This window comes from Camellia sinensis, chromosome 11 (assembly GCF_055761805.1).
Source record: "Camellia sinensis isolate YWXY chromosome 11, ASM5576180v1, whole genome shotgun sequence".
Taxonomy (NCBI): domain Eukaryota; kingdom Viridiplantae; phylum Streptophyta; class Magnoliopsida; order Ericales; family Theaceae; genus Camellia; species Camellia sinensis.
In genome coordinates this window covers 165,437,731-165,509,819 of record NC_138971.1, presented here as the reverse complement: position 1 = coordinate 165,509,819, position 72,089 = coordinate 165,437,731, and the positions used below count along the sequence as shown (strand labels likewise).

Below are 72,089 nucleotides of genomic sequence, written 5' to 3'. Positions count from 1 at the left end.
TATCTCATGCGGGTATTTATCGGTCCAAAGACATGATTAAGACTTGGCAGAATTACACACACATTTTGTGGTGATAAACATGTGCCAATTGTCAAGAAAACCTAATGTGAATAATAAATCCATCAAAAGATATATTTGTTATTTGACATAACTTATTGTCAATGTTTGATCATTACAACAAGAATACCACTTACAGTTAATATCACTACCCAAAGGCTTGGTATTAATGTTGTGCTAGGTATCTTGAGATGTTGTCATTAAATTAATTTATTTAGAGATTATCTGTTTGGTAACTTAATGTGAACATGAGGTAATTGCAACATTTTTTGAGGATGTTGAGTTTGGGGGGAGAAATCCAGTTAGAGACATTGTTTTTGAGGAGGAAGCAGGAGTAATCCCACTTCCTACTACTACTTTTGACCAATCACAGGTTCCTATACCTGTCATTGCTCGAGAAGTAATTTCGGATCCTCAACCAGACAATGTTGTTCAAGATAATATAGTTCAAACCCCCATTCAAGATGAGGTAATTGTTCCTGAGGAACAAACTCTACAACCTCAACCTCAAGAATCTGTGCCATTAAGGCGATCCACCAGAGAAAGGAGATTTGCACTTTCAGATGATTATATTGTATATCTCCAGGAACATGAGGTAGAAAATGGAATGTCGAAAGATGATCCAATCAACTTTCGTCAAGCCATGGAAAGTTCCTAGTTGTAAAAGAAAGAGTGCAAAGTGGACAGATTTCCATAGAGCACATTGGGACAAACTCCATGATAGCGGATCCACTTACGAAGGGACTACCACCCAAGGTTTTTCATGAGCACACTGCTCAGATGGGTGTTGTTCTATTTGAGAACATTCTGGTTTAGTGGGAGTTTGTATTTATATTACTGCTTTATGTCAGCCTTGAGTTTTATCTATGTAATTAGATTAATTTCTGCAGAAATGAAATATTCAGTTTATTACGCTCTGTTACGTATTGTGAAGTATTGATCTCAATAAAGTTAAGTAGGACCAGTTGGAAATAGGCATGTATGGATCACATCACATGTAATTTCCATGCTACGCATCCATGATTGATCTATGTCATTTAGCTGTATTAGTATACGTGACCATTGGTGGGTCGAGTTACGATTGATGTAACGAAGACCGCTTTGATCCTATATTAATATAGTTAATGGACAAGATTGTTTGGATACCCTCAAGTTATGATAACAAATTTTTGAGCTCACTAAAGTTAAGCACATTTTTCAGGATACATATGTGGTCCAGTGGGAGATTGTTAGATAATGTCTCAATGGGACCACATAATTAAATGTGGTGTTATCATTTATAAGAAGCCTACAATTTAAGTGATTCAATTTAGTTAATAGGCTTAAGGGTATATGTGTTATGGACCTAATGTGTAGATACTAGTTGTATAATTTCTATTTCTATGAGGGGCTGAAATAGAAATTAAAACATATTGGTTAAAGTTGGTTTTCATTCCTTTTGAACTTCCACAACCTTTCAGTTTTGAAAACCAATAAATAGAAATTAAAACCAATAATGGTTAAAGTTGGTTTTCATTCATTTTGAACTTCCACAACCTTTCAGTTTTGATAACCAATTACAACCTTTAAAAGGTTATGGTCCCTATTCCTTCCCAGGTGGAAATAAGAACACTGCCATTTTTTCCTAAATCCTCTCAAGGAGAAACATAAGGCACCAAAGGGGAAAGGATTAGAAGGCAATAACATAATCAATAACAAAGAGTTCATTGATAATCACGCTTCCGTTTAACCGTTCATCAATGGATTCAGGTATGTCATTTTGTCTTGATTTCTTGATAATACACATGGTAAATGATCCAAAGTGTAAGGTTTATGTTCTGAAATTTATGTTTACACAAGAATGAAAGAATAAATAAATAAATAAAAACACATAATTGGTTCACATCATTTTGGGGTAATAAGAGTCCTCAACTTTGGAGGTCCCAAACATTTTTAATAAAAAAATTTGATAAAATGAAATTGATTACTTAAAATTGACTGAAATTTTGACCTACAAAATTCCCTGATTGAGAGATCAAGGGCTTAATTATTTGTTGTTGCAATTGTAAATTCATTTGGGTATATTATTATTAATTATGTTTCCCAGACAAATAAGGGATTGATTTGGTAATTAGAGCGCCTTTCTTCATTTTTTTTTAATTACAGTAGACGATTTATTTACAAATACGAAGAAAATTATATTATATTAAACTAAATAATTAATTATATAAAAAATATAATAAAATAAGAAATTATTTAGTAACCTTGGAACAAGTCTACGTGAAGTTTTAACTTGATTTTGATTGATCAATACAAAAAGATCTAATACTTTTTATTTAGCTTATGAGATACAACATAACAAGTGTATACATTGAATGGCATGAAATAGAATAATACTTGGTAGTTTGAAAATAATTGGCCCGAATTAATTCGAAATCCAAAACGATGTCGCTTTGGATTTTCTTTTTTTTTTTTTTCCTTTTTTTTCTTTTTTTCTTTCCATTCTTTTTCTTCCCTGAGACAAACAGAAGAAGGAGAGAAGAGGCGAGAAAGAGAGAGAGAGAGAGAGAGAGAGAGAGAGAGAGAGAGAGTGAGTGAATAAGGAGAAGAGATTGAGAGGAGAAAGAGAAGGTGAAAAGAAGAAGAAGAAAGAGATATATATATATAGATCTGTGTGTATACATATATTTGTATATACACATAGAGGAGGCGGTGATGGCGGCGCCGATAGATGGCTCTCTCTCTCTCTACTGGTGGGTGGCGCAGGTAGATGGTTCTCACTCTCTCTCTCCCCCTCTCTGCCGGTGGATGGCTCTCTCTCTCTCTCATATATATATATATATATATATATATATGTGTGTGTATAGATCTGTGTATACACACAGATGTTGATGATAATGATCTGGTGTTGATGATGATAATGATGATCTGGTGTTGATGTTGATGATGATAATGATGTATAGATCTCTCTCTCATATATATATATATATGTTTGTGTGTGTGTATGTATAGATCTGTGTATATACACAGATCTGGTGTTGATGATGTGGTGTTGATTTTATAATTTTTTTTTGTAATTGTTGGTTATTGTTGATGATGATGTGGTGTCGTTGACATTGATGCTCTCTCTCTCTCTCTCTCTCGATCCCCAACTCCCTCTTCTCTCTTCTTCATCTCCATCTTCATCTTCGTGTGATAACCCTCACCTCTGATTAGTGTTAAACTGTGTTTAAGCATGATAAATACTTGATTAGGATGAAATCCTAATTTGTTTGAGTGAGTGTGTTGCTTAGCATGCATTTTTATCTGTTTGTCATTGAAAGATATGTTCATGTTTTTATTTCAAATTGTGAATTGAAAGCCTTATCGGCGACCAAATCAGTAATTGATTAGTGTTGTATGCTAATTAGGATTTATTGGATTTTATGCTGGGTTTCATTAAAATTCAATTTGGAATGATTAAATTAGATTAAATAATGTTGAACTAATTGAACCTAGGTAATTACATTATTGCCATTGAGTGGTTTAATTCAAGGCCACTACTTCTCTCATCCTTACATTTGTTTAGCATCATTCTTCACTTCACCTTCAAGACCAAACGAGAGAGAGAGAGAGAGAGAGAGAGAGAGAGAGAGAGAGAATTGGGAGAGAAATTGAGTTCATCAAGGAGTCTTGCTTGAGACTTAGAAGAAATTGAAGGAGAATTGCATATTAGGCTTCTACATTGGGAATTCAAGACCTAAGGTAGGAAATTTATCCTCATAATTGTGAATTTAAGTTGTTTCATGCATGATTCATGGTAAATTAGTGATTGAGAGTCAAGTTATAGCCTAAAGAGTTGATTTGAGAGGCAATGTGTGCATGCATGTCCATATCATTGAGAATTGAGATCAATTACACGAGACTACATACTTGCATGCTCATATTTTTTGTTGTAGTCCATGAATTCACCATGTGTTTGTGCTCAATCTTGCATTTGATCATGTTTTGGAGCATTGGAGTTCATAAGAACCCATGCATGTTGTGTTCTTGCATTGTTCTTCAAGTTTCTTTGAAATTGGTGTTCAATTGTCACACCTTTGGGCTTGATTTTATAAAATGATCTTTGAAACATGTTGTACTATGGGTTTCTAAGTATTTTTCAGAAAATTAGCCCAGAAAAATCGAATTTGAAGCTTTAGAAGTTGAGTTTTGTGCTTGAGGATTAACCTGAAAATTCTAGATTTTGGATCCACGCTCGAGTGGAGGACTTTACGCTCGAGCGTGCACTCTGAGTACATGCACTTCCGCTCGAACGTAAAAAGTCACGCTCGAGTGTGAAATGCATATGCCCAGAAGTTCATGTGTTTTGCAGTCCGCGCGAGTGAGAGAATTCATGCTCGAGCAAGGGTCTGAGTCTCACGCTCGAGCGGAGGTCGAGCGTCCGTCAAGCGTGAATATCATGCAACTAGTACTTTTTATGAGTTTGCAGCCCGCTCAAGCGAAGGAAATCACGCTCGAGCGGAGCTTCATTGTCTGCATGTCCGCTCGAGCGTAGAAAGCCATGCTCGAGCGTGGACCCCTATTTCAGCAAATTTTGAAAAGTATTTTAAAGTGCATCTTTGCATCCTCATTCCATCCTAGGCATTCCTACGCCATGTTTAAGGCATCTTAATGAGGATATTGATGTAGAACCACACCAAGTCAAGTTAAGGGGCTAGGTTATTAATCCCAAGTGTGTAACTTAGTGTGTGCTCATTCTGCAACTGTGTAGGGTTGGCACCCGAGGACGCTGACTAGCCTGTCTATAGCCCAGTAATTTGCGAGTAACAATGTTGTAAAGCTATGTTCAATTACAATTATTTTCTGAATGATTAACTGTACTGCTTTATGAAATGATATTATTTACTGAATGAATGTTTGTCCTATTTTACGAACTGTACTCGTGGCATCCATAGCAATTGACTGTTACTGCTACTACTATTGTTACAGAGATCTCTGTCTGTTCCAATTTTTGGAACTACTGTTCACTGTTTGATAGCCATCAACTGACTGTTCGATCTTCTAAGACCTATTGTTTACTTACTGTTCTGCTATGTGATGTACCACATATGACCGCTATGGTTTCTAAATGACTGTATGGCATGTAGTATGAGCCACTGATTGAATAACTGTTATACAGACACAATTGACTGTTTTAACTACTGAAAGGACATTCATTCTTAACCTATTTACATAGTTGTTATTCACTGGGCTTTAACTCACTGTTTATATTTATATGTAAGTGTCCACGCATCGGACCGAAGCTAGGAGCGTCAAGCTAAGCTCCCGTTTTGTCAAGCCAACCATTGTGCCTCACTTCGAGGTTCCAAGTCTGTTCAAGCTCAGGCTGTTTTGGGGTGTTGTAGATTTCCCCTTTTGTCTTTGTGTTGTATCGACTAAATAAGTCTACTGTACAGTTATGGTGAAGGGAGTTGGTCCCCAACCTGGACGTTTGTGTATATGATGTATGTATATATGTTTTGGTTATGAATGTGGTTTTGTTCATAAAAGTCTTTTTGCATAGCTCATTGATCATCTTTTATTTACTGTTTGGCTTCCTTACTCTATATTGCTGTCATTACTGTCAAGCAGGCCTTTGGTAATCACGGATTACTAGCCGGTTACAATGCTGAACCCCTAGGGCGCGGGTTTGGGTCGTGACACTTCGCCTCTGTTTCAGAGAGAGAAAAAAATAAAAAATTTCAAAACAAAGTCGTTTTGAAAAATTGAACCATTCGAGCGAGCCTTATTCGAGTTACGTAGCAGAACTGTTTTTTTAAATTAAAATTTGATAATTATAAAGTAAAAGATAAAAGTATTTTTATCTCAATTTTTATATAATAAGTTTTTTTTTAAATTTATTTAAGCTATTTCTACCTAATAAACTATAAGTAAAACTATATTAAACAATCTGACATAAATTTTCAAGTCAAAATAAATTATAATAACCTCAAAAAATTATAACAAGCAGTTCCATAATCCTAACTAACACCAACGCTAAGAGTTCGTTTGTGAAGTGCGATGGTTTTTTGAATTTTTTGATTTTTTTGGCTATTTTAACATGGTCTAAAAAAATTTCGTTTGAGATAAGTTTTTTATTTTTTTACTTTTTATAAGAGAAAAAATGTAATGATTATGAGTTAAATGTGACATTTATCTTATTAAATTTAAAAATTTATTTTATTTTTTTATAACTAAAATAATTCAAAACTCAATCCAAATGAAATCAAACCAACCCAAGTTGCCAAACGAAGGTTAAGAAAAAGTCCATAATAAAAAAAATAAAATAAACAATCTTTATTTTACTTCCCAAAATGACTGTTAATGTAAATTATGTTTGCCACGCGCAGTCAACCTGCGCGTGACATTTACACTTCTGCAAGAAACATCACACAATTCAAACCCTCTCTCTCCTCTGTTTTTTTTCTATCTAAAACTCTCTCTCTCTCTCTCTCGTTCTTCACCCTTGCTCACCTATTCATCTTCTCTCTCTGTCTCTCTCTCTCTCTCTCGACTTGTTTTTTTAACGAATTTGGACAACAACCAACCACTACAACTACCATCACAACCCCAAACCACCAGATCGCCGGACTCCGGCATGACCCCCCGGCGGAGCTTCAAGCTCCGGCCACCTCCTCCGCCGCCGAACTAACCGCATAATTATCTTCACAACCCTCAAAAAACATTACTACGCAGTTCACTCATTGCTTGATTATTTGTTATTGTTGCAACAATGGCGGCAACAAACACCGCCACCCAACCGGTTACTCCGCCGCCGTCTACGGCGGCGCTCTCGACCGACGAGCTGGCCGCGAAGGCAGTGAACAAGAGGTACGAAGGGTTAGTGATGGTACGAAATAAAGCGATTAAAGGGAAAGGAGCTTGGTACTGGGCACACCTCGAACCCATACTTGCTCACAATTCCGATACTGGTTTACCCAAATCAGTCAAACTCCGATGCTCTCTCTGCGACGCCCTTTTCTCTGCTTCAAACCCATCAAGAACAGCTTCAGAGCATCTCAAGCGAGGCACTTGCCCCAATTTCAATTCTCTCCCAAAACCCATTTCTTCAATCTCTCCTTCTTCGATGCCCAGTCTCACTTCTCCTTCGTCTTCTCAAAACCACCGCAAACGCCCCTCTTCCGGCGGCCGCGGCGGCGGTGGTTCTTCTTCTTACCAGGCTCAACCGCTAGCTATTGTTGATCCGTCAAGGTTTTCAGTGGAAGCGGTGTCGGTGGCTAGTTTTGCCGGCGGAGGCGGCGGCGCTTTGTATGGTCAGCAGCAGCATTTGATGTTGTCAGGTGGGAAAGAAGATTTGGGGGCTTTAGCTATGTTGGAAGATAGTGTGAAGAAGCTAAAGAGTCCCAAATCATCACCTGGTCCGATTCTAAGCAAGACCCAGATTGATTCAGCTCTTGATTATCTAGCTGAATGGCTCTATGAATCTTGTGGGTCAGTCTCATTTTCGAGTCTCGAGCATCCAAAATTCAAAGCTTTTCTTAACCAGGTCGGATTGCCGGCTGTTTCGCCTAAAGAGTTCGCCGGAGCTAGACTCGATGCTAAATACGAGGAAGCGAAAGCAGAGTCCGAAGTAAGAATTCGAGATGCTATGTTTTTTCAAATCTCATCGGATGGTTGGAAATCAAAAAACTACGGACTTGGTGGGGAAGAGAATTTAGTGAATTTGGCTGTGAATCTTCCCAATGGGACTAGTGTTTTTCGGAGAGCCATTTTCACTTCTGGGTCTGTGCCTTCTATGTATGCAGAGGAGGTTTTATGGGACACAATCAGAGATATTTGTGGGAATGTTGTGAATCAATGTGTTGGTATAGTTGCTGACAAGTTTAAGGCTAAAGCATTGAAGAGCTTAGAAGCTCAACATCATTGGATGATCAATCTTCCTTGTCAGTTTCAAGGATTCAATAGTTTGATTAAGGATTTTACTAAGGAGCTTCCATTGTTCAACAATGTGACTGAGAATTGCTTAAAACTCGCGAATTTCGTCAACAACAAGTCTCAAATTCGAAACGCTTTTCATAAGTATCAGTTGCAGGAGTATGGGCAAGCTGGGTTGTTGAGAGTACCATTGCGCGATTACGACAAATCAAATTTTGGACCTTTGCATACTATGGTTGAGGACATACGAAGCTCGGCTCGGGCCCTTCAGTTAGTTTTACTCGATGAATCTTATAAGATTGTGTCAATGGAGGATCAAATTGGGAGGGAGATTGGGGTTATGATGACGGATCCCCATTTTTGGAACGAATTAGAGGCGGTGCACTCACTGGTTAAACTGATCAAACAAATGGCTCAAGAAATCGAAACAGAAAAGCCACTGGTTGGGCAATGCATTCCTCTCTGGGACGATGTAAGAGCAAAAGCAAAGGATTGGTGTTCTAGATTCCACATTGCCGAAGGACCTGTTGAGAAAGTGATTGATAGGCGGTTTAGGAAGAATTATCACCCGGCTTGGGCTGCAGCATTTATACTCGATCCGCTCTATCTAATTAGGGACACCAGTGGGAAGTACTTGCCTCCTTTCAAATGCTTGACGCCCGAGCAAGAAAAAGATGTTGACAAGCTCATAACCCGGCTTGTGTCAAGAGAAGAGGCTCATATCGCTCTAATGGAGCTTATGAAATGGAGGACAGAAGGACTTGACCCAGTATATGCACAAGCTGTGCAGTTGAGACAGAGAGACCCCATTACAGGAAAGATGAGAATTGCCAATCCACAGAGCAGTAGGCTTGTTTGGGAGACTTACCTTACCCAATTCAAGTCATTAGGGAAAGTCGCTGTGAGGCTCATCTTCCTACATGCTACTTCTTGTGGGTTTAAGTTCAATTGGCCTTTCTTGAGATTGGTTAGTACCTCCCATGGGCAGTCTAGGTTAGGCGTCGATAGGGCTCAGAAATTGGTATTTATTGCTGCTCATTCAAAGCTTGAGAGGCGGGGCGTTTCTAATGATGAAGAAAAGGATGCAGAGGTTTTCGACTTGGCAAACGGTGAGGATGATGTATTGCATGAGGTTTTTTGTTCGGTGTAGCATTTTTTTTTTCTTGTTTGAAATGTTAGATTTGTAGGATAAATTGAATTCTTTTTACTACTTTTGCTTTGTATTGATCTACTTGATCTTTGTAGAATGTAGATTTTGGGGCCTCACTCCCATTCAAGCATGATTTATTGGATTTACAGAGAAGAAACTGTTATGTTTTGTGAAGATAGAGAATGCTGCATAAACATGATCTATAATTTTTATTCCTCAAGTAATTTGGGATGAATAATATTTATGAAGAGGAAGGTTTTCATTTTTCTATGTTCAAAATTTCTATCATGGAATGACATTCCTATCATGAAGTTTGTACAATTATCAGTTATGCATAACTGATTTTGTTCTTCTGCGGTTTTTTCAAGTATTTCACCATGAAAATTGATGGTGCAATTTGTTGGTGACCCATGGCATTTCTCCATGATTAGTTACCCATTTCATAAGGTTTTAGCTTTCCATCATCATAAATTCACCCTAGTTCATTCCAAGTCCTATTTAATTTGCAAGTCCAAATTGTGACAAGGCCCCCAGTTGAGTTCAAGATTTTACTTTGACGCAGATCCTTTGTCCGACTATCACATGTTTCTCGCTTAGAAGCTTAATAGACCCCTCCTTATGCCATCATCGTATACATTTTTTGTATGCCTCTGTCAATTAATCACTTCCAATGCAGAATGATTGGTGATCTTTGCCTATAACACTCCAATATCTGTCATTTTTTGGTTTGAAATTTATTTATTTTTTGTATGAAAACTTATGCACTATATGTTGCTCCTATATCTGTTTGTATGTAGGAGGCCTCATTCATTTCCAGTTAATTTGTGATGGAGTTTCAAGTCTAGATTTGGTACTCGAAATCAGCACTAGGACTATGAACCTTACTAAATATGTCTAGTTAGAATTTGAGTTCAATTTTGGATGGAATTCAGGTTGTACCCAGACATTCTTAGATTTTATCCTTTTTGTCGAATGCTTAAAGTATCAGAACCGGGCATTAGAGAGAAAATTATAGTTGTGTCATTTGATGGCTTTGTTATTTTTTCTACTAGAGCTGAAATATCGTGCTATTTTTCTTTTTTCATGACAGAAGCATTCGACAAAAATATTGTTAGACATGAGAGGCCACCATAAGAATGCTCGGATGGCAATAAAAATCATTAGATCAAGATTGAAGAGGATTTTTGCAGAAAGGGTCCAAGAAACGACTCTCGTTTTGGAATTTTTTTTATGTAAAGTTTCATTTGGAAACAGAACAGGCCAGACGTTGTTGCTTGAACTGGTTGGGTGGGATAGCGAGCCAAAAACCTGGGAAGGACTAGCCTTTGTAGCTGGAGGAGCATTAGTGGAGGAGTAACCCCACCACCACCATGAAAGGAGTGGAAGTCTTTTTCAAAGCTTTGGTTGTTATGGAGAGAGGATAAAAAAGAGCCCTTTAAGTGAAATCATCTTTTTGAGGGGTAACTTCTCTTTAAAACATTCCAAAGATGGTGATGTTGTTGCAGAGTCATCGGATTATGCTCTCTCTCTCTCTCTCCCCATGATTGCGAAAAAAGTGATGTTAAGAGGACCCAAAGTAGACGAAGACTGTCGGCATGAACACAGAAGATGCTTTGATTGTCGATGATAGTGATTTGGCAACTAAGTTGAGCTGAGACTTTGAAGCAGCTTATAGAGTGTAGCGAAGCTCATTGTTTTTATTTGATTTTGATTTTTAATTTTTCACTGTCAAAATATGTTCATGTGCTGTGAATTACTATTTTTCCATTTATTGTGTATATGATTTTTGAAGGGGAAAAAAAAAGTGTAAATACATCTATCCTTCATCTGTATAGTCCTCCTGTACGAATATCATTCAAAGAACCTTTTTTTTTTTTTTTGGTGGGAGAAAGCATTCAAATTTATCACTTAAAAAAGATCTTAGTCATTGGCCTATTGCAAAGTGAAGATCAAATGATTTTTTTTAATCTTTGAATTAAGGCTCAATTATCTACTGAAATTATCTACTAGGTCAGGGTTTACTCGAATGTGATTTGGTGACAAGGAGGACATCGGCAATGCTCAAGGTAAGACTCTTGTCCATTAATTTTAGGTTACCAAGTTCTTACCACCGATGGCTCAAATCTATCTTGAGTGTCTAAACATTTCATATATAACATTCTCGTATTGTCAAACCCGTCTAAGCCTCTCTTATCTATGATAAATAAGAAGTTCTTGAGATGATAAGATCTTTTGTAATGATGTTTATACAATGATTTGTGTGTTTTTTTTATCATAATAACACACGTTAACAAAGTAATAATTCAATTGTTCGGACTTTAATTAAAATAAAAAATGACATTAAAATATGATGCATTTTTTTTAAAAATCACTCTAAAATGAAGTTGTTTGTTTCAACTTTAAATATAGATTATTTAATTATCACGGCAAAATCATTACAGAGATATCATACCAAAAAAATCCTAATCCTCTTCCAATAATAATCAAAAAAAAATATATATTACGTAATTATCGTTCTTCTATATTTTTTCCCTCTTTAAAAAACACATAGGAGCGATAATGCATATAGATATATATATATATACAACTATTTAAAAGGAAAAAAATGAATCATTAAGAGTCATTATGGTAATCATGAGCTTAATTACTCCAAGTAAAGCCAATCTTCATCATAGAAATAAAAATTAAAAAAAAATAAAAAAAAAAGTCTTTCTTCCATTTATGGAAACCCATGACTCTTCATTTTGCACATATTTTTGGCAAAGACAAATAAGATTTTTGATCAACAAAACTACACTCCATTTCCTCTCATCATTCTCAGACCTCTTCAAGCATTTTGAATTTTGTTCTCTCTCTCTCCTCTATCTCTTGAGTGATGATGGATGGATTTCAGATTCACCCACCCACCTTCACTAACTGTGTAAAAAAAGTCAAAATTGAAAATAAAAATTGTCCTTTACTTACTTTTTAGGTGAGTGAGTGAGGAAGTGAGTAAAAAAATAGAAAGTGATTGGAGTATGGTATTATGGTATACCTTTGGGGGGGTCCTTTAATTACTCATTTAGTGGAGAGACAAATTATTGTCGGCAAGGCTTTTAATTACACTGTTTTTACATATACATAAAGGCCTAGTAACGCTGACTACTCACCAACTCAAGAGAAAATTGTACACCTTGTTTAATTCAACTAACTTTTAATTTTTTTTCTATTTTTTGTAATTTTTTTTTTAAAATTTTAGTGACTTTTTCATAGTATAGTTTTTTTAATACTCCTAATTTGGATGAACTTAAAAATATATATTTGTGAAAAATCTCAAAAAAAATCACAAAAGATTAAAAAAGAAAAAGAAAAAGAAATGTATTGTTTACCATATAATTCTGCAAGTAGGATTTCAGCCATTGATTTGTATGGTTTCACATGATACTCACACTAATTAATAATTAAGATATCACACAGAATAATTTTCACTACATCCGTGTTTTTAATATAAAGGGTGTATAATGATTATTGTAGGACATACAATTTTCCCTTTATACAAGAATCTTTTCCCTCCCAATGCTCATTTTAATTTTAACTTTCTTTTTTTTTTTTTTTTGGGTGTCTCTTTTACAGTCTCTTCTCTTTCTCTATCCTTTGAATTTGTTTGTAATTTATCCACATATGCATATTGATATTGATTTTGTTGTTATTAAATTAAAGGTGAAATTCAGAGAAGGTTAAGGATGGCAATATGCCAAAAAGTAAAGTTGTCAAGACATTATGGCTTTGTTTGGTTTTATTTTCATAATCTGTTTTTAATTTTTTTTTTTCAAAAAACTAAAATTAGTTTAGTAAAACAAATGAAAAAAAAAAAAAAAAACACCTACATCTTTATATAGTTCTATTCTTTAGGAAGGAATAAATAATTTTTTTTAAATTTAAAAATATATTTTTTCAAAAAATTTTAAAAAATCAAACCAAACAATGACCTATGATTTTATGAATGCAAATCAAATGGGATCAAAGAGGTACAAGTGTTAAGAGGTATAACATATAACAAAAAATGTGTATTTAATCAATGCAAAATTAGTGAAACATTCCTCTCTAACTTTGTGTAGTAGGAGAATTTCAAGATTTTTTTTTTTGTTAGGTAAGGTCTCTCGATAAAAATTTTCTGTGATCATATCAGAAAAATTTTGAAATTTTTTTGTAAAAATTGAAATTTCTCTGTGTTTGAACCGAAATTTCTTTGAGTCGAATTTTCTTTATGAAAATGTTGAGAAACCTTAACTGCTATAAAAATATTGTATATCTTTATCTTATAAAATTTTAATATCAAGAATTTTTTTAAAAAAAATTCTCCTATAATCAACTATATTTGAGTGAAATTTATCATGTCACATAACTTATGACATAGGAGGCGATTTTTCTTTTCTTTTTTTTCTTTTTTTTTTTAATTTGATGAATAAGAGGTGGAGAGTTTAACGGAAGAAAACAATAGGAGTTGATTTTTCTTTTTGTGAATTTATATGTCAAGTTATAAAAAAAATAAATTTAAAATTTAAAATATGACACCTTAATAATGTAAAATTTGGAAATAAGTTTCCTTTTCATTAGATTATATTATAACTATTTCATTAATTATATTTGTATTTAATTTTATACTTAAAATTTATTAATTTAAATACAAATATTATTTAATGAAAAAATCAACCATATCCGATCATCCATTTAAGTTTTTATAAATATATTTTAATCGCATACTATAAATTTTAAATCATTAAAACAAATTTGAAATAGACCCAAAACAGCTATTCCAATTCTAATAAATTTAATAGTTGCCAAATTATATTTGGATGAGTTCAAGTTTTGTCTTAAGCCTAGTTTATCAATAGATTAAAATAATTAAAAAATTATTATAAATTTTTACATTATTCTTTTTATTGTTTTACATTTTTTTAAATAAAATTAAAATAAGAATCTTTTTTAATCTTAATTAAAAAATTAACTAAGATTAATTAAAATAATCCAACTCTCGAAGCGTTAGCAGCCGGGTATATAGTTATATTTTGCCGTGGCAAGATCACTTTTGTCAATGTCATAGAAACAGAAGCTTGTTTGGACTTTGTTTGGACAAATGATTTTGTTTTTCTTTTTGAGTCAAATGTCCGTACATATGATGCTGTTGTATGACGTCACTGGGCTCTGTTTCCTCCTTTGCCAGCTGCCCTGCATTCCCAAATTTTTATTTTTTTTTTGAAATTACATAGAATTATTTATTCAGAATTTATGTAAAAATAAAACTAATCATTTAAATTCATTTTATTTATATGCCTTACATTTTATTAATATGATTTTCATTGCACATATTCATTTTGAATAAATTCGGAACCCTAATTCTAAGACCCTAGCTTTTTTTGTTAATATAAACTGCTATAATTTTTATTTTTATTTAGTAAAAATTTGTATTAGACAATTTACTGTTATTAATTCTTACAAGTAATAAAAATAATATAAAAAATATTTTTAAAAAATAATTATACTAAAGCTAGGAAAGAACATATTGAATTACTTTTGCCAATAGTCAATAGACAAAAACAATTATTCATTTACTGTGTGTTATGATTTTTTTTTTTTTTTGATATTAACAGTACTATGTATTTTACATAATACTTTTTTATTTATAAAAATATTACATAATTTTCTGAAAATATCTAATAATTTTATACTTTGAGTTACCAGACTTCCTTCCCATCTGTTATATATTTGAATGAAGTATTTTAAACAAATGAAAAAAAAAAAAAAAAACCCAAATTACTTGTACTTATTATACAATTCTAGATAACCAATAAATTTCTTTTTAGAAATATCTTTTTATTTTTCATTTTCTTACTCTAACTAAACAAAAACAAAGAATTTATCTTTTTTTCTTTTCTTTTCTTTTTTCTTTTTTCTTTTTCAGAAAATTTTAAAACCAACCAAAGTGCTCATGTATTCCAATTTAGGGGATTTTGAACATTGTTTGAAAAAAATAACTTGTATTTTTTGTAGCAAACAAAATGCTACTTATGAGAACATTATGAAAATCCTAGCGACGACACACGTGGCTAGGATTGTGTGGCATGTGACAGCATGGACAACAGCTGGGATCTCCTACAACAACACTCCTTCCTGCACAATGTGGGTGGGAGTGGTTGTGTTGGGTTGTGGGTGGTTGAGAGGACATCTCTCTCTTCTCTCTCTCTTTCTCCTTTTATAAAAGGGCAATACTAGAGACCTCTAATTTAGAGGCTCTAAACACACCTCTAATGAGGTGAAAAAGGTAAAAAAAAAAAAAATCAAGACACAGCACCGATGCACTAGTGGTACCTCTAATTAGAGGTCCCAAGCATTTTTTTTATAAAATACATTTTATGAGTTTTTTAACACTTCATAAAGTTTTTACATTTTTTCTAAAAATATTTTTTTTTTTAATTTTTAATAATTTGCCTTTTAAATAAGTTGCATGAGAATGAGATTGAGAAGTTTGCTTTCACAAACAAAAGAAACCAAATCATTGCTACTATTCTTTTTCACTTGTTTCATCTAATTAGCCATTATTATTACAAATATTATTATTATTGCAATTAACTTTCTTAATCCTTTTGTATAATTGCATATATTTACCACACGTTCTAGACTTACACAATTTGTTAATCTATTAGTAAATAGACAAACAACTTTATCTAATTAGTCTACTTATGACGGTGATAATGACTCGAATCAATTCATAAAATTATGAGTAGATTAGATGTTACAAATCAAAAGGTCAATTAATATGCAGTTTTAAAATTATTGATTTAAAACTGTTAAAATAATTAATCTACCTACCAGTTTTGCAAATTAACAATTTCAAAAATTAATTCAAACCGAAATGACAATATTTGTGAAAAGAGTTAGATCCTTCCTTAGCCTATAATTACTTTTTAGAAATTGTTAAACTATGTATGTCCTCTAGACTTGTTACAGAATAAAAATAGTTAGGTCTGTTTTGACAATTAAGGAAAAAGTCAATTTATTGATTTATTTGAGTCATATCATCTCTCTACTTTTTTTGCACGTTTTTAAAAAAAAAAGTAAAAAAATGAACTTTTTTATTACTTTCCAAAATAGGCCTTGCGAAGTTGAATCAATAACTTTCTAGATATAGCAACTTTAATAAAAATTTTGCATTTCAAATACAAATTAATTGTTGTAACATTGAGATCTAAATTATATGCATGTATAATGATGAATTCATTCTATTTTAGAAAAAAATGAAAAAGATGGAAGCACCAAATTTGGGATTACTTGAGAGCTCTACAGATATATCATATTATATATATATATATATATACTCCCTCCGTCCCATAATATTAGTCCCTTATTCCATTTTTCATTGTCCCAAAATATTAGTCCCTCTTTAAAAATCAAGTACAAAAATAATATAAATTTCTCATTTTGCCCTTCTTTTAAATTCATAAATAATATAAAAAGTACAATTATGGCATTGATATTCCCAAAAAAGTGTACTATCAAAGGGTAATTTTGGAAAATCAAATTTTTAAAAGTACAATAATTGTACTACCAAAAAAAGTTGGATTCCTCAAAAGGGACCATTATTTTGGGACGGAGGGAGTATATGTTTTGGTGGAAAATAAATAAAGCACAAGACAAGTGTCAAGAACTTATGATGGTTGTTTGTGGATGAAGGAAAAGGTTAAAAAGGGCAAGGACTTTTGTTAGTAGTCTATTCTACTATATACAGCTTGCAATCTAGTGATGTTTTGTTACAATCTTTTTATTTTAAATTGCCCTGCAACTGTCTTACTTTTTATATTGAATTTCACGTTTCAAATTTTTTTTTAAATAATTTTATCGTACTCTTCATTGACATTTTATATTTTTGTCAATTAATAATTAATCGATTTATACTTACTTATAATACACTCAACAGGTGCACACACCTTCTAATATATATAAAGCGTATATGCCAGTTTAGTGTGAACCTTTCTCATATTTTTTTTATATCCAAATTGTCCTTATGCAACTGCCTCAATTTTATATTTTAAATTTCAAATTTTGATAAGAATAATGCTTGGGACCCCTTTTGGGAGTCACCCCCTCACCCCCCTTTGCCACGTGGCAGGTGGTGATTGGAGGAGCAGGAAAAAAAAGAAAAAGAAAAAGAAAAAGAAAATGTAACCAATGAGAGAGAGAGAGGGGGTCAAAGGGGGTGGGAGGAAAAGGGGGATGAATCATTGTTGTTTTGATAATTCTTCAATTTTTTTTTCTCCATCCATGTACATTTTTTGGCCAATCCATAAAGATCCTCCATCTACATCTACACTCAATTAAGTGATATACCCATTGAGTATGCACACCTTCTTGTCATATTAATTTGTATTCCAAGAATTTTACAGACTCAAAAAAAATTCTAAAAAGACTATCAAAATATTATACTAATTTTGAATGGACTTACACTTTGCTAGAATGGATACTGTTCTATGAAATCTTTGGAAATTTGTAGAATTACTACTTTTTTAAAAGTACTTTTGACTGAAAAAAACAATGAAAGGTTCATCTCCTTGCTAGGTAGGTTGGATTAACATGAAGTCATTCACAAGGAAAAATTGACTTCCATTTACTTGAAATCATTTGATTAAACCGTGTTTGTTTGGTTGATTGGAATGATTTTGGATAGAAATAGAATGGTTATTTATTAGCCTCTTAAAGTAGTGTTCTCATGAAATAGAGGGGAATGAAATAATTATTCATTGTATTAAAATATTTATTCACATATTTGGTTGACTAAAAGAAAATAAAAAAAAAATACGTTATAAAAATAGAATCATTATTCAATATTGTACAGAATGATCATTCCATAGGACAACCTAAAGAATAACTATTTTTTTTCATTTTATTTTATTTCAATGAACTAAATAGAGTATTAATGGAATTCCTCTAAATTGTTTGATGGTACTTTTAATTGAAATGTACCGTTCTTTTCCTTTTAATTCAACCAAACATGAAAATGATGAGTATTTCGAAGGAAAATGATCCTTTCGATTTTACCTTTTTCCTTTTCTCCAAACAAAACGCTATTTTTTATGGTAGATTGTGTGTTATTTGGTGGAAAAGTTGGTTGTTTGAAGAAATATGAATCCGACTATTAACTTTTTATTACTTGTTATTTATTCCTTGCTTGTTTTTACTAAGGCTATGTTTGAGATGAGAAATTTTTAGTTAAAAAGTCAAAAAAAAAACATTAAATAAGCCAATCCCAAATGAATCTTAGCATTTGGAATATTGACAAAAAAGACAACTTTTATTACAAAAATTAAAAAATTATCAAATTATTTGTTATCAATTAAAAAAAATTAAATATCGTGTCAATATTTTTTTTCTTTCACAAAAATTTTTTTTAATAACTTCCCAAACATATTATTAATTTTTTTTTAGCTTTTAAAAAATAAAAAGATCACTAAAAAAAAATCAACCCCAAATCCACCCAAAATCTGAGACTGATTCATTTGGAATATTAATGGAGTAGTCTTGACGTTAGTCTTTTAGCCAAATAATCAAAATATCAAACCTTAATGACTACGCCAATACAAAAATGATAATGGTGATCACAAGATGACAACTTTTCCAACAACAAAGTCTGTCTTTAATTATTTTATATATCGACGTCCTTACAATATTTCATACTGTTTTAATGTAATTTAATTGTTAATACTCGTTAACAAATTAGATAGATAGATAAAATTCAATGAAATTGTGTAATTTCTCTCAAATTTATTAGCAAAGTTTCATGCATTTGATGGTTTTATATGTATATATTATGAGGGTTGCTATTAGTACCTACTTAAATTTTTTTAGATCCCTCATTTCTATGAGCACCCACTCTAAACTATAAATTTCAATAAGATTTCTTTAAACACCCCACTTAATACCAAATTTATCCCTATTCATAATATTATCACACCCAATGCACACCCACCTAATTTTATACACCCTCTTTCCTTCTCATTTTGATAACTGTCCATCTCTTATTGAAAAAAACACCGACAGTCATTGAATCAGTAAATATCATTAAGAGCATTACATCAACGGTCCATCATTGAAATTCTTGTCGACTCTCAACGAAATGAGGAATCGACTCGCCGGTGTCCAAAGAATATCATCGAAAAATTCGTTCGAGAAAACTCCTCTCAGGTAAATACTGACTCCCCATCTTATCAATAATATTACCTCTCTTCCTCTTATCACATTTTTATTTTTTGATTTATTTCAACGTAAAGGGAGATTTTAGAGGGTAAAACATTCACGAAAAGCACAATTTGGTGTTGAAGATACAAAAAGTGAACCGTTTGGCACACCAATACCGACTATTTACATTACTGTTTCGAACCCATATATTGAACTAAATATTTGTGTTCAGTACTATGTAACCAAACATAATTTTAATAGTCAGCAAACCAATACCGAACAACTTGAACAAAACAACAACGATTGAAAACGACCAAGAATATTAATGAAAAACAAATAAACTTATCAATAGAATGTCAGTCTCATTACAATTGTTGGCATCGTCTTCTATTGCTCTACAAGGTGAAATAGCTAATGAAGAGTAATACGTTAGACTTGAAAAGAGTTTCTGGATCAAGGCTTTTGGTTTAAGAGGGTTTATGATGATAATGAAGAGGATACATTCACGGTTTAAGATGGATATAGAGAGTAACAAGTTTAGGATTTCTGTTAGTTGGTTATGAAAAGTAACAGGTTTAGCGTTTAAAAATGTGGAATACGTCTAGTTGAAAGTAGCTGTAGGAGTGGGAGTAAGGATGTGGGTGATTGTACAATATTGTATAATGTTAGTTCTTATTTGGTAGGTAGGTGTTCCATTAAATGATGTCTTTTAATATAATTTTATTTCATAGAATAATTGTAATAAAAGAAAATTTTAAAAATTGTAGGGTCCAAAGAATTTAGGTCAGTGATAATAACAGCACTCATATATTATACTTCTACCATAAAGGTAAAATGTAGGGAAAATTACCATTCAATGGTAATCTTTAAAAATAATTACACATTAATGAAAATGTTTATAATTTTAATTATTAATATTTATAACTGTTTTATAATTATTTTTCCTAAGGTTATTTCCCCCAAAATGTAGAGTAGAGCATCATTATTAATCTTGTGGATTTGGATAACTTACTATTTTATGAAAAATAATCAAGAAGGAATAACTTTTTGGAAAAGGATGGTAAAAATAACCTAGCCTTTTAGCTGCTTTTATTTTTATTTTTTTATTTTTTTTAAAAGAGAAACTTGCCTATCATTTTGTTTCTTATAAACAAAATTTTATTTGTAAGTGTAGGAGTTCTATAAAGGATATTTACAAATTTCATATTGAAAAAAAGTGATCCATTTAGTTTTAATAATTTTTTTATATGTCAATTAGTTTCATTGATTTTACAAAGAAGAAGATTTAATATATTATTTAAAATTGAATTTACAATTATACATTTATTTCTATTATTTTTTTTCTTTTCTTTTCTTTTTTCTTTTATGTTAGAAAGGTAAGATACTCAACTTATGGGAATCAAATTTGGGATGAATTTTTATATGAGAATATTTTTTATTTGAAATGACTTAAAATGTGAGATTCTTCAAACATTTCAAAAGTACTACAAAACTTATTTGAAATATGATTCAAACATTTCAAAAAGAGTACAAAAATTCTTTAGTAAGCTTTAGGTAAATTTATAATTTAAACTGTAATACTCCAATGTAACACTCTAATATAATACTTCAAAAAAATTCCTTAATATTTTTTTTTCAAACGTAACACTCCAAAAAAAACTCCTTAGTGTAACATTCCAATATAACACAAAAAAAATTTAGTGTATTTTTTTTCCAAATGTAACACTTAAAAAAAAGTATGCGAAATTCTTCAAACCATTCCAAAAGGAATACAAAAATTCCTTAGTAAGTTTCGGACAAATGTATAATTTCAAACTATGATTGTTACGTTTGAGAAAAATACACTAAAGAATTTTTTAGTGCTTTTGTATTTATTATATTGGAGTGTTACGTTTGAAAAAAGTACACTAATTTTTTTTTTTTTTTTGTGTTACATTAGTGTTATGTTTGAGAAAAATATACTAAGGAGTTTTGTATGTTATATTGGAGTATTACGTTTGAGAAAAATACACTAAATAATTTTTTTGTGTATTACATTTGAGTGTTACGTTTGAGAAAAGTACACAAAGAGTTTTTTTGTATATTATATTGAAGTGTTATGTTTGGAAAAAGTTTAGAGTGCTACGTTGTTACATTTGAAAAAAATACACTAAAGAATTTTCTAATGTGTTACATTAAGGTGTTACGTTATTAGAGTATTACGTTCTTATTTCTAATATGGGATTTGTTTCAAAATGAGGAAAAATCCAAAACCTCTATAGTGTAGATTGCCTAAATATATAATTTTATATTTGGAGAAACTCACTTTTATTTCTGAAAAATTAAACTCAAACGTGTAAATGACTATCCTTTCGTATAATCTCCATTTTAATGGGACTTTTCGATTCATAAGAAAAAAGAAAAAATTAAACAGTTCACAAAATCACATTTCTAAATTTATTAGTGTTTCACTGTATAAAGTTATATGAAAAAACAAAATAAGACAGGTTTAATGCACAAATATTTTAATGGCACGTGATTTTTTTTTTTTATTTTGTAAAAATGCATAAAATTAGTTAATTTTTCTCCTACCTCATTCAAACCCATATGTTTGAAAAATTAAAGAAATAATTGTCCACGATCAGAAAAAAAAATAATAATAATGAAAATGTTACATATGAGGTAATTAATGACTAAGTTACTTCTCAAAAACAATTAAAGAATAAGTTTTGTGCACGCCAGGGAATTGTTCAAGTAATCATAGTGAGTGTGGTTTCAAGAGTTTATGAAAAAATGTTAGTCGTAATTTAACTATTAAGGGTGTGTTTGGTAACGTTTATGTTTTTAGTTTATATTTACAAAAATTTTATAAATTGATTTTTGTTTATTTTTAAAAAAATATAAACTACAAACGCGTTTGGTAATTGATAAAATGTTTAAAAAAATTTAAAAATATAAAAAAGAGTGAGAAATGGCAAGTGGCGGCAAGTGGCGGCGGAAGATGATCGTGGAAAGTGGTGACGGTGGGTGGTAGGGGGTGGTGAGTGGTGGGTGGATGGGTGACGGTAGCGGGTGGTAGCGAGTGGGTGGTGGTGGCAAGTGGGTGGCGGATGGCGGGTGGTGGGTGGGTGGGTGGGTGTCGGTGGCGGGTGGTGGGTGGTAGCGAGTGGGTGGTGGCGATGGTGGTGGCGGGTGGGTGGCAGATGGCGGGTGGTTGTGGGTGGGTGGGTGAGTGACGGTGGCAAGTGGTGGGTGGTAGCAAGTGGGTAGTGGTGGTGGTGGTGGTGGGTGCTGGTGACAGGTGGGTGATGGATGGCGGGTGCTGGCGGGTGGTGGTGGTGGTGGTGGTGGGTGGGTAGGTGATGGTGGAAGGTAGAAGCAAGTGGGTGATGGATGGGTGGGTGGGTGACGGTGGCAGGTGGTAGGTGGTAGCGAGTGAGTGGTGGTGGTGGGTGATGGGTGATGGTGGTAGTGATGGTGGCTGGTGTGGCGGGTGGGTGGCAGGTGACTGGTAGTGGTGGTAGGTGGGTGGTGAATGATGGTGGCAAGTAGGTGGTGGGTGGTGGTGGTGGTGGTTGTGGTGGGTGGTGGATGGTAGTGGCGGGTGGTGGGTGGTGGCAGGTGGATGGCAGGTAGGTGGTGGGTGGTGGTGGTGGTGGTGGAGGCGAGTGGTAGGTGGAGGTGGCAAGTGGGTGGCAAGTGAGTGGTGACTGGTGGGTGGTGGTGGCGGGTGGGTGGTGAGTAGTGGTGGCGGAAGGCGGTGGTGGAAAATGATGGCAGGTGGTGGCTAATATTGGGTGGTAAAAAAAAAAAAACTGAAAATTCAAAATGGAAACATATTTTTTGTGTTTTCATTTTTTGGTCAAATTTATAAACTAAGACCACTGATTTATAAATTAAAAATTTTACCAAATAAATTTTTATTTGAATTTTTAAAATTTTTATAAATATAAATAAAAAATTAAAAACGTAAGTGCTACCAAACGTCACCTAAGATAGTAACCGTTATCCGGTGAAGAGAAAAAACAAATCAAGGTACAAAATAAAATAATAAATTATAATAAAAAGTATAACTTTATAAAAAGTATAAATTTAAGGCAGCAATACTTTTAAAGCCCCACTCAGTAACCACTAACTAACTACATAATAGGATCCAAAGTCCCAAAAGGCAAAACCTGATACGAACAGGTGGTTTTATTGGTCACTTGAAAGTATCAATGATTATTAATTGTGCACTTTGTTTTTGAATTATAATTTCAAAAATGCGACTCATTTTTTTCTTATCTTTCACAATTTTCACAAATATATGTCAGTGAGTGATAAGAGAAAAATAAAAATAAAAAATAAAAAATTAATCAATCCCAATACATTAGAGGTGATGAAGGTTAAGAAAAAGAGAAATCTCAACTTTTTTCCTTGTAATTTTCAACCAATGTTATGTCATGCTAGACCAAAGCCATAGTAAATCAACTTTTGTAGCTTGAATTTGATTTTGAAAATATATTGTATGGATGAACTTTGATTTTAGAAAAGAGGAAGAAAAAATAATTTATTTATTTATTTATTTATTTTTGTTATTTTTAAAAATTATGAGAGTATTTTTATCTTGCACGCCTTACATTTTTCTCAATTTACACCATCTACTTAATTCAGATCACGCTTAATTTGATTTTTTATTTTTTTTTATTTTTGTTTCTCAATTTACAATTAATTTTAAATTAATACTAAATTACTTCATCTTCTCCAACTTTCAAATCTTAACCCAAGCCCACATCTACCACATGCCGTCGCCATCAACCGTATCCATCACCACCACTCCCTACCGCTGCAACACCTCCCCTATCATCCTTTGCCATTACAACCTCCCCAACTGTCATGACCCAACCTCTCCCCCACTCATGCCACTCTCCAACACCCCCACAGCAGCTTCACCCACTCTTCTTTCACTCTTGCAACACCCTCCCTGCCACTCTCCCATCACCTTCAAAATCCTAGTCGTTGCCTCACCACCTTGGAACCCTAGATCTAGGAAGGAAGGATGAGGAGAAAGAAGGGAAATGGAGGGAGTTGGTGAGAAGGTGCTAACAGAAAGGGGGCTGAGGAAGGGAGATGGGAAAAGGAGTGGGTAGTGGTGGAAAGAGGGGAATGGAGAGGGATTGGCAAAAGTGGGAGGGGTTCGCAACAGTGGCAATGGGTGATGGTAATAATAAAAGTGGCTGGAGGTGTTTGGAATTGTTTACTGCCAAATTAGATTTCAGGATTTTCTTTTGGATAACTTACTTGAGGGACACAATCGTAATTAAAAGAGGGACTTACGTGTAAGTTCTACTAAGTAAATTTTATTGTCCAATAAGTCCTGTGATAATAAATGACATTTTTCATCATATATTATTAAAAAACGTCACTAATTGTTAATTTTCAACAACAGTTTAAAGATTTTATCACAAAAAATGTCACTAATTATATGTTTTAGAAATAGTTTAAAAAAATTGTCACAAAAAAGTTACTAATTTTCAACTCTCAGGGATAGTTTGAAAAATTCGTCAAAGAAAAACGTCACTAATTATAAGTTTTAGCGAAAATTTATAAAAATTGTGGAAAAAAAAACACTAATTGTCAACTTTTAGCAACATATGTAAAAAATCATCACAAAAAATTATTTTTAGCAATGATTGTACTAGCACTTATTTTCAATAAGACTTGATGAAAATTAAGTCCAACTATTAAGACCTGGTAATTTAAATGGTGTGTGAACTAAAAGAAGGTGAGATGTGTCAATAGAAGCTCTCTTAATTCTCAAGTCTCAACAATGATGCGTGAGTTGCATCTCCAAATAGTTTGGACAGAAATTTTGAGAAACGCACTTTAGTCCAAAAATCACATGCACCTGCTTATGTTAAAATGTCGAGAAGAATATATGCACATTTACCAAATCACAAGATATAAAGTGACAGAACTGCATCTTAAGGACTCAGCCCTGCCCACTAACCCATGCCAAAACCTATTGTTCAGCTGGTAATAATCATACCAGACAAATTACCTTGATGTTAAAAAATGGAATTATTGAAAAATTATATCGATCTATGATTACAAAATAGAAAACGTGCCTGGGAAACATTTGTGTTTCCAGCTTCTTGCTCCACCACTGTTTTTACATGTAAAGATCATCATCCATTGAGAGTTCGTGTGCTGTCAACAACTTCAGTTTCTGCAAATCCAATATCATTAGAAAGGCATATGTAATTTCTCGAAACTATGAAACTTTGTAGCTGTTTTTGTAGGTACATAAAACAAACATCATGATATTAAAAAAATCTATTTGTAAAAATATTTAGAAAGGAAAGGATATTAAACATTAAAAAAACAAGAAAAAAATTGTTAGGAAAAACTCTTTCGATCTGAAATTCAAAAAAAAATAATAATAATATTGTGTGACAAACAGATAAGTAATCCAAAGTCTGGCTAATTTCATTAACAATATAAAAATAAATGATTTCAGTTACCTACTGTTTTGGATTAATTAATATGATTTGAAATTCTTTTCACTCTTCTGATTTGAAGAAAAAGAATTCTTCTTCTTACTGAATTCTGGAAAAAAGAAGAAAAAAAAAATGAAGGTACTTTTCATGTAACTGCAAGTGCAAAGAAAGAAACTTGGACCTAAGATCTCTCCCAACATGAGCTCTGATACCATCGCTCACCAATTGTCCCAAAAAAAACTTTAAAAAAATGAATCCAACAATATATATCAAAACTATTCGACACTTAAGTACCCAACAATTTGAACTGCTATTAAAGACCGTCCATACAAAAGAAAGAAGCTACATACCGTAATAAATTGCGGGGGATCATCAAGACTAGAGGACCCTAAAACAACTTCCCTGTTGAGCTTTGCTGTCAGCTTGTGACAAACCCGTAGCTGGAAACAAGTAATATCTCATATTAAGAACAAATAGATGCCAGAAAAGAGCAGCAATCCTGAACTCTGTCAGAACATAAATACTCCTTCCGTCCCTAAATATTAGTCTCTTATTTCATTTTTTATTGTCCCAAAATATTAATCCCTTTTCAAAAATCAAAGACAAATAATATGAATTTCCTATTTTTTCCCTTCTTTTAAATTCATTAACAACACAAAATGTACAATTATGACAATTGATATTTCTCAAAAAATGTACCATCAAAAGACAATGTTGGAAATTTAATATTTCAAAAGTACAATAATTGTACTACCAAAAAAAAGTTAGATTCTCCAAAAAGTACAATTATTTTGGGACGGAGGGAGTAAATAAAATCATACCTCAGATCGAGTTGCTCCACCAACAATAAATACAAAAATACGTCGGCCCATCTTCTTGAAATCACTAGATGCATGTCTTAGAATTGAATCACTACAAACAGGCAAGTAATAGAAAAATAAGATTCCAGAATGAAATGACAATGCGAGCAAAACGAGAATGAACCAATAGATCAAGTATAGGTCAAAGTTTGGTCACGGATTAACCAGGCAGTTATTGTATGATTCAACTCGGAAAACTACTGAAACCAATGAAGAGCCAGTAGCCACAAATATACCTTGAATATCCATCCTCAGAGTCTCGAGGCCGAGCCCATGTTGCCCGTCTTTGTCTCATCGAATGAGGAGCAGGAGCTTGATTAGTTTGTACTGAAGCAGTCCGGGACGTCCCATGGAAAGTTGGACTTGGGTCATTCATACATGGGTAGTCATCCTTTGGCAGCTCACCTTTGCTAAGTTTTTCAATGAGTTCCTAAAAAATGACAAAAACTTCAATCAGGAAATCACTTCCATCTGTAGAAGCATGAATACGATATTGCAAAAATCATAACATGACTATTCCTATTGCTGGTTATCTAAGAGGTTTTAAAATTTGGCTGGAACAGTGTAATGCATGTGTTTACAAGTCATTTGCCATAATAACCTCCCAGTTGAGAGAGTCAAAAAGCACATCTCCTTGAAAAAATCGGTTTCCCCTCTCAGCTTTCTAATGTTCCTATTATCTGCTTCCATTTGCGCTGGTTTTGTAAAAAAATTGTGCAAACTTCTGATAAATGGTAACACCATATTATTACTTCTTAATCAAAATAGTGGGGATTCATGTATTTTTTATGTGGATGATCTATTCAATTCTTTTTACATCTATGACGTAATGGTTTATGATTGATGGAATAGTATTTTGTACGTTGAATAATGTTCAATTATAGATTGAGTGATTTTTTTTCATGTTGAATTAGTATTTGCGGTTTTGCGAATAAAAGTTAACAAATAAAAATGTATTTTTTTGCTGAATCCCCTTCTACTTTTTATTTATATAACAATTCATCCACAAACAACTTGCACCATAGTCCTCTTCAAACAACTCCATCGCAAAACAATAAGCGATGGCACAGGTAAGACTTTGATAAATTTGCAGATAATGTAATTGGTAAGAGGTATCCAAAAAATACACCAATTTTTTATGGGCGATCAAACTAAGTAAAATATTAATACAGAGAAAAACCCATAATTAAAGTAAAAAACAATATAGAATAGAAATTATAAGAATACCCCCACACTGCAATCTAGAAAGTGACCACAGATACAAATACACTCAATATAGACCGACCAATACCAATACTCAGGAAAAAAAGGATACAGATGCAACAGGAGCACAACATTATATGCGTGTGTACTGTATAAAACAATCAATTTCATGAATTTATTAAAATATCCTAAGTTCCTAATTTGAAATATTATATTTTCATGAAAGAAACATGGATGTTATGTTGCATTCTAACAGAACCTGCACTAATTCTTAATGATTTATCCTCATCAGGTTCAAACAATTATGGGTCAAGATATAAAACACCTCATATTTTTCTTGTGATTACTAGAAAGGAAAAATCTCTACATCAACTATACATTGGATATGTATCCAGAGTATCTGATAATTATTGAATGTGTTCGAGATTAAAAAAATACTTTACGATCATGGATATGTTAGGAAGAAACAGAAGGATATCCGGGAATATCTCAGAATTGTGCACCATCAGATAATGATATGACTTCCCTGCAATGTAGGAGGAAATAAATTTAATCTGGAATTTACCTCTACCATAGGGTAAAAGCGCGACAGCTGCCACATCACTTGTTCACCAGTACGATCTTTTCTAGCAGCATGCTTGTTCTGAAGTTAAAAAGAAATTATGGGGAAAAGGTGTGAGATTATATGTTTGACATACAATCTGTCAAGCACGACAAAATTATAACACCCAACCACGTTTACCTTATGAACATCAAATTTCAGAGAAAAAGCACCAGTTGAGCTTTTCTTGGTATCTGATGATCCCTCAAGCAATCTCATATTATTCACAGCATTCATATCCTCGGGTGGTAATCTTGCTAACTGAAAGGAAAAATAGGTAAGTCTGTAAAGCTGACCCATGGAAGATCTACTATCGTGAGATCCTACCTTTTGCAGTTGCCCACTAAAAAGGCTCAGACGAATTATCATAATTGAAAAGAAATTGAGTTTCATGTTTTGCCCAAAAATCAAAACTTTCATGTTTTGCCTATATGAAAATGACAGTCGGCAGTCAAAACATAAATATTAGGCATTGACTATGACCGTGTTAATTTAACTTATGTGAGGTGTGATGATAAACCGGTGTCCTACAGATTTCACAAATTGCTATGCGACGCATGAAGTTAAGAAAAGCCAAAAATATGTAACATTTTCAAGTCAACATATGCATCTATGGTACTTTGTTAATCAGTATATAAAACTGTTAGAATTTACCATAAACCTACCACCACTACCACCTCACCTACTCCACTAAACCTAACCCACTACACCACTACCACCTCCACTTCACCTACTCTCCACCTACTCCCAAACACACTCCTATATAATAGGAATCCTTGTAATTGTAATAAATACAACGATATCAATATATCAATCAATAATAATACATACAATTTATTCTCTCTCTTTCTCTATACATTATTTCTTACATGGTATCAGAGCTGGTTTAAAACCTAGTATTTTCGCTTCCCCGGCGGGCGGCAACCTCACCTTAGCCGCCCGCCGGACCTCAACCTATTCCGCTGATAAAATCAACAAAGATTTGTGCAACTGTAGTCATGTGTGAGGCTGATGGAGAAGAATTCTTCACCTCATATGACGAGACAGTCTGGAACTGGAAACACTGCAACATTCTGCTCTGGAATTCTGCAGCAGCTAGATTATAGCTTGGTTGAGTGCCAAGCTTTGGTTCTTCCACCCACTCTTGAACTTGCCCAGCAAAGTGTGACGGTTCATGCTTGTGTTGGAGGGACTAGTGTGCGCGAAGATCAGCGCATTCTCTCCAGTGGGGTTCATGTTGTTGTTGGTACTCCTGGTCGTGTGTTTGACATGTTGCGGAGACAATCACTTCGCCCTGTTTACATCAAAATGTTTGTTTTGGATGAAGCTGATGAAATTCTGTCACGAGGTTTTTAAAAATCAGATCTATGATATTTTCCAGTTGCTGCCACCCAAAATCCAGGTTGGGGTGTTCTCAGTTGCTGCCACCCAAAATCCAGGTTGGGGTGTTCTCTGCCACAATGCCACCAGAGGCTCTTGAAATCACCAGGAAATTCATGAATAAGCCTGGAAAGAGAAAAAGCTCATGCTAGGATTTGCGAAGTGATTCGCTGCAGGAATTTTGGCTTTGGATGAAACCCTTACCATACTCCACTCATTCTCTCCAACTGTTCTAACTTTTTATTTTTATTATTATTATTATTATATCAAATAATCAATGCACTCATGTTCCCCACTAACAGTGTCCACTTTTGACCCAAACCATTTTCAATCCATCATTTCTCCTTCACCTTTTGCACCCCACTCACCGACTCTCTCTCCACTTTATCACATGGGTTTGTCCCTCTCTCTCCTCCATTTGATTTCAAAAATCACTTATTTTTATTTATTTTTTCCAAGTCACTTTTCCTCTTTTTTAAATACCCCACTTTATTTTGAAACAATCGCACTGATGTTTTTCATATAATCCATCTATAAATATTTTTTATCTATTTTCTTTCTCCCTTGTTTTCTTTCATTTTATTTTTATTTTTTCAACAAAACACTCCCAAAAAAAAAAAAAAAAAAAAAAAAAAAAAAAAAAAAAAAACATCTTACAAACTTGTCATTTCTTCATGCCGGGGATCAACCCCGATCAGCATTTTACACCATAAAAAAAAAAATAAAAATAAATAAATAAAAATAAAAAAAAACACAAAACAAAACAAAACACAACCAACACAAATCGGAACAGTGGGATTTTTCTTCTCGCCTATTCCGCCGGTCTTTTCTTCTTGCCACCGTCTTGGGCGGCCCTTGCCGGTGTTGCCTCCGTGTTTCCCACTCCACTGGGCATGATCACTACTCCCTGCTCCTCCACTGCAGCATATGGCGGCCCTCCAAATCGGAACATAAAACTGGCCTTCCGCTTCAGCTCCTTGTTTTCCGCCTTTAGCACACTGATCTCTGCTCGCGCATCCTTATACATGCGTTGGAGCAGAGCCAGCTGGGCGGTTAACTGCTGCACCTCATTTGTCCTACTCTGCAGCCGGTTCGACAAATTTGTGACCGCAGTCATGGTTTCCACGCATGACTTCAGAGTATACTGATTGGCCTCAATATCAGTTTGCACCGCCATTTTTTGCTCCACCGACCGCATCGGAAAGTTCAACGGAGCAAAACCAGAGGTGTTTGGTTGAGATTCACTGGCCACCGCACCAGTTATTTCTTTTGTGGACTCGTTCAGTTCTGGAAAGAGCGTGAGCAGCCCACGGGAAGAGGAGGCCATGTTCTGGGTAGCTGGACGGGAAGAAGAGGCCATGTTGCTGAGTGTTTCAGAGACGGGTTGGTTACAGAATATTACAGAGTTTCTCTCTCAGCAAAGGAAGAGTTTTTTCAGAGGATTTTCAGAAGTTTTTTGTCTGCCTCAGCCTCTGCCTCAACCTTGGTTTAAATAGCCAGGGTCGATCCGCGCATCGCGCGCCACTTGCCGACAGCCGACCAACGGGCGCGCAAGCCAAGGCGCCCACGTGCCTCGCCATCATGTCAGGCACACCTTTTTATGACTTGGGCACGCCTTTTGATGGCACGCCTTTTTATGGATTGGGCACGCCTTTTGATGGCACGCCTTTTGAAAAATTGGGCACACCTTTTGAGGGTGCGACTTTTTAAGGGTCCGACAAGACTCTGTAAACTGTCCCGACATAGATTCCGGTTAGTTTCTACAAGGGTCCGACAAGACTCTGTAAACTGTCCCGACATTGATTCCGGTTAGTTTCTACAAGGGTCCGACAAGACTCTGTAAACTGTCCCGACATTGATTCCGGTTAGCTCCTTTATGGGTCCGACAAGACTCTGTAAACTGTCCCGACATAGATTCCGGTTAGTTTCTACAAGGGTCCGACAAGACTTTGTAAACTGTCCCGACATTGATTCCGGTTAGTTTCTACAAGGGTCCAGCACGACTCCGTAAACTGTCACAACAACTGTCACAACATTGTCTGCTACAACGGTCCGACATGACCCCATAAACTGTCTTCTACATCGGTATGACACCACCATCCAGTGTCCTCTACCACGTTATGGCACCACCTTTCAGTGTCTTCACCAACGGTCTGACACGACCATACAGTGTCTCCTATCTTTTTTTATTTTTATGTATTTTCTTGTTTTGTTCCTCTCTTCAAACTCAAGTTGGTTAGTTTCTATCCTCCTTGAGTTTGCGGGGGGCTGTTAGAATTTACCATAAACCTACCACCACTACCACCTCACCTACTCCACTAAACCTAACCCACTACACCACTACCACCTCCACTTCACCTACTCTCCACCTACTCCCAAACACACTCCTATATAATAGGAATCCTTGTAATTGTAATAAATACAACGATATCAATATATCAATCAATAATAATACATACAATTTATTCTCTCTCTTTCTCTATACATTATTTCTTACAAAAACTTTCTAAAAATGCACGGGAATGTTACTTCCTGACTCCAAATAGTACAAACTCATGCAACTTCAGCAAGATTCAAAGCCCTCAATAGGCTATGTAGGGAGGAAGAAGAAAAAAAAATTCATTCTCTACTTCAAATTGAGTTTGATGGCTGAATTGTATCCATGTTTTAGACCCAAACAGTAATTCAAGAAAGAAAGTTACAATAGGTTAACTGATTGACCTCGAAGGGAACAAGAGATGGCAATGAAATTAGAAAATAGTGACTGTAGAAATTTAATGTATAAAGAGAAATAGAGAATTGTATTATTGATTGATTTATATTGATATCTATTACAATGATTCATGATTCCTATATATAGAAGAGGGTGAGTGTGTAGTAGGTAAGGAGTAGGTGAAGTGGAGGTGGTAGTGGTGTAGTGGGTTAGGTTTAGTGGAGTAGGTGAGGTGGTAGTGGTGTAGTGGGTTAGGTTTAGTGGAGTAGGTTTAAGTGGGTGAAGTAGGTGGAGAGTAGGTGGATTTTAACAGCCCCCCGCAAACTCAAGGGGGATAGGAACTAACCAACTTGAGTTTGGAGAGAGTAACAAAACAAGAAAATACATAAAAATAAAAGAGGATAAGAGACACTGTATGGTCGTGTCAGACCATTGGTGAAGACACTGGATGGTGGTGTCATAACGTTGTAGAGGACACTGTATGGGGGTGTCATAACCATGTAGAGGACAGTTTATGGGGTCATGTCGGACCGTTGTAGCAGACAATGTTGTGATAGTTGTTATGACAGTTTACGGAGTCTTGCTGGACCCTTGTAGAAACTAACCGAAATCAATGTCGGGACAGTTTACAGAGTCTTGTCGGACCCCTAAAAAGTCGCACCCTGAAAAGGTGTTGTGACAGTTGTTGTGACAGTTTACGGAGTCTTGCTGGACCCTTGTAGAAACTAACTGGAATCAATGTCGGGACAGTTTATAGAGTCTTGTCGGACCCTTAAAAAGTCGCATCCTCAAAAGGTGTGCCCAATCTTTCAAAAAGCGTGCCATCAAAAGACGTGCCCAATCCATAAAAAGGCGTGCCATCAAAAGGCGCGCCCACTTCATCAAAAGACGTGCCCGACAGAAAGCGTCGTGCCATCAAAAGGGGCGCCTGACACGCGGCGATGCACGTGATTGACAGAGCGCATGTCGGCCTCGTCGTCTCTGTCTTTATAAACCAAAGCGAAGTCTGAGGCTTGGAAGCATAACAAACCAGTTGAAACCTCTTCGTTCTTTGTAACATTCTGTAACCAACCCTTCTCTGAAACACTCAGCAACCCAAAAACATGGCTTCTTCTTCCCGTTCAGCTACCCAGAACATAGCCTCTTCTTCCCGTGGTCTGCTCACTCTCTTTCCCGACCTCAACGAGTCAACAAGAGAGATAACTGGTGCGGTGGCCTGTGAACCTCAACCAAACACCTCTGGTTTTGCTCCGTTGAACTTTCCGATGCGGTCGGTGGAGCAAAAAATGGCAGTGCAAACGGATATTGAAGCTAATCAGTATACATTGAAGTCCTGTGTTGAAACTATGACTGCGGTCACAAACTTGTCGCACCGGCTGCAGAGTAGGACAAATGAGGTGCAGCAGTTAAACGCCCAACTGGCTCTGCTCCAACACATGTATAAGGATGCGCGAGCAGAGATAAGTGTGCTAAAGGCGGAAAATAAGGAGCTGAAGCGGAAGGCCACCGTTATGTTCCGATTTGGAGGTCCGCCATATGCTGTAGTGGAGGAGCAGGGTGGAGTGATCGTGCCCAGTGGAGTAGGAAACACGGAGGCAACACCGTCAAGGGCCGCCCAGGACGGAGGCAAGAAGAAAAAACCGGCGGAATAGGCGAAAAAGTGAGGTCGGTGGGTGGCCGTCTGCAGAAAAGAAAACAAATCTTGTGGTGTTGTGGTGTTGTGTTGTTGTGGTTGTTTTTTTTTTTTTTTTTTTTTGTTAAAATTGTGATCGGGGTTGATCCCTGAGATGAATAAAAGATGGTTTGGTGTGCAAAGCTATATGGTATGAATGGAATTTGAAAAAGATTAAAAAATAATGTGAAAGAAAAATAAAGAAAGAAATAATAAAAATATATTTGAAATCAAAATGAAAGATGGGGGAAATAAGGAAAGTGGTTTGGAGAAAATAAATAAAAATAATGGATTTTGAAATCAAATGGAGGAGAGAGAGGGGACAAGCCCATGTGAGAGAAAGAGGGGAAAAATGATAGCCGATGCACCCAAAAATAATCTAGCTGTTATCCACAGGCGCTTAGGGGAAGGAAATGGTAGCAAGAGACGGCCAACACCATATATGGCTATAGCAAAGAAATGGAGTATCAAGCTCAATGGGCAGGGATTTAGACCAGAGAGTAAAGCCACTGGTCCTGTTGAACACACACCTCCAAGGCTCAAATAATCAAAACATGCTTCACGCATTTCCTTCCTTGCTTGATCAGGAGATGCACAAAACACCTTATACAGGGCTCCAGTCATTCCTCCACCAGTTAAAGGATGACGCATGTTGAAAGCATCACCTATTAATAGTGCTCCAGGAGTAGGGTAAGGAGCAGCTGGCATACTTCTATTGGGCATTGTTCTAATACTTCTCTTATCAATTGCAGCTATAAATGAATCATGCAGCTCAGGTGGAACCTGGGGAGCCACCAGAGGGAAGCAAAGCCGAAGGCTGCTGCAAAGCCGAAGGCTGTAAAAGCGAAAAAGGAAAAGAAGGCTCCGGCTAAGACAAAAGCTGCTGCGCCAAAAGCTAAAGCCGCTGTGAAGCCCAAGCCAGCGGCAAAGGCCAAGCCAACTGCGAAGCCAAAAACTGCTGTGAAACCGAAGGCTGTCGTGAAGCTGAAAGCTGCAGTGAAGCTCAAGGCTGTGGCGAAGCCCAAACCAAAGCCGAAGGCGAAGGATCCTAACAAGAGGCAAATGAGCATGGAGGAGAAGCATAGATTGAGTGTTGGGCTGCAGAGTTTGCCCCAGGAAAAGATGCCACAGTTAGTGCAGATTATGAAGAAGAGGAATTCACATTGGCCTCAAGAGAGAGGATTTAGGCAGTGATGGGAAGGTATGTGTAGAAAATAAGCGGAATAGGTTGAGGTCCGGCGGGCGGCCAAGGCGAGGTTGCCGCCCGCCGGTGAAACGAAAAATACTAAGTGCTTAACCTTGCTCTGATACCATGTAGAAATTTAATGTATAAAGAGAAATAGAGAATTGTATTATTGATTGATTTATATTGATATCTATTACAATGATTCATGATTCCTATATATAGAAGAGGGTGAGTGTGTAGTAGGTAAGGAGTAGGTGAAGTGGAGGTGGTAGTGGTGTAGTGGGTTAGGTTTAGTGGAGTAGGTGAGGTGGTAGTGGTGTAGTGGGTTAGGTTTAGTGGAGTAGGTTTAAGTGGGTGAAGTAGGTGGAGAGTAGGTGGATTTTAACAGTGACAAAGGGGCCTACCTCCATTAACTTTGTGATTTTGTCATCCTCAAACTTTTCAGGATAACATGCCGCATATATCATCAACAACCGCAACTTATTTTCACGTGTTACATCCTGCATAACAGAGGCAATTTACTTAAATACATACAAGGTTTAATCACATGCATTTTGCAATAACAAGTTCTCACCTGGTTTGTTCTTAGAAAGTTAATTACATCTTTAGTTCCTGCATCTCCAAATACAAGGTCCTGCTCTAGTTGCCCAAGTTCTTTAAGCCCCATCTCCTTGACAATATTATTGATTTTCCCAGCAATCTACATCAATAAAACCACATTAGCATGAACCCATTCCTAATATAATTTCGCAAAAATGCTAATATTTTTCCTAGTAGAGGACTTATACATAAATTGTACATTTAAATTGAGAAAGTATTTCTTTGTGCGTAAACAGAAACTGAAGTATCATGGGTACATTAGATTTAATGTAATATAATACTCTCAGAAAGCACTCAAGGAATACTATATTGCAGTGACGATTAGACAATTGTGTTCTCTAATTTTCTATACCTGAAAATTTATCATTATGTATGAGAAATTTCTCATTCACCTATGATTCAAAAAATATATGACCTAGATGGATCTGAATATCCAAAAATGGTGTGTGCAACCCAAGTATTAAGGTGTTAATTTGCAGGCAGGACCACTTGGTGAAGAGCATTGAAACCACAAACTTGTTTACGAAATCAAAAGTAAAACTCCTTCTATGAAGAAGCGATCAATTAGGAAAAGAGACATAAAAGTGGGGGAAGCGAATGTCACATCCAAGCATAGAGTTGTACAGATCACCAATTGCAAATCTAACAGCATTTTAATTTTCAATCTAACACTATATAATATATAAACATGAGTGAATTCAACCCTAGCTAGTAAACATGTCTTATATTTAAAGTGCATAAGGAGTAAATACAATGAAAAGGTAAATCCATTTCAAAAGGTCCATTTCCGAAAAGGAAAACAAAACATATGATGTTTATATGCACAAGGAACTCACATCTACATGAAGAGAAAGTTTGTCAATTTGTTCGCTATATTGTGGCAACGCTTGAACCATCTTTTGCAAATCACGAGTAGATATTTCACCACCATCTCTATACAAAAAGTCCTCAAAGTGAGAAATATCATAAATATATACAATAGTATGAATATTTTCCCAATCAAAGGTTAAGCAAGCATAAGAAGATACATTGATAAAAGTCCCAAAATTCAACATCTACATTTGCACCTTCATGATTACCCCATGAAAACAAAAGTTCACAAAAATAAGTACATAATCAAATTCACGGGGTCCAACCAAGATCTCAAATGTAGGAATGGAAACCAACTCAACAATAATTCAGTTAAATTATAAACATGTAAAATAATAATTACACACATGGAAATCAATCACAATGTCCCACCCCAACAACATCAAAGTCAAAATGTTGAAGGAAAAGGTACTGCAGCCATGTCCTAGGAAGGGCGTGTTGTGTGCATTGCCGGGTTGCATTAGAGAAGTTTGAATCACAAAAAAAATTATACATGGCAAGATCTATCTATTAGATAGCTTGAGATACATTATTGGGTCTATTTTCTAATATTGGAACAATTGGTAACTTTACATAGTATCATAGCTCAGGTTGGGGAAAGTTTGGGTTCAAATCTTTCCATTTGTAATTGGTCCCCGTTTGCATTTTTTCTCCATATACGAATGTTTGGATCTTCACATGCAAGACAAGGTTACATATGAGGAAGGGTGTTAGATAGCTTGATATACATTGTTGGGCTTATTTTCTAACAACTTAAGCTTTTTGAATAATTGGTGATCAAGGGATGGATAGGGTGCATGTCCCTAGCTTGCATGCGGTAGGTGTTGCCGAATGAGCACAGTGCTCATGAGGGAGGCTGTGAACCAAAGTCCTACATTGCCTGGCTATAAAAGTAATGTGCAATAAATAAACATGAGGGCACCCTCACCTCAACAGCTAGCTTTTTAGGGGTTGAGTTATACCCAAAACAGTGTAACACTATACAAGGTGATATAACAGTTCAAAGAATGAGATGTAAAAGTTGGACTCATCTCTCTCATATTGTGACTCGTTAAAAAAAAAGGTTTCATTTGGTGCACGAAGCTACTGTAGGGTTTGGAAGAGGTAGTAGTTAATCAACTATGAAGCATGGATATAGATACAGGATATGGGTACGACATGATTTCTAAGAAAGTAGAATACGAATTCGTTAAGGATACGACAATCTATATACCATGTATGAATGTCTGTATATAAATAAAAATGTGCTGAGTAGGTGGAGAGAGTGCAACGGCGGCTGGCAGGTTGGAAAAAGCAATATTTGTCAAAAGGGGGACGTTTAACTTTGATTCAGAGTGTGCTGAGTAGTGTTCCAACTTACTTTATGTCGGTATAGGTAATTCCGATTTCGGTGGCTCGACGTTTGGAGAAGCTTCAGAGAGATTTTCTGTGGAGGAGTGGAGAGGAAGTTTTCCGTTATCATTTGGTGGGATGGGATCGGATTTGTTGTCCAAAGGACGCGGGTGGTTTGGGGGTCCGGAGTTTGGCTACTTTTAATCGAGCCTTATTGGGTAAATGGTTTTGGCGTTTTGCGTGGGAGCGAGACCGGCTTTGGCGAAGGGCGATTGCTGCAAAGTTTGGCGTAGAAAGCGGGGATTGGAGGACGGGAAAAGTTACAAGAATTCATGGGCGGGGATTATGGAGAGAGATTTGGTTTGGGAGGGATGAGTTTTGGGATCGGGTGCATTTCCGAGTGGGAAATGGGGAGAGGGTTAGGTTTTGGAGGGATAAATGGCGTGGGGAGGTGTTGTTGGAAGATCGATTCCCTTTGATTTTTGGCATTGCGGCGGAGCCTCAGGTGACTCTGGCGAACTGTTTGGGAAATGGAGAGGTGGTAGTCTGGGACGTCCGCCTGCGGCGGCCAATTCAGGATTGGGAGGCTACTCAATTGGAGGAGATGTCGGGTTTTTATATGGTTTGGGGCCCGTTGGGCGAGGGGAGGATAGGGTGGTGTGGACAACGTTGGGTACAAAAGGCCTTTTTACAGTGTCATCCTTTTATCGGAGTCTGGTGAGGGGGGTGACTACGTTGTTCCCTTGGCGAAGCATTTGGGTTCCGGGCGTTCCATCTAAGGTAGTGTTCTTTTTGTGGACAGCTGTTTTGGGCCGGAATCTTACTATTGATAATTTGGTTCGTCGAGGTCATGTCTTAGTGAATCGCTGTTGTATGTGTTGTACGGATGCAGAGTCGGTGGATCATTTATTTCTTCATTGTGATGTTGCATCTCGTCTATGGGGGTTGGTATACTCTTTGTTTGGGGCTGTTTGGGTGCAGCCCAAGGGGGTGTTGGAGATGTTATGGGGTTGGCGAGGTGCTCATGTTGGTCGTCGACGTCAGTGGATTTAGTCCGTCGTGCCTTTTTGTTTAATGTGGCTGGTTTGGTTGGAGAGGAATCAGCAGACGTTTCTCGACATTACTCATTCGGTGTCTTGGCTTGAGAATCGCTTGTTGCTTACTTTATGCACTTGGTTGGAGTCACGGGCCGACCCGGATATATTTGTTTTAATAGATTTTTTGGATAAAATTATTGGTTAGGAGTTCTAGGTTCATTGTATTCTTTGCATCTTCTTGATGCTTTTCTAATAAAATTAATTACTTATCAAAAAAAAAAAATGTAATTTTTCATAACCTAAAAAGTAAATTGTTGCACACGAACTCATCTAAAAGCTTCAGCTATTAGGATATGGGTCTAACAATGAATATGTAGTTAATCTAACAAATACTACACAGACCACTAACAGAATACAGCATTCATCATGACTACTCGTGTCACCGTTAATAATGAAAGGATATCGAAATAGCAAATACACGGACCTTGAACCATGGTGAATTTGTGCAGCTTTATTCCTTGATACGAAACTTATCATCTTCTCATGCAACCGTTCACTAGCCTGACATGGTAATCAATGATCAAACAACATCCGTGATGTTTCTGTTCAAACATAAAAGTTATTTGAATGAGACATACATCTGCTATATGTGCATGGCGAAGCTCCAACCAAATAGGATCGTGATCCTCCAAAAGGACTTCTTTTTTCTCAGGTACACCACCTGCTTTGCCTGGGATCTAAGAAGTATAATTGCCTTGTTGTGATATGCAGTAGATGAAGGACACTCACCAACAAATGAAATTTAGAACAGAACTTACCTCATGCACATATTTATTTCCATCCATATTTAATAAATCATGGCACATTGCATCATATGTCCATTCATGTATGACAGGAGCAATCTAGCAATGCAAAATAAACATATTCAGCACAATCAAATAACACCCAAGTCAGTAGGCACATTTTAACCAACACAAGCATCCAAGAACCTGATCTACAGATCTATCCACAATAAGCAACTCGCATGTTTCTGTCTGGGGAAAGTTAGGGAGGTCAGCTTTATATTTCATAAGACAATTCCAAACACCAGCAGCAACCTTTGTAGGAATTAGATCACGAAATGTTGTCATTGTGGTTGGATCAAGGGATTTGGCTGCATGATAGCGTACTAAAGGAAATTCCTGAAAAACACCAGTTCACACAGCTTAGAATTGTTTAATACAGTATGAATTAAAAATTAAGAGCCTTCATTTATATACCCGTAATGAAGCAAAAGCTGTAGCAATGCGGGTGGCCATCATATTCAAACATGCATCACCTTTACGAGTACTCTCCTCATCCCCAAACAGATCCTCTAAAGCCATCACATTATCAGTGATAAATCCCTATTTGGTTAAAACTAGAGTTAAGAAAACCCATGGTATCTAATAAAATGTTTTGATAGCAACAAAAAAGAGAACAGAATAGCAGTGAGGGAAAATGCATGGATTGAATTGCTGAGCATTCAGAATAACAGTGAGACAATAATTGTTTGATAGAAGAGCCATCTTGCACTTCCAAACTTTATGATTTATCTAGCAGAGAAATCCCTACGAAGAAAACAACTCTGGAGCAATATTACCCAGTGATGCCACAGGAACCTCACAACTTGAAAGTCGTGTTCTTCATAAAGCATGGAAAGATTAACGCATAGTCACAGCTCTATGACTAATTTTTAACCTTTTCGCTCTTTCTCTTATTTTGCTTTTACAATTGATAGGGTTAAACAGGATTTTATTAGTGCTGGCAAAGGTGAGGAATTTTAAGTATCAACTTGAAAGTATCACTACAGGATAAAAAATAATGGCTTCTGAAATATGAGGTGGAGAGTAATGGAACGTGTATAGTGTGACTCATATATGCCAAGGGGTTGATGGTAGGACCCCAATTAATAGTATCTTGGTGGTCTATCTTCAGTTCTTTACAACTTTAAGCCATTCAAAATCAAAACTTGAAACTGCCCCCTCATTTCTACGATTTTTCCAAACTTAACAACTATGAGATAATAAAAAATTTTAAAAAAAGAACAAAGAGGTAAAAATTGAAGATGCAGAACAGAAGGACTGTTAGAATTTACCATAAACCTACCACCACTACCACCTCACCTACTCCACTAAACCTAACCCACTACACCACTACCACCTCCACTTCACCTACTCTCCACCACTCACTCCTCACCTACTCCAGAATCATCTCCTATATAATAGGCATTCTTGTACAAAATATATACACAATAATCTTGTAATCAATCAATCAATAATACATTTATTTTTACATGGTATCAGAGCAAGGTTAAAAATCTTGGTGTTCTTCGCCTTCCGGCGGGCGGCAACCTTGCCTTGACCACCCGCCGGATCTCAACCAACTCAAACCACCCCAGAACTCAAACCCACATTCAACTCTGCCCTATCCAACATTTCCCTACGCCACCGCACATTCTTCTTCCTCGTCATCCTCTTCCAAGTCTTCCTCGTACTCTACATCACCGGAGCTCCTCATGTTTATCTCTCTACCTCATCACCCTCTCCAAGATCGCCGCCATCGTTGCCTTCGTTGCTTCCTTCATCTACCTCCTCGGCTTCTTTGGCATCGGCTTTGTCCAGTCTTTGTTTCTCCGCTCTTCCCACAACGACGTCTGGGGCTCCGATGACGACCTCGACCTTCAAGAACAAGACGTTGACCAGATTCTCCTAGGATATGTTCAGATCCCGGTGGGTATAGCGGGTCCTCTCTTGCTGGACGGCAAGGAGTATTCGGTTCCGATGGCCACAACAGAGGGTTGTTTGGTGGCCAGTACTAACAGGGGTTGTAAAGCCATTTACGTCTCCGGTGGGGCAAGCAGCGTCGTGTTGAGGGATGCTATGACCAGGGCTCCTATTGTCATGCGTGAAGTTGAGCATTGTGGGTTCTAAGCTCCTGCTTCTTCCTCTCCTTCTGATCTTTCAGCCATCTTCCCACTTTTCTTCCCCTCATGATGTTCCTGCATAGCCCATTTTTTAGCAGCTGCTGAATAGTGAGGAAATCTGGGTTGAGAGCTTGATGGAGTAGGAACAATTCCTTAGTATCATCACTTCCTCTTGGAGATGTTGGAGGGCTATCTGCACTTGGTAAAGGTTGAAGTCGAGGTTCCTTTGGAGCTGTGGAGATTAGGAGGTGTGGTTGATCATCAACAGCACCAACAGAACTCACAGGTGGTGGTGGTGGTGACTTCTCTGCTGGATGATGATGATTAGAGACCAATGGTATACAAGTATGAGAAAGAGCTTTAGAGAGTTCCATGGCTGACAGACTCCATGACCTAGCCAGGAACTCCATCGACTCCGTCGGCGTTTCTGGCGGTGGACATGCCGCCGCCGCAGGAAGCCAGCTCACTTGAACCTCTTCCTCTGCTATGTTTTCAAGCCTCTTTCTCTCTCATCCACCACCCCACTTTCCTTTTCCTTTTTTTATTTTATTTTTCGTAATCATTATCAAATATTATCCCCACTCATCCACACCCCACTTTCCTTTTCTTTATTTTATTTTATTTTTCGTCATTATTAAAAAAAAAAAAAAAAAAAAAAAAACCTGCCGACCTCACCCGGAAGCACATGTTTTCCGCTGGCAGTGTCCCCCTTTTACACTCTCCTTTCTTTCTTTTCTTTTATTTATTTATTTATTTTTTTTTTTCATTACAAAAAAAAAAAAAAAAAAAAGAAGAAGGCCTGGAGCCATAATCCAGCGCACTTTCTTTTATATTTTACTATATATATATATGTTTGTTATAATATATTATTTTGACACATAATTTTTCCATTCAAAAAAAAAAAAAAAAAAAAAAAAAAAAAAAAAAAAAAAAAAAACAATTTACAAATTTGCACAACAAACCACATTTTATTCATCTCAGGGATCAACCCCGATCACATTTTTACATAAAAAAAAAAAAAAAAAAAAAAAAAAAAAAAACAACAACAACAACAACAACAACAACAAAAACAAACACCACATCCACAGGCGGGAGTTTTTCTTATCTACTCTGCCGCCGGTCTCTTCTTCTTGCCTCCGTCCTGTGCGGCTCTTGACGGTGTTGCCTCCGTGCTTCCTAGACCCCCAAGCAAGTTGCCTCCTCCCTGCTCCTCCACTACAGCATATGGTGGCCCTCCAAATCGGAACATCACGGTGGCCTTCCGTTTCAGCTCCTTGTTTTCTGCCCTTAGCACGCTTATCTCTGCTCGCGCATCCTTATACATGCGTTGGAGCAAAGCCAGCTGGGCGTTTAATTGCTGCACCTCATTTGTCCTACTCTGCAGCCGGTGCGACAAGTTTGTGACCGCCGTCATGGACTCCACACATGCCTTCAAAGTATACTGATTAGCCTCCACATCCGTTTGCACTGCCATTTTTTGCTCCACCGACCGCATCGGAAAGTTCAACGGAGCAAACTCCGGGGCACTCGGTTGAGGTTCCAGTGCCACCGCTCCAGTTCTCTCTCTTGTTGACTCGTTGAGGTCGGGAAAGAGGGTGAGCAGTCCACGGGAAGACGAGGCCATTTTCTGGGCAACAAAGTGTTACAGACTATCTCTCTCAGCACAAGGAACTCTCTTTCTCAGCAACACGAAGGATTTTTTCAGAGGTTTCTCTCAGTTTTTCTCTGCCTCAGCCTCTGCCTTCGTCTTGGTTATATAGCCAAAGCAGCCACGCGTATCATGCGCCGCTCGGCGCTAGACGACAACCGGGGCGCGCAAGTCAAGTCACGCGCCTCGCCATCATGTCCGGTACACCTTTTGATACAATGGGCACGCCTTTTGATGGCACGCCTTTTAAAAAATTGGGCACACCTTTTGAAGGTGCGACTTTTTAAGGGTCCGACAAGACTCTGTAAACTGTCCCGACATTGATTCCGGTTAGCTCCTTTATGGGTCTGACAAGACTCTGTAAACTGTCCCGACATTAATTCCGGTTAGCTCCTTCATGGGTCCGACAAGACTCTGTAAACTGTCCCGACATTGATTCCGGTTAGTTTCTACAAGGGTCCAGCAAGACTCCGTAAACTGTCACAACAACTGTCACAACATTGTCTGCTACAACGGTCCGACATGACCCCATAAACTGTCTTCTACAACGGTCCGACATGACCCCATAAACTGTCTTCTACATCGGTCTGACACCACCATACAGTGTCCTCTACAACGTTATGACACCCCCATACAGTGTCCTCTACAAAGTTATGACACCCCCATACAGTGTCCTCTACAAAGTTATGACACCCCCATACAGTGTCCTCTACAACGTTATGACACCACCTTTCAGTGTCTTCACCAATGGTCTGACACGACCATACAGTGTCTCCTATCCTTTTTTATTTTTATGTATTTTTCTTGTTTTGTTCCTCTCTTCAAACTCAAGTTGGTTAGTTTCTATCCTCCTTGAGTTTGCGGGGGGCTGTTAGAATTTACCATAAACCTACCACCACTACCACCTCACCTACTCCACTAAACCTAACCCACTACACCACTACCACCTCCACTTCACCTACTCTCCACCACTCACTCCTCACCTACTCCAGAATCATCATTTTTACAAGGACCAACCAGCAAACAACAGGAATTACTGAAAACCTTAAAAAGACCTACGAAGCACGGGTACCGGGTGAGCGTATGCATACCGGTACGGCTGCACGCATACCGGGTATGCCAAGGGTATGCGGTGGGTACACCAAGTACAGTTGGGTACGCGGTGGGTACTCAATGGATGCGGGGTGGGTACTCCGTGGGTCCTCCATGGGTACTCCACAACAGTTTTTTTTTTTTTTTTTTCATTTCAGAAATTGGAATTTGATGCAAGTCTATGGCCTTATTTCTCCTTAATCATCTTCAAAAATTTTATGTAATTTGGAACCACCAACTCTTTACACAGTTATTGAGTAATTTTGCCCTCTTCCACTTATTGTTGTATAGTATTGTATTTTTATTGTTGAATATTGATTTATTTTGAGTTTATAATTTCTCTTTATAGCTATTGTTTTGAACTTTAATTTGTAGGTGGAATGTTCAGCTATAAATTTAAAAATAAATAAATAAATAAATATTTAACGTACCCTAGCCGTACCCATACCTTTTAGATTTTAGCGTATCGGCGTACTTGTATCATACCCATACCCGTATCCGTACCGGCACCCATGCTTTATAGAAAAAGACCAATTCATTTAGCATTAATGGTGGTAATAAGCAATTCTTTCCTTTCTGTAAGCCATAAGTGAATATCTTCATACCATAAGGCATATACTCATCTATATACATAACATAAGACAACAAAACTGAAACAATTTTTAAGTCCTGTTCGATCAATGATTTTCATTACTTTTCATCACAATCAGTTCTGATATCAAATTTTACGCTTTTTTTTTTTTTTTTTTTTTAATGAAAGTTTTCTAAAGAATGAAGCTCTCACAAAATTAAAAAATTGTGCACATGGAAATTGCCCTTGGTCAGGGAACACGATTCTAACTATGAATGCTGTTTGGTAGATGACAATAGATTCCAACTATTGAAATTGTTGACTCACGGGGAATGACAAATAATCGAGTAGGTTGCACTTCACATTCAATAATTCACACGTGCGCGCACGCGCGCACACAAAAAAATTTGAAAAACATTTTCTAGTCATTAGCCACTGCATAGAGATATTTGTCATCCCAATTCCCAATAACTCGTGTCAGTATCCTATGAATGCTGTTTGGTAGATGACAATAGATTCCAACAATTGAAATTGTTGACTCGTGGGAAATGACAAATAATCGAGTAGATTGCACTTCACATTCAATAATTCACACGCGTGCGCACGCACACACAAAAAAACTCGAATAACATTTTCTAGTCATTAGCCACTGCATAGAGATATTTGTCATCCCAAATTCCCAATAACACCTGTCAGTATGCTCTCTATGCTATGAACAATTTGTGGAATATATTTAGGAAAACTAAAAGATAAAGAAATGTTGCTGGAAAGAAATCAGATTGTTAGAAATTCACATAAAATTCAGTGCAGCAGCATAGCATACCTGACTATCTATAGCAAAATACTCCAAGTTCATCTGCATATTTCACACCATAATGAGAAGAAATGGACCAACTCGACTTGTACCAAAAAAATAATAATAATTTGACACATGCAGATTGTTTCAATAAAGTCACAGAACCAAGAATGATCTTGAAGTGAACACAGAAACTGTAACCTCTCTCAAGGCACCTATGCGAGGTAACACACTACCATCCTTCTTGATATGATTAACCAATTCTCGTGGAACAGGTGAACTGAAAAAAATAAATGCCCTAGAAACAAAACAATGACCACAAAAACAAAGTGATTAAAAATCCTTAAGAAACCTAATTACAACTTCCACAATATTAAATTGCACGAACAACAATCAAATTATGAAAACAAAATAAAATAAAATAAAGGTACGTCACATACTTTTTGTACAGAGCTGCTCTTCCAGTCATGTCAGACAAAAACATATTAACACTGCATGTTAATAAAGAGTCGAAGTCCAATATTTAGTTGAGAGATAAATTTATGTACACTACCATTTACAAGTAATATTTCTTCTAAGAACCAATATACTAGTGAACACTCAAACGAATGCTTAAATCACTAAGACTATTGTTCACCAACCAAACCCAAACAGCTTGGATGAAATTTAGGTACAAATAATCAAAATCATATGTATAGAAAATTAGAAAGAAACTATTACTTTTCTTTAGTAGGCTGGATGAAGTATATGGCATCCATGGTGGGCAATGGCTGCCTTCGCCTGTATATGTCTTCCACCACTGCAGAAAAAGTATAAATGGCAATTTCTTAATACCAATACCAACATTTCAATAATCACAAAAGGCAAATATGTCAGTATAGGTTGTTTTCACATCTCAAAAAGCCAATGATACAATTATTGTAGAACTAGTCAACTTTTCACATCTCAAAATAGGAACTTTGTGAAAACACAATAAAAAAAATTCTAAACTGATTAAGATCTAACTATTTCGAAATAATTAATGGACTAAACAAAACGATAACCATACTCCTTAACATGGACGCCAAACAAAGAGAAAATTACTAATATACCCTAGTCTAAAAAATTCCCAAAAAAATCCTCAAGGAAATTGCAACTTTTCCAACTCCAAAATACTAATAGGCACACAGGTGGGGGGTAGATTAAGATGTTGTTTGAGGGTGAAACTGAAACATTACACGGCTGATTTAGATCAATCTGTTTGTTAGTATATCAGATGCTCCTTTATAAACAATCTGCAAGTAATTATGCTCCCACTTTAGAAAATATCAAATATTTATATCAAAATAAACTCATGCATTTTAAATTTCTTCTCTTACATCTATTTCATGTTTTCCTTAAAATGGATGCAAGAGCTGGGGATATATTCAAAAACTTTATAACATAAGATAAAATGATCTCTCTACACCAAATTTTAAATATACTGACACTTGAATGATTTCTCTACGTAAATATCATATGACGTGACGACAATAATGAATTTTCCCGGTCAACCAGGCCCCACCTCACCTAAAGAGATCCAATTACATAGGCCAGCCTACATTCCTCAAGACTGCAATGAAACGTATATGATTGGTTTGTAAGATTCAGCATTAATTACCATAATCAAGACCACCAAACCATTGCAATGGTGATCACCAAACGTTCAAGGAGTCAACACTCAAACCGTTTAGGAAAAGCGCTTCTCAAAATGTCATGCCACCAATGAAATTGCAATAGATTAATTCTACTTGAATATATATATATATATATATATATATATATATCTTCAAAGATTTAGAAAAACATTGCAGGATCTTAAAATTTTGCTTAAAGCATTAAATCATGCTATAGAAGCAATTGAAATAAAAAAAAAAAAAAAAATTGAAAACAACCAAGAGCATGGACATGATGAAGTATTAATTTATGCACACAAACAACAACATGCATGGATTTGGCAGAAACATCTCGACAATTATATAGAGAAGAAAATGGATTCAAACTTGTCAAGACCAGCCTTTAATGTCTTACATGAAACTCCTTCCTCTGTGACATCAGCCATCTTGCATGAGTAAGACAGTATTTTAATAGTCACTTTGTCCATGATGAGCACCTACAGGTAAGAGAGTAGACTAACAAGTCTGAAATATGTAAGCTTCAAGTAAAAAGAGAACAATAGTTTTATAAGACTATAAAGAACAATGTTGAACAAGAAGATATTACGAGAGGAACAAAATAATATTGGGTAAGAAGAAATTACATGAGAGAAAAAAAAATAGATGAAGAGAGATAAAGGCTGTTAGAATTTACCATCACCTACCACCAATTTACCACCACCTACCACCATCACCTACCACCAATTTACCACCACTTACCACCTACACCTACTACCACATTTTCTTCTATATATATGATCATTGTAAACAATCAGATATAAATCAGAAACCAATCAATAATACATCAATATATATACATAATTTGTTCTCTCTCTCTTTCTATATGTATTAATTTTAACATGGTATCAGAGCGGGTTTAGCACCTAATATTTTCGCTTCACCGGCGGGCGGCACCCTCACCTTAGCCGTCCGCCGGCCCTCAACCTTTTCCGCCGGACCTCCCGCCATAATAGAATCATAATCACAGAGAAGAGAGGGAAGAGAGATGAAGGAATACCAGCTTCAAACTCCAAAGAAGGAACATCAACACTCAAAAATTCGCAGATCCAAGTCCATCTCCGAACACTCTAAGAAGCCGCACAGAATCAGCCAAAAATGCTTGAATTCTGTATTTACATCGGTTTCAGAGGACTTGGTCGAGTTTTCTTCTATCTCAGAGATTTCCGAGGATAATCAACTCCGTGAATCCGCAGAGAGTTTCATCGCATCACCGAATCAGGTGATTTCGCCTTCATTGGAGACGTTTTTGTCATCCACTATCACTGTGGACAAGGATGAAGTAGTCGATGTCTCAGTCGGTCATTGCAGATCTGCCAAATCCAAAAAAAGTGTGGACATTGTCTCTGTGGAGGCAGAGGTGGAGGTGAATCATCTGGTTTGTGATGTCGGCAAGCGTGGAAGGAGAAGGAAGCACGTGGACCTTTATTTGTTTCTTTATTTGTTTCCCTCAACCTCCCTCTTTTTCAGCTTTTTCTATCTTTTTTTATTCTAAAATCTCCCACCCAACCAACTTTTGTTTATTTATAAACAGACCCAGACACATCCACTCCCCTCTCTTTCTTTTCCTTCCTTTACCCTCACTCATCCACGTGAGCCCACTACTTTGTTTCTTTATTTTTTATTTTTTTATTATATTTTTTTTTATCTCTTAAAAAAAAAAAAAAAAAAAAAAAAAAAAAAAAAAAAAAACTACCAGTTCACACTGCCGACACGCACATGCCTAAAGAGCCATATTTTCTTTTTTCTTTTTCCAACCACACCACGTTCCCACCAAACCTGTCTAATATATTATATTCTCTTATCCTTTGCCATATTACTTTTATTTATCTTATTTTTATATTCCCTTTTCCATTAAAAAAAAAAAATACATAAATAAATCAATAAATAAAAATAAAAATAAAAATAAATCAATAAAAAAAAAATATATATATATATATATACAGATTTGCACACCAAACTTTCCCTTATTTTATTCATGTCGGGGCTCACCCCGATCACCATTTTACATAACAAAAAAAAAAAAAAAAAAACAAAAAACAAACAAACAAACATCCACAGGCGGGATTTTTCTTCTCTACTCTGCCGCAGGTCTCTTCTTCTTGCCTCTATCCTGGGCGGTCCTTGACGGTGCTGCCTCCGTGCTTCCTAGGCCACCCAGCAAGTTGCCTCCTGCCTGCTCCTCCACTGCAGCATATGGCGGACCTCCAAATCGCCACATCACGGTGGCCTTCCGCTTCAGCTCCTTATTTTCTGCTTTCAGCACACTTATCTCTGCTCGCGCATCCTTATACATGCGTTGGAGCAGAGCCAGCTGGGAGGTTAACTGCTGCACCTCATTTGTCCTACTCTGCAGCCGGTTCGACAAGTTTGTGACAGCCGTCATGCTTTCCACACATAACTTCAAAGTATACTGATTGGCCTCCACATCCGCCTGCACTGCCATTCTTTGCTCCACCGACCGCATCGGAAAGTTCAACGGAGCAAACTCCGGGGCGCTTGGTTGAGTTTCCAGTGCCACCGCACCAGTTCTCTCTCTCGTTGACTCGTTGAGGTCGGGAAAGAGGGTGAGCAGTCCACGGGAAGACGAAGACGAAGCCATTTTCTGGGCAACAGAGTGTTACAGACTCTCTCTCTCAGCACAACGAAGAGTTTTTCAGACTCTCTCTCTCAGCACAACGCAGTTTTTTTTCAGAGGTTGTTCGCAGCTTTTCTCTGCCTCAGCCTCAGCATCAACCTTGGTTAAATAGCCAAGGCAGCCACGCGCATCGCGCGCCTCTTGCCACCAGCCGACAAACGGGCACGCAAGCCAAGGCGCCCACGTGCCTCGCCATCATGTCCGGCACACCTTTTGATGAATTGGGCACGCCTTTTGATGGCACGCCTTTTGACAAAATTGGGCACACCTTTTGAGGGTGCGACTTTTTAAGGGTCCGACAAGACTCTGTAAACTGTCCCGACATTGATTCCGGTTAGCTCCTTTATGGGTCCGACAAGACTCTGTAAACTGTCCCGACATTGATTCCGGTTAGCTCCTTTATGGGTCCGACAAGACTCTGTAAACTGTATTCTACAACGGTCCGACATGACCCCATAAACTGTCTTCTACAACGGTCCGACATGACCCCATAAACTGTCTTCTACAACGGTCCGACATGACCCCATAAACTGTCTTCTACATCGGTCTGACACCACCTTACAGTGTCCTCTACATGGTTATGACACCCCCATACAGTGTCATCTACAACGTTATGACACCACCATCCAGTGTCTTCACCAATGGTCTGACACGACCATACAGTGTCTCTTATCCTCTTTTATTTTTATGTATTTTCTTGTTTTGTTCCTCTCTTCAAACTCAAGTTGGTTAGTTTCTATCCTCCTTGAGTTTGCGGGGGGCTGTTAGAATTTACCATCACCTACCACCAATTTACCACCACCTACCACCATCACCTACCACCAATTTACCACCACCTACCACCTACACCTACTACCACATTTTCTTCTATATATATGATCATTGTAAACAATCAGATATAAATCAGAAACCAATCAATAATACATCAATATATATACATAATTTGTTCTCTCTCTCTTTCTATATGTATTAATTTTAACACAAAGGCATTGCATCAACTAAGAGTAGCTGCATCAACTAAGAGTAGCAGTTCTACTTATCAAAAGGAAAAACTGAGAATAGCAGTTCTCTACACTGCACAACATGGTTTTGAAAACCGGACTGGACCCAGGCTGGGTTCTGGTCCAGTCAGCCTTATCTAAACCATTTCAAATCATTAGCCAGCTTATTTTGGCTAAACCGTTCAAACCGGCGGTTGGACCAATAGCCCATCCAAACTGGATCCAGTTCAGCAGAACCGGCTATCAAGGCCCTGCCTGCTATGGTGACAGCATCTGCTACCACTAATGCATCAACACGTTTACAAACTTTGAAGCAATACATTTTATTGATTCAATGCTTGTTGAAGTTAGTTTCTGCCAGAAATCAATGTTTAAAAAATTTATAATTTTAAATAAATATATTTGTTTAAATATAAATGAGACATCAAATTAATATTTAACAAACTATAGGTTTTTTAAGTAATTGCTTTCTGTAATTTTAACACCTATATTTTTTTATATTTATGTACAAATTTTAATACATTTTTGCCCCCATCTGTACCAATATGTAATATATCCACTAAATGGCCCTTTCTAGCATTATACTTTATCCTCTGAATTATATGTCATATATGAACATAAAAATAGTATAATAACTAACATTTTCATGCATATCATGAAGAACTATAAGTGGAGCCTTCGCTTGGCACAATGGAAAAAGTTCAAGCTACCAAGAGTGAAATGTGGGTATGAGTTTGAGGGCAACCACTTTGTGCAAATAAAACTAAAGGTTACATCTAGAACCAATCCAACCCGCCTACGCCTCAATTACTAAGTATCAAAACCAAGACCAATTTTTTAATCATATAGAATTTAAAGTGAAACACACCATACAAATCCCAAAACCATGTGTTCCTCTTTCCCATTGCTCTGCTCCCCCTCAAAAGTCCAAACCATGTTTGTACATAGGTATGTTCAACATATTAAAATGCACACAAATGAGCATGTGTGTCAAGAAAAAAGGAAGAAATTGCAAGTGAATACACAATGTAGATGTACAAAGTTATTATAAGCAGTAATTAATAAGATTACCAAAAAAAAATGCTCCATTCATTTTTGGACTCAACCCATCTCCAAACACCCAAAGAGATTAAAAAGAAAAAGAAAAATAACAGAGTTCATTCTTGTTGTGTATATGTATTATTCCATGAAGCTATCCCTTTCCCTAAACTTGTTTTTTTTTTTTTTTTGAAAATTAAACATAACATTCTTGCCCTAACATAACATATTTAATAATCCATAATGAAGAATCTTTAAGGAAACCAAAAAGCCTTCATAACAACAATTTGTACTAGGCAACATGGATCCAAATTTCCCATTTTTGCTTGGTTAGGGCCAAACTTTTGATTAAATTACACTACTGTATCTTTCTCATATGTTGGCACACGTCCATTATGGCTATCTCCTAGGAGATACCAAAATTAAGACCCAAAAATTTCAAATTTTTACTCCATAATTCTAATCTCCCATCTACCAATAATTTAGTTTCATCCTCCTTGTCATAGAACAAAATAGCATATGCCATGAGGCATGCCTGTTTTTCCAAGACATGAGTTGGACTCGGCCTCTACCCTTCCCAAAAGCTCCATTGGACTGACTCACCCTGCGAATCAATGAAGCAAACTTTAGACTTCACCACCACTATCTACCCAACTAGTCCAAGCTGATCTTATAAATCCAACTTGGGAACTGTTCCTCACCTTGAAAACCCTCTATTTTCAAGCCCCTTTTCTTTGTTGGGCAACCTTTGATGTTCCTAATTAGCTAATCCATCCACCATTATAAAAAGTTTACGGGCTAACCTCATTCCTAAGTCCCTAATGTAAATACACATCAAAGGAAATTCATTTTATTTTGCTGCTAGTTGTTCACACGTCTTTATCATGTCAGTATAGCCATTTAGAACTGCTCTCTTTCCTTATCCCTACCTCCATCTTATATCCCTAAGAACCTTGCACCTGATTGTTTCTCACCATCTTATATCCATCAATGATTTGGGTGGTGACATGCTGACAAGTTGGAGTAGGGGTTCTACAAGACAGTTTTTGGAAAATGTGGAAAATCTCTCTTCTGCCTTTACTTAAATGGCTTCTTTTAATCGGAGCACATTACAAGGTCTTTTGACAGAGAAGCTACAGAAGCACAAGTTGAAATATTTTGCATTGGGTTTGCAATATATTTGGCTGATCTTTTTCATTGTCTATGGTTTCTTATGTGGAAGTTTTGGGTGATTTACATAAGCCTATTATATAGCTTAGTAAGATTACCCTTGCATACCTGTGTCTGCATGTAAATGGTTGCCTCCTATATGATTTTGGGAAAATATTATTTTAGTGGAAAGTAGAAAAAATAATATCAAATTAATACTAACTTTGCAACATTAAAAACAAAACTCCATAAGCTTTACCACTAAATGATATTATCTTTTTTACTTCCCATTAAAAATGCTATTTCCCCTATGATTTTAGTGGATTCTTTATTACCTGTATCCCTTTAAAAAAAAATGTCTAATAATTGGAACTTAACACTTACAGTTTACAGAAACAAGTGACCAGCCCAAAAGATGATAGATTCCAAATTATAAAACAAGAAAGAGAAGAAAATAATATGAAAGCAAAGGCTGGGAAATTAAAACTAGGGTTCCTAGGCACTCACGGAAAGTAGGCTTTAAAAATTCTTCATTCCCTGATTGAAAACAAAGCCAACACATTACATTACATAGAAGACTTAACTTGGAAACAAAGGAAACTTTGTGGTCTGCAGCCAGCCAAAGAGGACCAGGATTTTGAATATTATTTAAACTCACTAGATCAAATGAATTGGCCCAATAAATTAAGTGAGATCACAAACAAAAGGCCAACAAAGAAGCAGAAAAACCACGTCCATAGCCTAAAATAAAGTTACCATCATCTAACTCGCATAAAAACATTTAAATAACAGAAAAATATATATATATATATATATGTATAAACATCAATTCAATTTGAAGATACTTATAAAGTGCTAGGCAATCAGAATCCTGCCAAATAACTATATTGCCCCTTGAATCCCATTTCCCCTTAACTAGTAATATTGTCCAAACCTTCAGTCTAATAGATAGGAATATGTAAGCTTTAATAACCTTCAATTGCTTATTGTAGTTTCCAAAAATCTTACCTACAAATGTCTACTTAATCCTTAGTTGCCAAAATTGCCCACATGAAAGTATAGATATGAATCTTCAGTCATTCAGTTCATTTTATTTATTTATTTAAAAAATAATAAAATAAATAATAAAAAACCTACATTTTAACACAAAAACTGCCACCAGAAACAGTGCAGACCTTACAATGGCTACCGTAACTTTTTTCACTACTTATTTTCTTCCACAAGTAGTTTGAAGAAGGACACTAAAAGACCTATCCTAATTATTGGTATAATGTTGAAGTCTACCCATTGTAGAAGTGCCCGTTGAAATGGATAGCAGGGAAGAGAAAGGCTGTTGCAGGAAAGAGATAGTGGTGGAAGAGGGGACTCAAAGTGGCAAAGGACAAGAATAAGAGTTTAGGATAAGGACCATCTCGGTTTGTTAACTTGATTACAGAAAAAGAACCACAGAAATTGGTTGTCCAATGCTTATATGCTAAGAAGCACGGATAGGAGACACAACGATTCTCAAAAAATTAGGACACAAACATAACAAGAATATGACAAAAAACTATATTTTTTTATATTTTTTATTTACTATGCATATAGATATAAATATAAATTTAGGATACATAGATATGAGAGGCATCCATGTATATGTATGTGCATTTTTTTTTTTTTAACTCTTTCCTTCTTTATTTGTGCATATTTTACTTTGACCCCAAATCAGTTTTCTACAATTATTATAAAAAAGCAAAAAAAAAAAATCTATAGAGGTGTCCTAAGGCGTGTCAGAAATATGGACACATGTGTCGCCAGTGTCAGACATGTACATGGCACCAATCTTGGCGTGTCGGTGCTTCTTAGCTTATGTGTTTTAAACCTTATGCAACAATACGATTGACACCGAAACAATCTGTCACCTTATGCAACAATACGATTGACACCGAAACAATCTGTAGATATTATTACCAGAAATAACAATTTTATGGTTTCAAAATCTAATAAACATGGCAGATTTCATCAAAATATTTGAGATAATCTGATAAGCAAGAGAACGTGTCTTCAAACTGCAAATGAAATTTTTATTGCAAGTTGCAAATACCTTCCACGTCGATTTTGAGTCCCCAGTTTTGGTTGATCGAAGCATTTCATACAATAACCCTGTACATTTAAATTCAAAATAAATGATAAAAATAAAAAAGGAATGTACCATAATAGTTTCTAGTAATATCAAACAAATATAAATAGTTGTGCTACTCTAGCCTAAAAGTTAAACCCACTTTTCAAACCCAATAACCTGGACAGTCTATTAGAATATCTAATGCAATTCTCTCTCATTATCTCATATCTTCTATAATCATTAGTCAATTATCTCTTTTACACATCACTGGCATCTACATCAATTTGTGGCAAATGAACTTCCATGGAAACACATGTTATGTTTGGTTTGGTTCTGAGATAGTAGTTTTTAAAATTTGTTTTGCGGAGAGAGTTTATAAATTTTTTTGGTTTGTTTGGTTGTGTATTTTAAAAGTAGCTTTAAGGTTTGGAAGTTTGGAATGATTTGATATTTTATTATAATTAAGTAGATGTGTGTGAGCGAAAAAATGATTAAAAATGAGAGAGGAGAGAGAAAAAGTAAGTGATTGATGTGTAAGAGAGATAAAATGATCTTGGAATTTGTTTTGAAAAAATTACAAACCAAACAAGTCTTTTAGAAAAAATTTTCCAAAATCACCCTACAAAGCCAAACCAAACATACCCAATGTTTGGTAAGTAAAATAAATAGCATATCATCCAGAAATTCGGGCAAAACCTCTTATTAGCTAGCATCCAGAAATTCGGGCAATAATTTGAAGCAACCAAACGCTTTCAAAACCAAGCCAATTCAAACAATTGCCCTTCCATATAGTCCTAAATTTTACAAGCTTTTCTCAATCATCACTGTTCATTGTTCGTGAAACTACGTGACATAGCTTTGTGTACAGGCAATTGAATCAACAATTCTGGATCAACATAACACAGATGGCTACAACAGCTAAAATCGCAGTTGAAAAAGTAAGAGTAGAGAGAGTTACGTTCACGGGTGATTTGCCTGAAGTTCTTGTACTCGGTGCCATGAGACGATGAATCAGAATCAGACTTGGACATGCTTAATCAAACTCCTAATTCTCACTCAATAAGTATCCAAATCACAGATTGAATTGGAATGCTTTTTAGAGAGAGAGAGACCTAGAATGGAATTATAAGATGGATTTTGACTAGACCAAAAAAGTCAGGCGTTGAAAAGGGTATCTAACGGCTTCAACGGTCCGACAGGATTGGACGGTGTCTCAAGCTTTTAGCGTTAGAAGGCTATTGACGGCGTCGTTTGTTGAAAAGATGAAGTTACCTCTATGCCCTCCTTTACCTTACTCATAATAATTGTGTTTCATTTATTAACGGAAAATTGCAAATAACGCTCCAACTAATCCAGCAAATTGATGTGTCCCACGAAAAAGCTGTCTTTTTTTCTTGTCTTTTTTTTTTTTATAAATAATATCACTTCTTAAAGGAGAACAATATTTTGAATTTTTTTTTTATTTTATGAAATATGCATTTACCTTTTCTTTTCTTTTCTTTTTTTGTGAGAAAATTTTCAATTTTTCTCTGAAAATATTTTTTTTCCCCTGAAATTGGGGTCAACTAAAACCTTCATTGATGTAACCAATAAAATTTTTTAAAATACCAAATTTATATTAATATCATTTTGTGTGTTTTTTTTTAAAGCTGGGATATATCACTTTGTTTTTTGTAATCAAAACCATTGATATGTTATGCAACAACAAGAAAACAAAAAAGAATGCACCAACACATGCCTTTTGAAAAATTATTGGGTGCTCCACGTATTCAAACCACATTGGGATGCACAAACACTGGACCGAATTGAGTTTAGGCTGGACTTGCACTATTGGGTGTAGGTAAAGATCGTTGCTAAGGGTAGGAGTGGGCGGCAGTGGGTATTGGTATTGAAAGATGCAATATGTATGGCTGGTAGTGAGTAAGCAATTCGTAAAATTTGTAAATTGGTATAGAGCTAGTTTGTCAATCTTAAAAAAAAGTTAAAAAGTCAAAAAATTATACAAAGAGTTAAAACGTTATTATTATTCATAAAAAAAAATATTAAAAAATTAATATACAAATATTAATACAAATCAAAAAGTTGGCCCAAATGATGGTACTAACGTGATGAGTTCAGTCAGTGACAGAAAAAAAAAATTATAGTAAAATATTCACTAAATCTTAATAGTAAAGTTGGGCACGTTAGAGCCCATCATGAGTTCCGTTTTGATAATCTGAACCGTGAAATATGTAGAACTCGTCTAGTACTATATGCTTATAAAAAATCGCGTCTATTGGATATCGCTAACTATATGATCAAATCAGTTTTGTATAAAAATGGATGGTGTTATAGTTAACAGTTAACAAAAAAAACTAATATAATCAAATAGCTATCGATATTCAATCAACGTGATTTTTCTACGAACATATAGTGCTCGACGAGTTCTACACATTGAACGGTTTCCGATTAGAAAAACGGGACCCGTGGTGAGTCCCCACGAGCCAAACAATACCATCCAATCAAATCCCTAGAAGGAGACAACATTTTCTCATATACTCACCCAGCCGGCTCCACTGCCAATCCCTACGGCCTCCTACCTATATTCTCCTACACACTTATTTACACAATTTTGTAATACATATTTTTTCATAAAAAGTCAAAAACTTAACCCAAACATCCATATTCAACTTTTTAATCCAAAAAGATAAAAAGTACACTTATTTAAGACACCCTAAACAACCCCTAGTTTAGTTAAATTTGGTTTGTTTGGATTGATTTTTTTAATTCGTGGTTTGGTTCTAGATTAAAAAATTAAAATTCGTAATTTACTGATCAGTTTCAGATTGAATCTCACGATTTCAAATTGAAACCGATCTATACTGTATACAAATAGTCTATATTTATATTATACACCCTCCCACATAGTATCTTCTCTTATTTCATATAAAACTTAAACTTAAACTCGAATAGTATATTCTTTTATTGCTTTTATTTGTTAATTTTTAGTTTTACTTTGTAATAGTTTAAATATTCTTATAGTTGTTTAAATTCTAAACAGTATGTCGCTATTATGGAAGGATATGCTGCTATTGCGGAACTAATATGATGCACGCTCTATATTCTTTTTTTGTTATTTAATTATGTGAATTTATAGTTCTAAACCGATCCAATCTGTATTTAAATGGATTGGTTCGGATTAGTTCCACAATTTAAACGGATTAGATTGATTTCAATTTTTCAAAAACTGCAAATAATAGATTAGTCCTAATTTTATCTCAATCCGACCTTGATTTTACTCCAATCTATACCATGCTTACCCTAACGATTGAAGATGAAAAGTGGATGCATGAGTGGCTTATGATGGAAAATTTATTTGGTGCTTTCGACACGTTGCAAGCTAGTAAAAAGTTAATTTTTTTTACCCAAGTCACTATTCAAAAAATTAATTTTTTTTGTTAAAAAAATCAAAAATCAATTTTTTACCAACTTCCCAAAAATCACTATAATACATCACATCTTTTTATATTTTCTAATTACTTAAGACAATTACAATATTTTTTTTTTTTATCAATCATAATATTATTAAGATATTACTTAACAGCTTTCAAAGATCAACCGATAACTTCTCGTTATGATGGCAGTGGAAGACGGGTGATGATTGTTGTAGAAGTGGAGGTGGTTGCAGTAATGATGAACATAGAAGGTGGTGTTCATGATGGCAAGAGAAAGACGAAGAAATAGAAGGAAGAGTAGAGAGAAAAATAGGTAGATAAAAGGATAAAAGTGTCATTTAATTATTTAGGTAAGAGATGTGTCTGTACAATTCCCAAAGGTTGAGAAAGAATATTAGGAGTAAAATTGTTTTAAAAGTGTTAGCACAATTTACCATTTATAAAAATAAAAGATAAAAAATAAAAAATTTGAATACCTGAATGGCAAGGCTGACTATGATAAAACAAAATGAGGAGTCCACAAAGAAAGATGTAGAAAGCCTCCATAAATTCATAAATGGGTCCATATATATCTGTCTTTTACCTTTGTGGATATATACAAAAAAATAAACATTTTTTTGGTACAACAATGATTCATCACACTAAAAACATCACCACTAATAGCACTAATGCATTAAAAAAGTAAAAAAAAAAAAAAAAAAAAAACACAACTCCAAGACCAAAACATCACATCATTAATGGCGGAACCCACTGCCACCTAATTAGTGGGAGCACTAATTAGTGCACCCAAACATTTTTCTTTTTGGTATGCAATCACCATTATAATTTCTAAATATTCAACGTTGGGTTGAAATTCCCAACCCGATAATATATTTTTTTTCTTGAATTACACTTCAAGCTTGACTAAAGTAGTGAGTAATATTAGTATCAGATTAAATACTACAAAAAAAAAAGAGTGCGCTTCATATCACACTGATGTTTTAGAAAATAAGATTAAAAAATTGAAAAAAATATATTACTTATTATCAAGAAAGCATGCTCCACAAAATAGGTGTGCGCATAATCCGGATTAAGATAAAATTAAAATCAATTTGTTATTTACGATTCTTGAAAAATTAAAACCGATTCAATCTATTTAAATCGTGAAACTAATCCGAACCAATCCATTTAAATACGGATTTGATCGGTTTAAAACCACGAATTCACATAATTAAATAACAAAAAAAATATATATATGGCATTTTAATTTCATAAAAACATAAACATAACATCATATTAATTCTACAATAGCAACATATCTTTTTATAACAGCGACATAATGTTCTAGAATTTAAACAAACATAAGAAAACTAATTCCACCATATATATTTAGACCATTACAAATTAAAACAAAAAACCAAAAAACAAAAGTAATAAAAGATATATTATGTGAGTTTAGGTTTGAGTTTAAGTTTTATATGAAATAAGAGAAGATACTATACTGGAAAGTATATAATATAATATAGGCTAGTTATATACGGTTCAGATCGGTTCTAATTTGGAATTGTAAGGTTCAATTCGGAACCACCATGACCTATGAATTTTTAATTTTTCAACCGGAACCAAATCACGAAATTAAAAAATAATCAAAATCTATCAAATTGAACCGAACCACAAATTCTTTACTCGGCCCTCCCGCAAAATGTGTCAAGGATTTAGAGCTCTGTAGGATGATGATGTTACCATTTGAATATGCCCAAACTGTATGAGTTGACTTAAATTGGTCTACTCTGTAAAGAGACAATCTGCTGGACCCTAGAGGGGCTTGTGATTGTACCAACTGGGCTGAACCCAAAGGGTGTGGATGAGCCTTAACCACAAAATAAGGTGTTCCCACTTAGCCATAACCAACCAATAAAGTCAAAACCAACAACAATTTGTAATTTGTTCTTTGGAGCCTCATCGAGGAACAGACTTTTTAAATAATTTTTTAATTTTTTAATTAAAAATATAATGTAAAAAAAATTAATATATTAAGAATGATTTTTAAATTTTTTACGAAAAGATATACAAAAAGTAAAGAAAAAAAATTTAATTTTTTGATATAAATTGTTAATTTTTTGACTTTTTAAAAAACTTTTTAATTAAAAAAACCACTTTCCAAACAACACCTACAAACACAAACAAAAACAAAAATTCATGCACTGAAAGTATCGGACATAAAATGCATGTGTTTATGATATCTACAACTATAGACATGAATACTTTATTTGTAACTACAAGTATAAAAAGAAAAAAATAGTCACACGTGTCTCCTCATTTAGTGAGCATGGCATTTTTTTTTATTTTTTTTCAAAGATTTTTTTATTTTTTTGACATTTTATCAAAGATTCAAATACAATTTATATCTCTAGCCTACTTCTAAGATGATGGGGAAGGGAAATCCCTAAGCAACAATTATAGGCCGTGTTTTTTTTTGTTTTTTTTACTAAAAGATAAATTAATTACAAAATTTAAAAAAATAAATACAAACAAAATATCACATCAAACTCCATAATCATTTCACTTTTTCTCTTACAAACATTACATCCAACACAAAAAAATCTAACTATCTTTCCAAACACAAAAAAAAAAAATCTCTAATAACAACTAAAAACCTTACCAAAAAAAATTCATTACCCAAACACCCACATAATGAGTAATAAATTGTACAGATAAACTCGTAAAGCACCCCAGTTAAAAATAAAAAAAAAAAAAAACTCGTAAAGCACCGCCAACACCACCCGACAAGAGAGAAGTATCACATGAGAAACTAAAAACAAAAAAACGAATAGTGAAAGTGAAGAGTATAGCATAGTTTAGAACACAAAAATGAATTGAAAGTGAAAAGTACAATGCACAAAAGTCAAACACAAGGGAAGTACCACCACCAATTGCTTCCACTATCTGTTCTTCAAATATTATTTGAAGGACAATGGGGCTGTAGCAGAGGAAGATGGAAGCTGGGTCATTGTTTGATAGGGGTATATGTTTGATTTGTGAATAAGGGAATAGAAATAAATTAAATAATTCCAAAACAAAAATTATAATGAGATTATTTTGGGTTATGGAGAGAGGTGGAATAACCAATTCTGGAATAATATTTTTGTCGTATAATTTTTAATATGTTTTCTTTGAAATAACGTATTTCAAAATTAAAATTTTAAAATAACTTATTCTGCTTAATTCTATCTGCAAATGAACCGTAAAAACATTTATACTATATTTAAGATAGTATATAACATGATATACGAGATTAATGTAACTAATATCATGGCCTATTTCCAAGAGGGGTGAAATTGCTAATCTAACCATTTTAAGGATTAGTAATTCTAACATACTAACAATCTCAACTCTTTTTTCCACCCCAATCAAAGTGTCATGAAAATTTATTATTATTTTTTTAAATGTGAATCTTATGTGGCGTTCACAACGTTGCCCCAAAAAAATGTGTGTTTTTTTTTTTGTTGGGCACATCTTTCTTTATACTTTAGAAGAACTTTTTAATGTTCTTATTTGGATTTATTCAATTGATGAGGGAAAAAAAACACTAGTTCCAAACAAATTTTCCCGAGAAGAAAAAATTGATAAAGATCAATATTGACCACAGAAAAAATAAAACAAAGACTAACAACAAAGGCCAAACCTTTACTTTGACCCAAATATCCTCCACCAAAAGGACAAAATACGCATCAAAATATCAAAAGCTTAACAGATAACAAAACTAAACTATCACAATAGTAATTCACATATTTTTTAAAATTTTTTATTTTATATAGGTGAAGGGGCCAAACCCCTTTCACTACTATCACTGTTGGTGTGGCTGTGATACCTGCAAAGCACTTTGCACTTGACCACATTGCCATAGACATAGAAACCCGGGGTGACCATGATCCGAACCATGGATGGGACCAATTTCCGAGCCTTGTCTCCACCCATGTCTTCCATGTAAACCGAATCGAACCCCACACCTTTGTCGACTCTAAAAACGGACAGGCTGGGGTGCACCGAGTTAGCCAGGAGGTGAAGCAACCACACGCTCTTCGACGCACCAAAAAAAGCCTGTAAGAGCGGCTCGGGCCACGCTCGGTTCCACCCGAGCATGGCCACGATCTCACTCATTTTCCGATCACAAAATTTACTAAACTCCTCGCTAAAATGTCTCGTCCCCTTGGTCAGAACCTCATCCCATGTCAAACCCTCTAACCGACCAAACGCTGTGAAATTTGACTCGCAGCGTCGAATCGGATTCAGGATTTGACTCGGGGAACTTTTTTGAAACCCGGTCGACTCGAAGTCTTCGAAGAAGGCTTGGTTGAGCAAAGCTTCGAGGTAGAAAATCAGAGCTCTAGGGTTTTTTGAGAGAGAGAACTTGATGTCGTAAGGTTGTAGAAGCAAGGAGATTCGATCGTAGACCTTGGCTCCCATTTGACGGAGTTGAAGAGTGAGCGAACGACTCAGGAATCGAACGCTTGATCGAGATTCGGAGACGGAGATCAAGAAGTGTTCGATCACCTTGTCGTGATCGCCGATTGTTAGACTCTGATTGTGCTTCGATCGGTATGGCGATTTGTTGTTGGTGCAGATTTCGAGTCCAGATTTCAAATTACGGCAGTAGATTTCGAGCTTGTTTAGCTTCTTCTCGAGTTCGGCCATGGAGTATTTCAGCCTCGAAGCTTCTAGAATCGCTTCGTCTCGCTTTCTCGTCGCTTGAATCAACTTATGCGAAAGCTCCGCCACCGCAATCTTCCACTGCTCCTCCTTTCCCCCCTCCGCCGCCGCCGGCGTCCTAGGGCTCTTCTTCGTCAGAGAAGAGAGAATCGATTTGAAAATTCCGTTAGGGCTAGCACTCGAGTTCCTGCTAACGCCGCTGCTGTCCACGGGAACCACGGAGATCTTCTCACGGTTGCTCGGACGGCACTTGTTGCAGGAGACTCCGCGGTCATCCACGGCGTCGCCGCCGCCGGATTCCGGCCGCCGCTTCGTTTTGGCTCTGTTCTGAGAATGGTGGAGCGGAGTTGGGTGGTGCTTTGAGGACTCTGACTCTGTTTTCTCATCAGTACAGCTACCGTTTGGGGTTGTTCTAACATCTTCGAATTCTTCGTCTTCGTTTCCTTCTCTATCGCATTCTTGAATCTGCAAACATAAAAACATATAATCAAACAGTACTACACACAAACAGAGATATAGCATAAAGAGATATGTATATGTACATGTACATGTATAGATGGTTTAGATGGTTTATACTTACAGGAGTGAAGTGGGGAGGATGGTGAGGAGGAGGAGGAGAGAGAGAGGGTTTGGAAGAGGAAGAAGAAGAAAGGGCCATGTTCATCATTATCTCATGTTTTGAATTGTTTGTCTAATTGTATTATATATGTGTGTGTGTGTATATACATAGTATGGATTATGTAATTATCTGTACCATTATTTGGAGTGAATGTTGGATTTGCTATCTAAAAAATTTTTAGGATGAGATTTCCTTTCCTCTAAAATCTGGATGAGGGAGAATTGTTTGGATTCGTCAAATTTATTATAATTCTCGTTTTAATAACTTAAATTATTTATTTTATTATGTTTTTTTTGTATTTTATTTATTAAAAGATAAATATATCAATCTCATAATTATAATTTATTTAATTTATCATATTTTCCCACTTAAAAATAGATGAAAATTATGTTTTAAAAAAAAATCATACACTTTTTATAATAAAAATAATAAATTAAATAATTTACAATTATCGAATCAATCTAATTTTTTGTGAATAAAATATATGACATGTCCGACAAAATAAACATTTCGAATCACTCCACAGGCCCAAAACAAACCCTCTACTAATTTGAACTGGAGGAAATCCTCCTCCAAATTTTTACTCCATCTGTTTCAAAATATTAGTTCTTTTTGAAAAATTTAATTTTTTTAATAGTACAATTATTACATTTTAAAATTTTTAATTCTTTTAAACTATATTTTAATTTTTTTTGAAAACATCAATTGACATAATTAATGAATTTTTAAAAAAATAAAATAAGAAGTTAATATGATTTTAATGATTAGTTTAAAAAAAAAAAAACTAAGTATGTGTTTGGTTTGGTTTTGGAAAATAAATTTTTAAAAAAAAAAAAAATTGAAAAAAGAGTTTAGAAATTTTGTTGGTTTGTTTGGTTGTATATTTTATAAATAGTTTTGGAGTATCATGTATGAGAGTTTGGGATGATTTGATATTTTGTTATAGTTGAGTAGATGTAGGGGTGAGCATGGTCCGGATTGGATCGGATTGGGGTAAAACCAGGACCAATCCGTTATTTACGGTTCCTAAAAAATTGGAACCAATCCAATCCGTTTAAATCATGGAACCAATCCGAACCAATCCATTTAAATACGGATTGGATCGGTTTAGGACCACGGATTCACATAATTAAATAACAAAATATATATATATATATATATAACACTTGAATTTCATAAAAATATAAACATAGCGCTATATTAGTTCCATAATAGCAACATGTTTTTCTATAATAACGACATACTGTTCTAGAATTTAAGCAGCCATAAGAAAACTGATTTCACCATAAGTATTTAGACAATTGCAAATTAAAACTTAAAACTAACAAACAAAAGTAATAAAAGAAAATATTATACGGTTTTAGGTTTGAGTTTAGATTTTACATAGAATAAGAGAAGATACTATGGGGGAGGATGTATAATAAAAATATAGACTATTTGTATACGGTCCGGATCGGTTCCAATCCGGAACCGTGTGATTCAATCCGGAACCAATCCGTGAACTACGGATTTTTAATTCTTCAATCCGGAACCGAACCGCGGATTCAAAAAACCAATCCAAACCTATCGGATTGGACTGGACTGGATCGGATTACGGATTTCACGGATTCCTTGCTCAGCCCTAAGTAGATGTATGTGAGAGAACAAGTAATTGAGAAAGAGAGATAAGAGAGAAAAAGTGATTGATTGATGTATTGGAGATAGAAAGTAATTTTGGAATTTTTTTTCCAAAATCACTAAACCAAACAAAATTTTAGAATTTTTTTTTTTCAAAATTTGTTTCTCAAAAACAAACCAAGCAAGGCCTAATATTTTGAGATAATAAAAAATAAAATAAAATACTAATATTGGGATACATAGGAGCAATTTAGGGACTTGGTACAAAGTCAATTTTTTTTTTGACTCTTAGGGCTTGTTTGGTTTGTTTTGGGGAGAGTTGTTTTTGAAAAAAAAAATTGGGGTGAGAGTTTAGAAATTTTTTTGGTTTGTTTGGTTGTATATTTTGGGAGAGTTGTTTTTTTGAGAGTTTGTGATTTGATATTTTTGGGAGAATTTGAGTAGATGTGTGTGAGAGAAAAAGTGATTGAGAAGGAGAAAGGAGAGAGAAAAAGTGATTGATTGATATGTAAGAGAGAGAAAGTGATTTTGAAATTTTTTTGAGAAAAAATCAAACCAAACAATTTTTAGAAAATTTTTTCTAAAACTCATCTCTCAAATGCAAACCAAACATACCCTTAGTTTTCCTAAAAAATCCCAAAAAAAAAAAATCAAAAAAGTCAATTTTTTTGCAACAAAAAAAAAGGTCACCAAAAAAGTTAAAAAATCAAAAAGTCAAAAAAATTAACTTTTTTTCAACTTCTCAAAACACCCCATAAAATATCTCTTTGTGCCGCATGACTGAGAAATAAAACTCTTATGTCTTAAAGAAAAAATAATGTTAAGAATATCAAATATTTTATCAAATGTGGTATGAGACCTACCTAAAATCCATATAACGTAGTCCTACACACGTATAAAATAATTTATAAAATATTTGAAATTCTTAACATTTTTTTCTTGAACAATACATCTATTACAATATTAAATTTTTTGTTTTTAAAACTTATTTATTTGAATTGCTGGCATAAGTTTTATGAGTAATGATTTATCCCTCTTTTTTCCCCACCCCCTTTGGCCCCCTCTCTCTCTCATTGGTTAACTTTTCTTTTTCTTTTTCTTTTTTTTCCTGCTCCACCAATCACCCCTGCCACGTGGCAAAGGGGGGTGAGGGGTGACCCCCAAAAGGGTCCCAAGCATTATTCAAGTTTTATTTTGATGATGATTATAGCAGCAATCTCATATCGTTTTCTCCCAATTTTTCTGTGATTGTAAATTTGTCATCTTGTAATCATGGTTATGAATTACACACAGAATTGCAGTGAAGGAAACTTCACCTTCACCTATACGAAGCAAGTCAGAGTTGTTTCACGTGTTATAGAGCAGCGTGCGATAGACGTCAAGGTTGGAGCTTCTTTACCGTTACTGTATCTTCATACAATTTATGATAATTTAAACAACACTGCTACATACCCCACTGGGGGTCGACCCCTGTAACGTGGCGCAATGCTATTCGTCAGTTTTTTTTTTTTTTTTTCCTTTCCAGCCAATCACCCATAGCCACGTGGGCTGGGGTTGCCCCTTACCGGGGTTCTCCCGCATTTTCCTAATTTAAATAGTTTATTTTTAATATTTATATAAAAATTAAAATAATTTAATTTCGATAATTTTATATTGAATGATATTTATTTTAAAATAATAAATGATAATTATAATTTCAAGAGTTTTTATCATTTTGTTGTAATATTAATACGATTGAAATATATACAATATTTATTTATGTCGATTATTTTAATTTTTGTATAAATATTACGCTCAACAAATACTAATAAATGAATGTTTTTAATCATTAAAATTAGCCTCAAAATGAATCTACCAAGTTCAAGCCCCCTGTCAAGAGAATCTAAACCCCTTTGGTTTTTAGAAAATGATATACAATTAGTTGATGACTACATAAGTCATGAGTATTGTCTTAAATATGTTAATAGATTGTCATATCATCGGGTCTAATTTTTTTGGTTAGAGCACCTTGTTTAGTTTTAAAAAAATTTCCTTGTTTAGTTTTAAAAAATTGAGCCCACATTTAGAAAATTAAATTTTTTTCGTGTGTTTTTGTTTTTAATCAAAAATTTTAATATTTTTTATTTTTTAAATGTACCTAACATAAATATACTTAAAAGGTATAATATTTATAGAAAAAAATTAAAAAAATCTATCAAATACAAAAATATATATATATTCAGTACATTTTCATATTCTTATATATTTATTAAATTTTTTATAAATACTCACTTTTTAGATGCATCTAGTGCATCTAACCAGTAAAAAATTACTTACGATATTAAAAACATTCACTAAAAAAAAAAATTCATTTCCAAAAAATCAATCAAAACCAAACAAGAATTTTCCTCTTCTTTTTTTTAGTAATATTTAATATATATAAAGCTCACTTTTTTAGACTTAATAATGTATAAATATATGATTAGTTGATTATTAGGGAATATATAATAAACATAATGGGGAAATTGCAATTCAGTGGAAGCTTTTAAAAAAAATTTAAATCTTTTGTAAATTTTATCAATTTTAATAATTAAAATTATAAATTTTTTCATGAATTTGTAAATATGTTGTTAAGATTCTACTGATTTACAATTTCCCCAAACATAATTGCTTTATATATTCTAATATATTGTCACGTCATTTAATTTGAAATTTAAGTTTAATTTTTTAGTTAAAATAACACTACTCAATTTTGTAAATTTTTTCTTGAGATATAAAAAATTAATGTATTTAGAAAGTTATTTTTTATTATTTTTTTTTAAACTTAGGCCTATCTTGCTAAAAAAAAATCATAGTTTTTGAGATTTTTTTATTTTCTAGCAAAAAAATTTCTTTTTTATAGTATCCTCAAATGACTCTGAAATACGTTTTATCTCTCTCAAAATATAAAAAAGGTAAATTACCATGTTTCACAGGTATTTTTTTGTCGAACTGATTAATTTTAAATACTATGAAAAAATTACTTGTGATGTTGGTTGGTATGAGTCTGCCACATAATCTATTTGATAAGTTGTACCATTGATTTTGTAATTTTATCATTATGTAAAAAAAAAAAAAACAAAAAATATTGATCAAAGAAATGTAATCATATGATCAATCATGTCTTACAAAAGATTGAAAAAATAAAAGATTAGTAATGTCTGATTATGTTACTTTATTGAAAGATTTATTTATGATCAATTTTTTTAAATGCATAATCTATTTAAAAATCATTGCAAATTGATCAAATCATTTAAACCAATTCCATAAACATTTTTCTTCTACTATAACGTTAAGTGGCCCAAAAATTCATGGTTCGAAACACCTAAAACGATATCGTTTTGAGTGTAAACATCATTTTGACACATTCGAACCATTCAAACCACACAAATTCAAGCCACCAAACATTTTTCTTCTACAAAAGCCAAAAAATAAAAATCCAACAGTATCCTCCCATCAAAATTAAGATAAGAGAATCTTCATTATATGAGAATGTCCATTCAAACATGTGATGAAGGTACTGATTTTAGTTACAAGCTATGTTTGGCATGAGTTATTTTTTAGTTATTTTAGTTTTAAAAAATAAAATAAGTTAATAAAAATAAAATATTACATCTAAATTATAAATAAAAAAATTCACAAATATTAAAAAAGTTAAAAAATCTATCTCATATGATACTTTTTAACCGTAGGCTAATAACTAAATAGTCAAGCCACGTCTCAAACGAAGGCTCAATATATTTTTTCTCTTTATCTTTTCCAAACAAATTGTAGTAATGTTAGAAAAAATTATCATTCTTCTATTATTACAATTTTTATATCTTATCTTTACCAGACGTATTATAATTTAAAAAACAATAAATATTTTCTATTATCTCATATTTTGGAGCAATTTGAAAACTTGATAAAAAGTCAACTTTTTGATTTTTTACCAAGTTCTTCCAAAAAAAATCGCAAAAAAGTCATCAAAAAAGTTAGCTTTTTTGTTAAAAAAGCCACAAAAATAGTCAAAAAATTAAAAAAATAACTTTTTATCAACTTCAGACCCAGTTTGAATGACAATATTTAAAAAAAAAAAAAAGGAAAAAATTTAATACCACGATAATCTCACATCCTTCAACGAGTAGAACTATTTAAGAGTAAAAAATAAATAGATATATTCGTAATATTTAAAATTTTATAACTTTTTCAAATGAAACTAATCACTTGAATAATGTCCACAATCTTTATTAAAAGTAATTTTAGAATTTTTATTGTAGTAATTTTTATTTTCTAGTTGTTCTACAGCCAAAATAATCATTCTGACTCGCAATTACAAAAATGTCACAGCATTACCCTTGATAATCACTTTATTTTGTTAATAGTAATAAAATGTTTGGTAATATACATATATATATTTATTTTATCCTAATATTTTTGTCATTCCAACATAACTTATAATATTATTCTATCGCAACATTTTATTCCCTGTATTTTTAAACGATTATTATTAATTATCAAATTCCTTACAAATTAATCAAGCAATACTAGGCCTTTTACGTGCGTACAATTCTCTCACATAACCAAATATAATTTTATGATATAAAGCAAAATTTATAGATAAATATGATCACATATGAAAGAATTGTATATAATTCTCAATATATATTTTTATACTATTTTATATGTGTGAGTATTTATTTGGTGTCTTGAAATTTTCTTTTTCCTTATGTCAAGTGTTTAATTTTATATTCACAAAAAAAATAAAAAAATAGAGGAGAAGATGTGATTTGAAGTTAAGACCATAAATTTAATAAATAAGACTTTTACTATTTAAAATATATACAACATACAACAAATATTTTATTTATTTATTTATTTAATTTACACACACTATACATATGTCAAACCACTAGTATATATGTGTTTGAATTAAAACAACAATAAAAATCTTTAAAATTTTATCAAAAATAAGATATTTAATAAATTTTTTAAAATCTCTGCCATTATCCTTAAAACAAACCTAAATTGAACTTAATCTTATATTTTGGAGTTTGCAGGATTTATGGTGACCTAAATAAATACACTTTTCATCTTTTTATAAAAAGATGTACAAATCCACAGGCTGATGGGTGGGTACGACCAAATCCAAGATTATTAAAACGTAATTCAAAGGGTTACTCGTTTTTGTATAAAAATATTCGGTGCTGCTTGAGGGCCCTAAATTTCGGGGCTCGAATGCCCCGAAATTCCATTTCAAGTAAAAAAAAAAAAAAAAAAAAAAGGAAAAAAGAAAGAAAGAAAAAAACAGTTTTCAAAAATGGAAATTAGGGGTATTAGGGGCAACTTTTTTAGGGCCACCAATCATTTTCCAAAAATATTTATTACGAAAAGACAGGTGAAAACAGAGAGAGTGACATAATTAAATATTTTAATTATTTTAATTAAAGAGATTAATATGCCAAACGAAGTTAGTAGAATGTACAAATTTAAGATAAAATATTTATAATTATAAGTATAAATAAATTTTATTTTATATAGGTATATTCTATGTTTCCTTCCCTTTACATTTGAAAAAAAGTAAATTAAAAGTTAAAGAACTTTTAATTTTTTAATTTATAAAAAAAATATAAAAAAAATTATGTAACTCAAAAAAAATTTAAAATTAATAAGTTGATTTTAACTTAGGCTTCATTTAGAAACAGATTATTTTAATATTTTTTTAATTTTTTATAAAAAAATAAAATAATATAATAATTTATAGTGATCTTTTAACCTTTTGACTAAAATATATATTGACAAAATTGACTCTAGTTGTCAAAACGGCAATGATACATACC

At 34.6% G+C, this 72,089-nt stretch overlaps 4 protein-coding genes and 1 long non-coding RNA gene across 13 annotated transcripts; 1 reads left to right on the top strand and 4 right to left on the bottom strand.

Moving 5' to 3' along the window:
• The first annotated feature begins 6,470 nt into the window (after positions 1-6,470).
• LOC114312037 (uncharacterized) lies at positions 6,471-10,935 on the top strand. 2 transcript variants are annotated; one of them, XM_028258207.2, is made up of 2 exons: positions 6,471-9,062; positions 10,194-10,935. In XM_028258207.2, exons 1-2 carry the CDS (start codon positions 6,791-6,793, stop codon positions 10,235-10,237), a joined length of 2,316 nt encoding a protein of 771 aa, XP_028114008.1. In that variant the 5' UTR covers positions 6,471-6,790; the 3' UTR covers positions 10,238-10,935. The 2 variants fall into 2 exon arrangements, with proteins under 2 accessions (XP_028114008.1, XP_028114009.1); XM_028258208.2 differs by lacking the exon at positions 10,194-10,935 and having other exon boundaries at positions 6,474-9,373.
• Positions 10,936-25,155: 14,220 nt separating this feature from the next.
• Positions 25,156-57,163, bottom strand: LOC114312038 (SNARE-interacting protein KEULE). 8 transcript variants are annotated; one of them, XM_082896022.1, is made up of 23 exons: positions 56,852-57,036; positions 55,876-55,934; positions 54,300-54,329; positions 48,325-48,406; positions 46,996-47,074; positions 46,716-46,766; positions 46,477-46,573; positions 46,303-46,335; positions 40,484-40,609; positions 40,214-40,405; positions 40,043-40,126; positions 39,863-39,961; positions 39,709-39,785; positions 36,822-36,918; positions 35,960-36,085; positions 35,790-35,885; positions 28,576-28,695; positions 28,399-28,476; positions 26,867-27,060; positions 26,592-26,682; positions 26,121-26,210; positions 25,795-25,879; positions 25,156-25,499 (listed from the first exon to the last, which is right to left on the bottom strand). In XM_082896022.1, exons 4-22 carry the CDS (start codon positions 48,395-48,397, stop codon positions 25,808-25,810), a joined length of 1,875 nt encoding a protein of 624 aa, XP_082752148.1. In that variant the 5' UTR covers positions 48,398-48,406; positions 54,300-54,329; positions 55,876-55,934; positions 56,852-57,036; the 3' UTR covers positions 25,156-25,499; positions 25,795-25,807. The 8 variants fall into 8 exon arrangements, with proteins under 8 accessions (XP_082752148.1, XP_028114014.2, XP_028114010.2 ...); XM_028258213.2 differs by lacking the exon at positions 54,300-54,329 and having other exon boundaries at positions 48,325-48,425; positions 56,852-57,163; XM_028258209.2 differs by lacking the exon at positions 54,300-54,329 and having other exon boundaries at positions 56,852-57,087.
• LOC145802989 (VAN3-binding protein-like) lies at positions 41,994-42,677 on the bottom strand (the record flags this gene model as incomplete). Its single annotated transcript, XM_082896026.1, has 1 exon — positions 41,994-42,677. A coding segment is annotated over one exon (534 nt), but the record flags the coding sequence as incomplete, so codon positions are not given.
• LOC145802990 (uncharacterized) lies at positions 49,094-51,602 on the bottom strand. The gene is made up of 2 exons (XR_014344917.1): positions 49,503-51,602; positions 49,094-49,421 (listed from the first exon to the last, which is right to left on the bottom strand). It is a non-coding gene; the product is annotated as an uncharacterized LOC145802990 (long non-coding RNA).
• Positions 57,164-62,910: 5,747 nt separating the features above from the next.
• On the bottom strand, positions 62,911-64,864 carry LOC114312039 (IRK-interacting protein). Its single transcript, XM_082896021.1, has 2 exons — positions 64,597-64,864; positions 62,911-64,481 (listed from the first exon to the last, which is right to left on the bottom strand). Exons 1-2 carry the CDS (start codon positions 64,681-64,683, stop codon positions 63,117-63,119), a joined length of 1,452 nt encoding a protein of 483 aa, XP_082752147.1. The 5' UTR covers positions 64,684-64,864; the 3' UTR covers positions 62,911-63,116.
• Between the last annotated feature and the right edge of the window lie 7,225 nt (positions 64,865-72,089).

Bases quoted from the DNA above. Each gene is read 5' to 3' on its own strand.
- LOC114312037 (XM_028258207.2), top strand. From the start codon at position 6,791: ATGGCGGCAACAAACACCGCCACCCAACCGGTTACTCCGCCGCCGTCT. The intron at 9,063-10,193 runs GTGAGGATGATG...TTTTCATGACAG, and splicing joins GGTTTTCGACTTGGCAAACG to AAGCATTCGACAAAAATATT.
- LOC114312038 (XM_028258209.2), bottom strand. From the start codon at position 56,924: ATGTCCAAGTCTGATTCTGATTCATCGTCTCATGGCACCGAGTACAAG. The intron at 48,407-55,875 runs GTATTTGCAACT...TCTTACCTGTAG, and splicing joins ACTCAAAATCGACGTGGAAG to GTGCTCATCATGGACAAAGT. The intron at 39,786-39,862 runs GTATGTCTCATT...TTACCATGTCAG, and splicing joins GCCATGCACATATAGCAGAT to GCTAGTGAACGGTTGCATGA.
- LOC114312039 (XM_082896021.1), bottom strand. From the start codon at position 64,683: ATGATGAACATGGCCCTTTCTTCTTCTTCCTCTTCCAAACCCTCTCTC. The intron at 64,482-64,596 runs GTAAGTATAAAC...TTATGTTTGCAG, and splicing joins ATCCTCCCCACTTCACTCCT to ATTCAAGAATGCGATAGAGA.